The sequence below is a fragment of the Salmo salar genome, chromosome ssa10 (genome assembly GCF_905237065.1).
Source record: "Salmo salar chromosome ssa10, Ssal_v3.1, whole genome shotgun sequence".
NCBI lineage: Eukaryota > Metazoa > Chordata > Actinopteri > Salmoniformes > Salmonidae > Salmo > Salmo salar.
In genome coordinates, this window is record NC_059451.1 from 70,765,630 (window position 1) to 70,837,718 (window position 72,089).

General features: G+C 44.4%; 1 protein-coding gene across 5 annotated transcripts; it reads left to right on the plus strand.

Moving 5' to 3' along the window:
• The first annotated feature begins 14,380 nt into the window (after positions 1 to 14,380).
• Positions 14,381 to 31,103, plus strand: rbpms2a (RNA binding protein, mRNA processing factor 2a). Of its 5 annotated transcripts, XR_001318671.2 has the most exons (9): positions 14,381 to 14,576; positions 24,442 to 24,519; positions 24,689 to 24,727; positions 24,993 to 25,055; positions 25,563 to 25,713; positions 26,463 to 26,611; positions 29,755 to 29,827; positions 30,036 to 30,086; positions 30,167 to 31,103. XR_001318671.2 is itself a non-coding variant. In XM_014124033.2 (8 exons), the coding sequence occupies exons 1-7, from the start codon at positions 14,457 to 14,459 to the stop codon at positions 29,818 to 29,820; spliced, it is 666 nt and encodes a 221-aa protein (XP_013979508.1). In that variant the 5' UTR covers positions 14,382 to 14,456; the 3' UTR covers positions 29,821 to 29,827; positions 30,036 to 31,103. The 5 variants fall into 5 exon arrangements, 4 of the variants coding, with proteins under 4 accessions (XP_013979508.1, XP_013979509.1, XP_045544006.1 ...); XM_014124033.2 differs by having other exon boundaries at positions 14,382 to 14,576; positions 30,036 to 31,103; XM_014124034.2 differs by having other exon boundaries at positions 14,400 to 14,908; positions 30,036 to 31,103.
• The last annotated feature ends 40,986 nt before the right edge of the window (positions 31,104 to 72,089 follow it).

Here is a 72,089-nt window from a genome sequence, read left to right on the forward strand (position 1 = left end):
GCAAATTCGCCACTGGCGCCCTGTGCTCTTCACAGATGAAAGCAGGTTCACACTGAGCACGTGACAGATGTGACAGAGTCTGGAGATGCCGTGGAGAACGTTCTGCTGCCTGCAACATCCTTCAGCATGACTGGTTTGGCGGTGTGTCAGTCATGGTGTAGGGTGGCATTTCTTTGGGGGGCCGCACAGCCCTCCATGTGCTCGCCAGAGGTAGCCTGACTGCCATTAGGTACCGAGATGAGATCCTCAGACCCCTTGTGAGACCATATGCTGGTGCAGTTGGCCCTGGGTTCCTCCTAATGCAAGACAATGCTAGACCTCATGTGGCTGGAGTGTGTCAGCAGTTCCTGCAAGAGGAAGGCATTGATGCTATGGACTGGCCCGCCCGTTCCCCAGACCTGAATCCAATTGAGCACATCTGGGACATCATGTCTCGCTCCATCCACCAACGCCACGTTGCACCACAGACTGTCCAGGAGTTGGCGGATGCTTTAGTCAAGGTCTGGGAGGAGATCCCTCAGGAGACCATCCACCACCTCATCAGGAGCATGCCCAGGCGTTGTAGGGAGGTCATACAGGCACGTGGAGGCCACACACACTACTGAGCCTCATTTTGACTTGTTTTAAGGACATTTCATCAAAGTTGAATCAGCCTGTAGTGTGGTTTTCCACTTTACTTTTGAGTGTGACTCCAAATCCAGACCTCCATGGGTTGATAAATTGGATTTCCATAGATTATTTTTGTGTGATTTTGTTGTCAGCCCCTTCAACTATGTAAAGAAAAAAGTATTTAATAAGATTATTTCTTTCATTCAGATCTAGGATGTGTTGTTTAAGCGTTCCCTTTATTTTTTGGAGCAGTATATATATTTTATAGATTTGCAAACATTTCTATAAAACTGTTTTCACTTTGTCATTTTAGGGTGTTGTGTGTAGATTGTTGAGGTGGAAAAATGATTGTATCAATTTTAGAATAAGGCTGTAATGTAACAAAATGTGGAAAAAGGGAAGAGGTCTGAATAATTTCCGAATGCACTGTAGAGTTGAAATGTATTCAATTTTGAGTTTGCATCCCAATATTACTCTTATACGTCACAGAAGCCTGAACTATAACAAAACCGTTTGACATAGAAATACCGGATTTTCTGCGTCTCTTTTAAAATAATGTTTATTATTAACTGCCTGAAACGGCTACCAAAGAGGCCAAGCCTCTGCAATAACAACTGTGTAGAGGTTGAACATTGACATCTATGAAACAATACCCAGCTTTGGGTTGTACAAGTATTTTCAGCCTGGTATCAGCATATAAGTGTCAATCTGATATGATTTTCAAAAAATATATAATTCAAGGAACATGACGTTTATGTTAATACATTGCATTCAGTGTTTAGGGAGATTAGCCTCACACTGTGGATGCCTAGCCTCACACTGATCCAAAAGATATTGTCATGGTTCTACCTGTCACCAGAGGGCGGCAGAGACCGTCCTAGAGACATTAACGACACTCAGGTGTGTCCTATTTTCTCGTTATGATTTCCCTTTAAAAGAGGTGTGTTTTCTGTTGTGCTTTGCAGAAGCTTGAATTGTTTGCTGCCTGCCTGCCTGCCTGCCTGCCTGCCTGCCTGCCTGCCTGCCTGCCTGCCTGCCTGCCTGCCTGCCTGCCTGCCTGCCTGCCTGCCTGCCTGCCTGCCTGCCTTGTCGAGACTTAGTGTTTTCCCAGTGTTACTATGATCCTTTGTTTACTGTTTCTCAGTAAAGTATTATGTTTATCCTTAACCACTGATTTCTCATCTGGTACCTTCTCTGCACCTGGGTCCAACCTCATCACGTCACAGCAAGCTTCTGCCTCAACATAGACCCAGCAGAGATCTCCCATATATCAAGAATGTTGTAACCCAACACGGAGTACTGCTGGGTGCTGCAGCAAGAACAACTCTCCAGAGACCTTCCGGGCACTTACCGACTTCCTCCAACCACAGTCCAACCCTAACCCAGGAGGAGCCAATGCCCAAGTCTCATTGCCCAGTGCTACAGGCATCGCCGTAGATCCTCCAGGGAACCTGCACCGGGAACCCAAGATCCCAGCCCCTGATAGGCATGACGGCCACCCGGGAGGATGCAAGGAGTTCCTCACTCAGTGCTCTCTGGTGTTCGAGCTACAGTCCTCCTCATTCCACACTGATCGGGCCATGATCGCCTACATCATCTCTCTACTCTCGGGCAAGGCCTTGGCATGGGCAACAGCAGTGTGGGAACAGCAGCCACCATCCTGCAGCTCCATATTAGCCTTCACTGCTGACCATCGACTGCTGAGCTTCAACCACCCAGTTGGCAGAGGAGAAGCGGGAAGCCGACTGTTTAACCTCCGCCAAGGGGCCAGACCAGTGGCTGACTTCGCCATTGAGTTCCACACCCTCACCGCCGAGAGTGGGTGGGATACTGAGGCACTGGTCACCGCTTTCTACAAGGCTCTGTCTAACTCCATCAAGGATGAACTGGCCGCTCGGGAACTGGGAGAGGACCTCGATGATAATGCTGGCCATCAGGCTTGACAACCGCATCCAAGAATGTGTAAGACAGCACCTTTTTGACACCATCCCGGTTTCTGAAGCACCCCGAGCCCAGCATTGAGGAGCCCAGGCAGCTGGGACACACATCTGATCTCACAAGAATGTGATAGGCGCATGCGCGACGGCTGCTGCCTCTACTGTGGAGGTCTCAGCATTCTACTGCAGGTTGGGGTGATCCCCTCAAGACTCTTCGTTTTCTTTTGATCACTGCTCCCGAGAACCCCCTTATGCTAGGGTACCCCTGGCTAGTGCTACATAACCCACTATTATCCTGGTCCACAGGTTACCTACTAGAACTGTCAGATTAAATGCCTAAGACCCCCACCACGAGACTTGCCGTGTTCCCCGGCATCCATTGAAGACCAAAACTTTTCCGCTCTCTCCACTGAGTACTTCGACCTCCGGGAGGCCTTCGGTAAGAGGTAATCCGCCACCCTCCCTCCTCATCGTCCATACGACTGTGCCATAGAACTCCTACCCGGCTCCACCTCTCCCTGGGGCCGTCTGTACTCCCTCTCGACCCCTGAAGCAGCAATCATGGACAATTACATCCGGGAGTCGCTGGAGGCATGTTACATTTCCTCCTCTACATTTCTTTCCTGGGCCACATCTCTACAGCCGGCATCCAAATGGACCCTGTAAAGGTGAGGGCGGTCACTGACTGGCCCCGTTCCGCTTCTCAAGTCCAGCGGTTCCTCGGGTTTGCCAATTTTTACAGGCATTTTATACCAAACTTTGGTGAGGTGGCAGCACCTCTCACGGCCCTAACCCACAAGTCCCAGAACCATCTTTTGCTGGACCCCGAGGCTGACAGGGCATTCGGGGAGCTCAAGGGACATTTCACCTCCAGACACATCCTGATCCTACCTGTCCCTTCGTGGTAGAGTTGGACGCCTCAGACACCGGAGCAGGGCCAGTCCTTTCACAGCAGAATGAGTGGGGCAAGAAACTGCACCAATGTGCCTTTCTCTCCAAGCAGTTCTCGCCAACAGAACGCAACTACGATGTAGGCAACTGGGAGCTCTTGGCAGTTAAGTGGGGCCTTGAGGGGTGAAGACACTGGCACCTCATCCTTTCGTGATCTGGACGGACCATAAGAACTTGGTCTCCATTCAAGAAGCCAAGAGGTTGAACGCTCGCCAGGCTAGGTGGGCTCTGTTCTTTAACAGGTTCAACTTCACACTAGCCTATTGCCCGGGATCCAAGAATCAGAAAGCAGACGCCCTGTCCCGCCAACATGATGTCTCTAACGAGGACAGGGACTCTGAGCCCATCATCCCCAGCTCCTGCATTGTGGACACTCCTCTAAATTAACTGGACATTGTTTTCCGTGTGCTTTTGTCTCCTGGGTGAGTTTTCGAGACTTAGTGTTTGTTGTTTTCCCAGTGATACTGTGATCCTTAGCTTACCGTTTCTCAGTAAAGTATTATGTTTATCCTTAACCACTGATTCCTCGTCTGGTTTCTTCTCTGTGCCTGTGTCCAACCTTACCACATCACAGATATGGATGAAGGAATATGATGCTTATGTGAATACATTGCATTCAATGGGGGGAGATTAGCGTCACACTGTGGAATTCTAGAGAAAGCCTTCACGGACATAACACCTAAGTGAATACCTTCCATTCAATGGGGTGAAGATAAGCCTCACACTATTGATGCCTAGAGAAAGGCCTCATGGACATGATACTTAAATTAATACATTGCATTCAATGGGAGGAGATAAGTGTCTAGGTCAGGGCTATTCAACTGGCGGCCCGTGGGCCTGATCTGGCTCGTTCATTAATTTATATAGGCCCTTTGAACAATTCTGACAAAAGATCTGAAAAAAAAATCCTGCCAAAGTCCAATGTTCAGTGCAAAAATGACAAGCACTTCTCTCCTCATTACTTTTGGCAACATTTCATTTTAAGAAAAGTGCTTTTTTTTGGAGGCTGTGTGGTTTTTGATATTTTTTTTAATATATATATATCGCATGTGGAAATAGTCTGTCCCCCTTTTTTTCTTTTTTTTTACATCTGGCCCCCGTAATAATATAGTTAATTAGCCCTGGTCTAGGTCAATACATTACACTGCTACTGACCCCAGGGTTGGGGTCAATTCTGAATTGAGTTGCGTATTTGTTTTTAATTCCAATTCTTGAATTTTTATTGAATTTGCCACACCCCACATGAAGCAGAATTTTTATTAAAGAAAGTATTCAATAAAATTCAATAAAATTCAAATTGTTCATTTATTTCATACCTCATTATTTACATGTTTATTTTGACAATGTATGGTTACCAATACTATGTTTAACATGTTCTGGAAACATTTCATTTTTAAAACACATCCTCCTAAAAAAATGTTTTATAATTACAGTGGTCTGGAAATATTCTAAGATAAATTTGTAGGTCTCTAATAATTTGTACTTCACTTACATGTTATTAAATATTAGGGGGAAAATACATTTCTCAGAATGCATTAGATGAAACACTCCAGAATGCAAGGGAGCAGCCTAACATATCATGGCAAAAATACAAATAATATACTGTTTGACATTTTTTTATTATAATCAAGCTAATTTTAAATGGTGTCTATTCGTTGCATTAATAAGTGGCAGATGCTTTTGGCAAAATGTTTGAGACTCATGTTTCATGTCTCAGTTTAATTTATTTGAATTAAATTCTGCTTCCTTCAAATTCTGCTTCCTGTGGAGTGTGGCCAATTAGAATTTCAATTCATGGGCTGAATTGAATTAAAATCCGAATTGACCTCAAACCTGACTGATGTCTAGAAATTGTGTCTACGTCGAGGTGGGGTTATAAGGGGTGATGCATATGATAATACATTGCATTCAAGCCAAAAAAGTTGTTGATAAAGCTGCAACGGGTAAACAGACAGGCTGACAGTTTCAAGTCAATAAAAAAAAATAGTCACCAACACCTTCAGAATTCATTTTAACAAGGCTCTTTAGTTTCTTGAACTGTATAATGGAGGTTAAAAATGTTTTTGGGCCGCTTGACGTCAAATGTGATACACCATGTCATGATGGTCCTCCAGGCACAACTCCAGTTGAAGTCAGAAGTTTACATGCACCTTAGCCAAATACACTTAAACTCCATTTTTCAAAATTCCTGACATTTAATTATAGTAAAAATTCCCTGTCTTAGGTCAGTTAGGATCACCACTTTATTTTAAGAATGTGAAATGTCAGAATAATAGTAGACAGTGATTTATTTCAGCTTTTATTTCTTTCATCACATTCCCAGTGGGTCTGAAGTTTACATACACTCAATTAGTACTTGGTAGCATTGCCTTTAAATTGTTTAACTTGGGTCAAATGTTTTCGGTAGCCTTCCACAAGCTTCCCACAATACATTGGGTGAATTTTGGCCCATTCCTCCTGACAGAGCTGGTGTAATGGAGTCAGGTTTGTAGGCCTCCTTGCTCACACACACTTTTTCAGTTCTGCCCACACATTTTCTATAGGATTGAGCTCAGGGCTTTGTGATGGCCACTCCAATACCTTGACATTGTTGTCCTTAAGCCATTTTGCCACAAATTTGGAAGTATACTTGGGGTCATTGTCCATTTGGAAGACCCATTTGCGACCAAGCTTTACCTTCCTGACTGATGTTGCTTCAATATATCCACATAATTCTCCCTCTTCATGATGTCATCTATTTTGTGAAGTGCACCAGTCCCTCTTGCAGCAAAGCACCCCCACAACATGATGCTGCCCCGCCATGCTTCATGATTGGGATGGTGTCCTTCGGCTTGCAAGCCTCACCCTTTTTCCTCCAAACCTAGCGATGGTCATCATGGCCAAACAATTCTATTTTTGTTTACTCAGACCAGAGGACATTTCTCCAAAAAGTATGATCTTTGTACCCATGTGCAGTTGCAAACTGTAGTCTGGAATTTTTATGGTGGTTTTGGAGCAGTGGCTTCTTCCTTGCTGAGCGGCCTTTCAGGTTATGTCAATATAGGACTCTTTTTACTGTGGATATAGATACTTTGTTACCTGTTTCCTCCACATCTTTCGCACCAAAGTACGTTAATCTCTAGGAGACAGAACGCGTCTACTTCCTGAGCGGTGTGACGATTGTCGTAAGGAGAAGACCAAGGTGCAGCGTGGTAAGTGTTCATATTTCTATTTTATTAAACTCAGAACACTAAATCAAAATAATAAACAACGAAAAACGAATGTCACGTTCTGCAGGCTTACTGAGCTGTACAAAAACAAGATCCCACACAGAAGGAGGGAAAAGGGGCTGCCTAAGTATGATTCACAATCAGAGACAACGATAGACAGCTGCCTCTGATTAGGAACCATACTAAGGCCAAAACAAAGAAATACAACACATAGAATGCCCACCCCACACCCTGACCTAACAAAATAGAGAAATAAAATGTCTCTCTCAGGTCAGGGCGTGACAGTACCCCCCCCAAAGGTGCGGACCTGAACCTATAGGGGAGGGTCCGGGTGGGCATCTACCCTTGGTGGCAACTCCGGTTCGGGGCGTAGCCCCCCGCTCCGCCCACTGATCCCTCCGCTTTTGTGCCACCGGACCGTGGATCGTTGTTGGAGGAACCAGACCGTAGATCATTGCCGGAGGCTCTGGGCTGCCGGCTGCCGCTGGAGGCTCTGGGCTGCGGGCCGCCGCTGCAGGATCTGGGCTGCGGGCCGCCGCTGGAGGCTCTGGGCTGCGGACCGCCGCTGGAGACTCTGGACTGCGGACCGCCGCTGGAGACTCTGGACTACGGACCGCCGCTGGAGACTGGACTGCGGACCGCCGCTGGGGACTCTGGACTGCGGACCGCCGCTGGGGACTCTGGACTGCGGACCGCCGCTGGGGACTCTGGACTGCGGACCGCCGCTGGAGACTCTGGACTGCGGACCGCCGCTGGAGACTCTGGACTGCGGACCGCCGCTGGAGACTCTGGACTGCGGACCGCCGCTGGAGACTCTGGACTGCGGACCGTCGCAGGAGGTTCCGGACTGCGGGCCGTCTCAGGAGGTTCCGGACTGCGGGCCGTGTCAGGAGGTTCCGGACTGCGGGCCGTCTCAGGAGGTTCCGGACTGTGGGCCGTCTCAGGAGACCGTTGCTGCAGGCTCTGCGCCATGGATCACCACTGGAGGCTCCGGGCCATGGATTATCACTGGAGGCTTCGTGCCATGGATCATCCCTACAGGCTCCGGGCCATGGCTCATCCCTACAGGCTTTTTGCCATGGATTATCACTGGAGGCTCCGGGGCCATGGATTATCACTGGAGGCTTCGTGCCATGGATCATCACTGGAGGCTTCGGACCATGGATCATCACTGGAGGCTTCTTACGTGGAGCCGGAACAGGTCTCACCGGACTGGGGAACGTCGCTGGAGGGTCCAGACTGGGGGACATCGCCGGAAGCTCTGGACTGGGAAGGCGCACTGGAGGCCTGATGCGTGGGGCTGGCACAGGTGGCGCCAGACTGGTAACACGCACCTCAGGGCGAGTGCGAGGAGCAGGAACAGGATATACTGGGCCGTGGAGGCGCACTGGAGGTCTCGAGCATAGAGCTGGCACAACCCGTCCTGGCTGGATGCTTACTTTCGCCCGGCAAATGCGGGGAGCTTTCACAGGACGCACTGGGTTGTGAATGCGCACTGGCGACACAGTGCGCGGAGCCGGCGCAGGATATCCTGGACCGAGGAGGCGAACTGGAGACCAGGAGCGCTGAGCTGACACCACCCTTCCTGGCTGAATGCTAACTCTAGCCCTGCAAATGCGGGACGCTGGCACAGAGCGCACCGGGCTGTGAATGCGCACTGGCAACACCGTGCGCATCACCGCATAACATGGTGCTTGCTCAGTCACTCGCTCCCCAGTTGGCTCAGGTCTCCACCCTGAAACCCTGCCAATCTCCCCGTGAGCCCCCCAAAGAATAATTGGGGGCTGCCTCTCGTGCTTCCGTCGTTGCCGTGCTAGTTCCTCGTCTCGTGCTCTCGCTGCCTCCACCTGTTCCCATGGGAGGCGATGCCATCCAACCTGGATCTCCTCCCACGTCCAGGATCCTTTTCCGTCCAGGATGTCTTCCCAGGTCCATTGCTCCGGACCACGCTGCTTGGTCTTTTTGTGGTGGGATCTTCTGTGACGATCGTCGTACAGAGAAAAACAAGGTGCAGCATGGTAAGTGTTCATATTTCTATTTTATTTAACTCAGAACACTAAATCAAAATAATAAATAACAAAAAACGAATGTCACGTTCTGCTGGCTTACTGAGCTGTACAAAAACAAGATCCCACACAGAAGGAGGGAAAAAAGGGCTGCCTAAGTATGATTCCCAATCAGAGACAACGATAGACAGCTGCCTCTGATTAGGAACCATACTCGGCCAAAACAAATAAATACAACACATAGAATGCCCACCCCACACCCTGACCTAACAAAATAGAGAAATAAAACATCTCTCTCAGGTCAGGGCGTGACAAGCGGTATGACGGCTGCGTGGTCCCATGGTGTTTATACTTGCGTACTATTGTTTGTACAGATGAACGTGGTACCTTCAGGCGTTTGGAAATTGCTCCCAAGGATGAACCAGACTTGTGGAGGTCTACAATTATTTTTCTGAGGTCTTGGCTGATTTCTTTTGATTTTCCCATTATGTCAAGCAAAGAGTCACTGCGTTTGAAGGTAGGCCTTGAAATACATCCACAGGTACTCCTCCAATTGACTCAAATGATGTCAATTAGCCTATCAGAAGCTTCTAAAACCATGACATAATTTTCTAGAATTTTCCAAGCTGTTTAAAGGGACAGTCAACTTAGTGTATGTAAACTTCTGACCCACTGGAATTGTGATATAGTGAATTCTAAGTGAAATAATCTGTCTGTAAACAATTGTTGGAAAAATTACTTGTGTCATGCACAAAGTAGATGTCCTAACCGACTTGCCAAAACCTTCGTTAACAAGATATTTGTGGAGTGGTTGAAAAAGGAGTTTTAATGACTCCAACCTAAGTGTATGTAAACTTCCGACTTCAACTCTATATATAATTTGGGAAGATTCAACCTTTTCAACCCATCCAAATCGCCCCCATGACCCTTAATTCAACGTACAGCCTCCCGGGGACACTTTTTAACGATGCTCTGTCTTTACATTAAGAATTGACTATTCTACAGAGGATGGAAGCCAGTGTTTTTGTGTAACTGCAGGGAGAGAATGAAGGACCATGTTGAGGACGAATTAAGCCACTTCCTTTTGCCACAGGAAGCTGAACCTCAACACATGGCAGCCTATAAGGTCACGATGGGTTTGTGGAAGGATGGTTAGCTAGCTCAATGGAGTTCACGGGCGTAAGGGTTATGTAAGGGTTGTAGGTAATGCTTTTCTATGGAAGAATGTTCGCTGTGGGACCAAGTTTTCACTGTGAAGAGTTAATTTCACATGGTGACGTGTAGGTTTGCGTTCATCCAGAGTGTCTGCTAAAATATTTAATACGTGAATTATTTCTAGCCTCAATCGTTCTGCCGATGTCTCTAGCTTCATGCCCGCATCCCGGGTCAACCCTAAACCTAGCCTTAACCCTGTTCCTAGCTTCAAATCCACATTCCGGCTCAACCCTCACCTAAGACTCAACACTAACCAGAGCAGGAAGTTGCAATAGGCCCGTGCAACCCAAGGCTTGATACCAGCACAAACAGAAACCCTCTTAAACCTAACCATAACCATAACCATAACCCTAGCTTCACATCCACTCCTGGTTCAACCCTAAACCTCAACCCTCGCTTCATCTTCACATCTTGGCTCAACCCTAGCTATAACACTAAACCTAAATTATTGTCCACATCCCAGCTCATCTCTAACTCCAAACTCAACACTTAACCTATGGCTAGGGTTAGGGTTGAGCCAGAATTTGGACATGAAGCTAGGGTTAGGGTAGGTTTAGGGTTGAGATTAGAGTCTGCCTGCCTGTCTGTCTGAGTCTTTCATCAATTTACCCATTGCGGGAGAATGAGAGAAGGGGGAGATTGAGGAAGGTGGGGAGAGGGTGAAGGAAGGAGGGGGATAGAGGACAGAGGAGAGAGAGAGATGGGGAGAGGTGGGAAGAGGGGTGAAATAAGAGGGAGGGAGAGAGAAGAGAAGGAGGAGAGGATAAAGAGGAGTTAGAGAGAGAGATAGGGAGAGGAAGGGATTAGAAAAGAGAGAGAGTTGTCTGTCTGTCTGTAAATGTACAGTATATGTCTGTCTGTGACTTTCTACAATTTATCCATTGCAGCTTTAACACCAACTTTTTTTGCATTGAATATAATGTATTGACTTAATTTAGGCATTTCATAACAGTAATCCTAGTGAAACTGATGTCATGAATTTGAAATGTTGTGTAACATTTGTGTAAAGGTTATTACAGAATGTGTACGAGTTTTTGTGCAACATTTGTGTAAAGTTTATGTGTAAAGTTTCAACTGCAGTAGAATGTGGTTTTATGTTTCTTGAGTAATATCTCACACCACTGGGAGAATATGACCATTCCTAATATGAACAGCAACATAAACCGTAACATAAACAGCACATCAAACCAAATAGAGAAAATAGGTAATGAATTAACAGCAAGAATAACTGAGGAGTTGTAACATTCCACAAGTATTATATCATATCACTATAACACCGACTCCTTTCCTCAACTAGCAAGGTTTTCACACCGAGATATAACATCACTGCAGCAGTTACTAAGGAGTGCTAATATTTTGCATCCCTGCCAAGTTTGATAGAAAGCTAGGGAGGGAAAAACGAAAGAGGCCCTGGTGTCTATTTATAGCCCTGGCTGTAAGAAACAACATTGGGTCAATGATTACAAAAGAACCAAATATTTCCAGAGCCCCCCCCCACCCCCCCAGAGAGCCCGGCCTTTCCCTAATTGTGTTCCCACACAAAGTCAGGAAACGGTATGCTCGTGGAGACACAAGCTAGCTCCACACTTCTGAGGAGAGGAACACTGTTTAATATATCAACGGACAGCCTCCAACGGGGTCTCACACACTAAAACAAGGCCCCCCACTTCTCTGATGCTGAAAACCTAGACTAATCTCCCCTTTTAATTAAATATCCACTCCTTCTCCGAAGCGTTTTATTCGACTGCATGTTTCTATAACATTCTGTGACATTCTTCTTTAATTGAGTAAATAGGGCAGTTTGCGATGAGCACCCACGCTTGCGTCAGAGATTGCAGAGATAGAGCGGGCCAGGCAGAGCTCTGTGCAAAACATTTTCCCCGACACCTGAGGGATTTGATGCAGGACCATAGACTTACATCATTGTATCTGTCCTATTATGGTGTTTGTGAGAGCCTGGCCTCCATTGAGGCCCTTTCCATTTTTAAGTAGTCCATTTTCTTCTTCTACTACTACTACTATGAGTTGTCAAACAAACTGAAAGGGTTCACACTGCCACCTATTGTGTGTTGGTTGAACAGGTATAAAGCCATGGTTGGCGACTTACTGCCACATGCGGTTATGGAATGTTTCCTCACAAGTATAATTAACTGTCTGATCCCCCTGGTGACCTGGATGGAATCATGTGATCCTTCCTTAACCCATAGGAAGTTGACTACTTCAAAATGGTGAAAGTCCTTAATGGCACTGGCCATGCTAAAACAGGCTTTTGGGCACTAGAGTCGTCAATCTATCTCTATGGGCAGGACCAGGGTCCATCATTGGGGAGAAATTCAGATTAGTACAGGGAGGGAGGGCAGGGCACAAGTTTCCGCCCTCTCCCCCCTTTTGGCTGAACTGGTGCTGGGGTGTTAGCTGTTGTTTTGCTCCGTATCAAGGCCTCTGGAGGTCTGGGATTCATCATCAGAGATGGAGCCTCCCCTTGATAGCTGCTAATGAAGCGAATTCTGCACCACACAGCATGCAGGGCACAGCCCAGGATAGGGTTAATCACAGGCAAAGAAAACATGAGGCACTAATTGTAACCTCTTAACTGATATGATGCATTGTCGAGATGGAAAACTTGGGAGGTCCTTATTTTGTTTTTTAGAACGTGTTTTTAATAAATGGGGGAAAAATCATACAATTATTCTTATAGAATGTATTATTCAACCAATTTGTTTTATTCCTTTTCATCCCCTGTTATATATTCTGCAAATAAAACATGTACATGAAATAAAATCTCAAAATGCATATAGAGCATTATATTATTCTATATTGTTTTCTTTCTGTATTGATATTCTTGGGCAAATTCGTCTTAACCTATAGAATTAGACAATAAAGCAATGCAACCATCTTTGAAGACTTTTTGTGAATAGAATTAAAAACAAATTGAAAAACATAAAACTTACATTTATACAGTATTCTCTAAACCTAAGCACTATTATTTTTAAGAGGTACACATAAAGATATTACATAGGCCTACTCTGCCATCAGAAAGGGGGAGCTCTTACAGTTTATTGTCTAAACTATTAATATCGACATTATAATAATCACTATTTACAGTAAATATTTTTGTTTGTTATAATATTTGTAATAGTATTCAATAATATATGAGAGTTTCTCATTATTTTCCCGTTAATCAATTATGTGCAAAGAAGCATTTTATTAACCCTCATACTGGGGTCATTTTGACGCCAAACAAAAACACCTAATTCCATCTATAGCAATTTGATAAATAGGACCTTTATTTTAATCTAGGGTTCCCTGGAGACATAATGACAAGTTATCCATACCACCAGAGGGTGGAGGGAGACCTGTATCAGTGATTTTGACCTGATCGTATGACTGTCTGCAAAACCAAAATTATCTTATTTTTGTGCATATAAAAATCTGCCAATGGTAGACAAAGTTGATACAACTGAATATACATAGAGAGCTGTATTAGTGTGTAATTCTCAGAAAAGTAGTTTTTCTAGGGTAAATATTTTAAAAAGCATATATTATAATCCAGGTTTCTCTGGAGACATACTATTAAATTATACATATCCTCAGAAGGTGGAGGGGGACATGTATCAGTGATTTTGACTAGATATACAGTCTGGCTCCCCAGTGGGTGGACCTATACCCTCCCAGGCCCACCATGGCTGCGCCCCTGTCCAGCCATGTGAAATCCATAGATTAGGGCCTAATGAATTTATTTCAATGGACTGATTTCCTTATATGAATTCTAACTCACTTGAAATTATTGCATGTTGCGTTTAGATTGTTGTTCAGTATATAAATACCAGAATTTCGATAATATCCTCCAATATTCTATATGTGCAACTTGTTGTGGTATTTGGGTTGCTATAACATTTGGTTTGAAGCGACTGGGGATTTGGGTATAATGTTTTAAGCATCCTGCCATAGACCCTACCGCTCCTGATGGTTCACTACTAGTGGCACTAAAGCTGGCTGTGGAGTAGGTAAAGAATGGAAACTGAGCCACATTTTTGGTAATGTCTCTTAGGATCAATGGATGAATCGCTTTTTTCTCTCAATAAAATTCAGTACATTTCAAATGTTGATGTACTGCCCCTTTTTACCACATAAATGTGACGAAATTAGTATGTACTTCAAAGTATGTTAAACGAAATAAGCTACTAAAATCAAATGATGCTAAATCGGATTTTTTGTAATAATGTGGATTGTACTTTGAAAAAAGAAAGTCTAGACACTCCTAGCAAAATTATTGCTTGAAAAATTGCTATTGCTAAAAATCTATTTTTGTTTATTTTTGACCAATTGAAAACAGTCGCAGTAAGGTACTTAATTGTTACACAGAAATGATTTGATGTCGAGATAAAAACGCCTGCATTGGACCTTTCATTTTCCTTTTTGAAGTAGCCCAATGATTGACCGTGGTGGAGTGGGTTGGGCTTTGTTGGACAAGCTGAGAGCCATCAGAGATGAGTGCAAGTCATTCGCTTTGGCTTTTAATGTAATTGATGAGCAAATTGCAAAGCAGAGGACAAGGGACAACGGCGTGGACACCTCACCTTAAAGATTTTCCTAGGTCGACTTTTTTTTTTTCTCCCTTATTTCATTTTGACGCAAACGAGCTTGATGTGAGCAAGGGGGAAACAAGGGCACTTGTTTTTTTTTTAACCTTTCTCTCACCTTCACAGTGCACCTATCCACTATTTCACCTCTAGTTTAACTTATTTTGTGGTTCCTCGGATACTTTTGGCTTTACAGCACGGCTTCACCTGGTCACCCTTTTACTGCAGTCTCACTAAACGGCACCAAGATTTCTTCCGCAACTTTAAAGCACTTCAGAGAAAAATCCACCAACAGGGAAAACCTACTTTTGTCTTACACAAAGAAGCGCAAAAGTCACACAATGAGTCTCAAATCCGATTCTGAGCCGAACAACAATGTTGTATCCTTGGAAGAGGAGGTAAGGGGAAGATTAGTCATTGTTTTGTTGCGCACATTTTTATTGAGCGTGTCAGTGGCGTTTATCGCTTTTTTTCCAGGTCTGAGGATTCCAAGAAGTCTTATTACATATTTAAGACTGATTTGCATAGTGTGTAAACTTGTAGCGCATGTATCTTCCTTTGTAGCCTAGGTTAGTTGTATCTTACACTTCTGTAGGCCTTGCAAATTGCGCCATATACATCCAAATGTTGGATTTGATAGTAGGAATGAGACTGCTTATTTATTTTTAATCCGAATTCACTGTTCTTTTCACACTTCAACATAGTACTTTGTTTTATTTTTGACCGTGTCAATATATTGGATAAGGATATTATGGAGCAAGTAGGCAAACATGGTTACTTTTAGCATCACATTTGGGTCTTTCGGTGGATTGACACTATGCGACACACCTGTAACAGCCTACCTTGTGGGAAAGCCAGCGTGCGGTCAAACTACAAATATTGTTTCGGTGTGAGTTAAATTTTTTTCGTCTTGTAAAGGCAAAGATATTTTACGGGAGTTCACTACTTGCAAACGAAAGGGAGGATCTCTTAAATCGAAATATTATTTACAAACAGTGGGGGGGCCTCTGGGAATCTCGTTTTATTTAGTCACCCTTGACCTTGATCATTTCAGGAAAAAGGGTATTTCGATTCTGTGTGGGATGCATGTTCAGCTTAGTCTTCCCTTCATAATTGAGACCTTAATTGCTGAACATTTGATTCCCCAAGATTTTTAAGGCATGAATTGGCTGCAACTGCGTTTTTATTAAATACAGCATGTTTGATGGGTTTTGGAGGCTACTTCACTACTATGGGGAGGGTAATGCATAATCAAAATGCACACTGCACATAATCTACAAGTAGGCCTACTGGAACAATCTGCAATTACTGCTATTCAATGGTCATTTAAGCAATAAGGCGCACGGGGTATGGCCTGTTTTTACACACGACGGCGGAATGCCTGGATACAGCCCTTAGCCGTGGTATATTGGCGATATAGACCACAAACCCGCAAGGTGACTTATTGCTATTATAAACTGGTTACCAACATAAATGTTTTGTCATACATGTGGTATACCACGGCTGTCAGCCAATCAGCATTCAGGGCTCGTACTACCCAGTTTATAATTAAATATACCCATAGATTCTTGAAGAATATTATTTGTAGGCTATGCCTAATGAGCTTTAATAGTACAACTATTACCCCATGAAAAACTGAAATGTTGTTTTACTCCACTGTAAACCATTTATATTACTGTTTAGCTTCAATGTGTTAAACATGAAGTCATGGATTTTCATTCTTTGCATCCATAGCTCAATATGAATTTGAGTAGTTTCTCCAGCCCAATCTCTTAGCTTTATAGTACATACGTGGTGATACTGCTGTTTGGCTAAATGAATTAGAGATTGGCTTCAATGTGATATAGTGCCTTTGGAAAGTACTCAGACCCCTTGACTTTTTCAGTTTTTTTACAACACTGCCTCATTGAAAAATTGATTAAAAAATATATATATATATATATTTCATCAATCTACACAACACCCCATAATGACAAAGCGAAACAGGTTTTTAGACATTTTTGCAAATGTATAAAGAACATACCTTATTTACATCTGTATGCAAATCCTTTGCTATGACACAATTGTGCTCAGGTGCATCCTGTTTCCATTGATCATCCTTGATGTTTGTACAACTTGATTGGAGTCCACCTGTGGTAAATTCAATTGATTGGACATGATTTGGAAAGGCACACGCCTGTCTATATAAGGTCCCACCATTGACGGCGTCAGAGCAAAAACCAAGCCATGAGGTTGAAGGAATTGTCCGTAGAGCTCAGACAGGATTTTATTTTATTTAACTAGGCAAGTCAATTAAGAACAAATTCTTATTTTCAATGAAGGTCTAGGAACAGTGGGTTACTGCCTCGTTCAGGGGCAGAATGACAGATTTTTACCTTGTTAGCTCAGGGATTAGATCTTGCAACCTTTCGGTTACTAGTCCAATGCTCTAACAACTAGGCTACCTGCCGCCCCAGGATTGTGTCGAGGTACCCTTCCCCAGAACTGTGCCAAAACATTTCTGCAGTATTGATGGTCCCCAAGAACCGTGTCCTCCATCATTCTTAAATGGAAGAAGTTAAGGACCACCAATACTCTCCCTAGAGCTGGCCGCCCAGCCAAACTGAGCAATCGGGGGAGAAGGGCCTTGGTCAGGGAGGTGATTGTCACTGACAGAGCTCCAGAGTTCCTACATGGAGATGGGAGAACTTTCCAGAAGGACAACCATCTATGCAGCACTCCACCAGTTAGGCCTTCATGGTACTGGCCAGATGGCACCTAAAGACTCTTAGACCTTGAGAAACAAGATTCTCTGGTCTGATGAAACCAATATTGAACTCCTTTGCCTGAATGTCTGGAGGAAACCTGGCACCATCCCTACGGTGAAGCATGGTGGTGGTGGACACATGCTGTGGGGATGTTATTCAGCGACAGGGACTGGGAGACTAGTCAGGATCGAGGGAAAGATAAATGGAGCAAAGTACAGATCCTTGAAGTGAACCTGCTCAGGACCTCAGACTGGGGCGAAGGTTCACCTTCCAACAGGACAATGTCCTTGCTGTGTGCTTAGGGTCAACGCAGGAGTGGTTTCGGGACAAGTCTCTGAATGTCATTGAGTGGCCCAGCCAGAGCCCGGACTTGAACCTGATCGAACATCTCTGGAGAGACCTGAAAATAGCTGTGCAGCAATGCTCCACATCCAACCTGACAGAGCTTGAGAGGATCTGCAGAGAAGAATTTGGAGGAACTCCCCAAATACAGGTGTGCCAAGCTTGTAGCCTCGTACCCAAGAAGATTTGAGGCTGTAATCGCTGCCGAAGGTGGTTCAACAAAGTACTGAGTAAAGGGTTTGAATACATAAGTAAATGTGTTATTTCCATTTTTTTATTTCTAAAAATCGGTATTAGCTTTTTCATTATGGGGTATTGTGTGTAGATTGAGAGGGGGGGGACAATTTAGTCAATTTTAGATTAAGGATGTAAAATAATGTGGAAAAAGTCAAAGGGTCTGAATACTTTCCGAATGCACTGTATGACATGTTCTGTGTGGCGTGGCTGGTAGAGCATGTCCAGGGTTGTGGGTTTGATTCACATGGGGGACCAGTATGAAAATGTATTCAGTCACTATGGTAAGTCCTGCTAAATGACAAATGTTAATGAGGGCTGTCTATTAGTGGGGAATCCTTTTAGATATACACTACTGTGCAAAAGTTTGGGGTCACTTTCAAATGTCCTTGTTTTTGAAAGAAAAGCACTTTTTTTTTTTTTGTCCATTAATATAACGTCAAATTGATCAGATATAGTGTAGACATTGTTAATGTTGTAAATGACTATTGTAGCTGGAAACAGCTGATTGTTTATGGAATATCTGCATAGGTGTACAATCAGCTGTTTCCAGCTGCAATAGTCATTTACAACATTAACAATGTCTACACTGTGTTTCTGATCAATTTGATGTTAATTAATGGACAAAATGTGCTTTCAGACATTTCTAAGTGAACGCAAACTTTTGAACGGTTGTGTACAGTACCAGTCAAAAGTTTGGACAGCTATTCATTCCAGGGTTTCTCTTTTTGTATTATTTTCTACATTGTAGAATAATATTGAGGACAAACTATGAAATAAACAAATCAAAATATATTTGAGGTTGTTCAAATAGCCACCCTTTGCCTTGATTAAAGCTTTGCACACTCTTGGCGTTCTGTCAGCCAGCTTTGAGGTAGTCACCTGCAATGCATTTCAATTAACTTTGCCTTGTTAATTTGTGGAATTTCTTTACTTAATGGATTTGAGCCAGTCAGTTGTGTTGTGACAAGGTAGATGTGGTATACAGAAGATAGCCCTATTTGATTAAAGACCAAGTCCATATTATGGCAAGAAGAGCACAAATAAGCAAAGAGAAACGACAGTCCATTACTTTAAGACATGAAGGTCAGTCAATCAGGAAAATGTAAAGAACTTTGAACATTTCTTCAAGTGCAATCACAAACCATCAAGCGCTATGATGAAACTGGCTCTCATGAGAAACTGGCTCTCATGAGGAAAGACCCAGAGTTGCCTCTGCTGCGGCGGATAAGTTAATTTGAGTTACGAGCCTCATTGCAGACCAAATAAATGCCTCAGAGTTCAAGTAACAGCCGCGTCTCAATATCAACTGTTTAGAGGAGACTGTGTGAATCAGGCCTTCATGGTTGAATTGCTGCAAAGAAACTACTACTAGGACACCAATAAGAGACTTGCTTGTGTCAAATGTGGGCAATGGACATTAGACTGGTGGAAATCTGTCATTTTTGGTTCCAACCGCTGTCTCTTTGTGAGACGCAGGGTAGATGAACGGAACTCCGCATGGAGCTGTCGGGGTGCTTTGCTGGTGACCCTGTCAGCGATTTATTTAGAATTCAAAGCACGCTTAACCAGCATGTCTGCCACCACATTCTGCAGCAATTCGCCATCCCATCTGGTTTGCGCTTAGTCCCACTATCATTTGTTTTTCAACAGGACAATGACCCAATGCACCTCCAGGCTGTGTAAGGGCTATTTGACCAAGAATTTGTGATGGAGTGCTGCATCAGATGACCTGGCCTCCACAATCCCTCAACCCAATTGAGATGGTTTGGATGAGTTGGAAAAGCAGCCAACGAGCTCAGCATATGTGTGAACTCCAAGACTGTTGGAAAAGCATTCCTCATGAAGCTGGTTGAGAGAACGCCAAGAGTGTGCAAAGCTGTCATTAATGCAAAGGGTGGCTACCTTTAACAAATCAAAATACATTTTAGATTCTTCAAACACTTTGTTTAGGTTACGACATGATTCCATGTGTTAATAGTTTTGATGCCTTCATTCTACCGTGTAGAAAATATACTGCTCAAAAAAATAAAGGGAACGCTTAAACAACACATCCTAGATCTGAATGAAAGAAATAATCTTATTAAATACTTTTTTCTTTACATAGTTGAATGTGCTGACAACAAAATCACACACAAATAATCAATGGAAATCCAATTTATCAACCCATGGAGGTCTGGATTTGGAGTCGCACTCAAAATTAAAGTGGAAAACCACACTACAGGCTGATCCAACTTTGATGTAATGTCCTTAAAACAAGTCAAAATGAGGCTCCGTAGTGTGTGGCATCCACGTGCCTGTATGACCTCCCTACAACGCCTGGGCATGCTCCTGATGAGGTGGCGGATGGTCTCCTGAGGGATCTCCTCCCAGACCTGGACTAAAGCATCCGCCAACTCTTGGACAGTCTGTGGTGCAACGTGGCGTTGGTGGATGGAGCGAGACATGATGTCCCAGATGTGCTCAATTGGATTCAGGTCTGGGGAACGGGCGGGCCAGTCCATAGGATCAATGCCTTCCTCTTGCAGGAACTGCTGACACACTCCAGCCACATGAGGTCTAGCATTGTCTTGCATTAGGAGGAACCCAGGGCCAACTGCACCAGCATATGGTCTCACAAGGGGTCTGAGGATCTCATCTCGGTACCTAATGGCAGTCAGGCTACCTCCGGCGAGCACATGAAGGGCTGTGCGGCCCCCCCAAAGAAATGCCACCCCACACCATGACTGACCCACCGCCAAACCGGTCATGCTGGAGGATGTTGCAGGCAGCAGAACGTTCTCCACGGCGTCTCCAGAGTCTGTCACGTGCTCAGTGTGAACCTGCTTTCATCTGTGAAGAGCACAGGGCGCCAGTGGCGAATTTGCCAATCTTGGTGTACTCTGGCAAATGCCAAACGTCCTGCACGGTGTTGGGCTGTAAGCACAACCCCCACCTGTGGATGTCGGGCCCTCATACCACCCTCATGGAGTCTGTTTCTGACCGTTTGAGCAGACACATGCACATTTGTGGCCTGCTGGAGGTCATTTTGCAGGGCTCTGGCAGTGCTTCTCCTGCTCCTCCTTGCACAAAGGCGGAGATAGCGGACCTGCTGCTGGGTTGTTGCCCTCCTACGGCCTCCTCCACGTCTCCTGATGTACTGGCCTGTCTCCTGGTAGCGCCTCCATGCTCTGGACACTACGCTGACAGACACAGCAAACCTTCTTGCCACAGCTCGCATTGATGTGCCATCCTGGATGAGCTGCACTACCTGAGCCACTTGTGTGGGTTGTAGACTCCGTCTCATGCTACCACTAGAGTGAAAGCACCGCCAGCATTCAAAATTGACCAAAACATCAGCCAGGAAGCATAGGAACTGAGAAGTGGTCTGTGGTCCCCACCTGCAGAATCACTCCTTTATTGGGGGTGTCTTGCTAATTGCCTATCATTTCCACCTGTTGTCTATTCCATTTGCACAACAGCATGTGAAATATATTGTCAATCAGTGTTGCTTCCTAAGTGGACAGTTTGATTTCACAGAAGTGTGATTGACTTGGAGTTACATTGTGTTGTTTAATTGTTCCCTTTATTTTTTGAGCAGTGTATTTAAAATAAAGAAACCCTTGAATGAGTGTTTCCAAACTTGACTGGTACTGTATATTGTTTAATCTGCATGTTTACTGTCCAGCCTTGGCCCTTGGGTGTATAGCTACAGTGATGAAACTGCACAGCTTTGGGCCATTGGAAGCTCTTGAATGCACTGCCAGCCCTGTCAAGCAATTATGCCTACAAAAACCAATGTAAAATCCTCCAGTAGGAGGCAGTATAATTTGTTTTCCACTTGAGTTCAAGCCAACCATTGTGCTGAGGCTGTTGCGACCTTGCTCATGGAAATGTTACAGGCCCTGTATGCATTTTGGATCTTTGTCTCAAGCCAATGAAGTGACTGTAGAATAATTGGATGAATACGACTATTTGGTGAGTCATGATACTTCAAAGTTAAGACCTAGATTTTAGTTCATTATGCCTTGTCTTACCGGATAAACGAAATTCAGTAGTCATCTGTCATTATATCCTCAGACCTGTCCTCGGTGATCTGAAGTCGGCTTTTGGACTAGTGTTACTGTTCTTGTTTCATAGGGCTTACTGTTGTAAATGTCCTCCAGTGTACAGGTAGTCTCTAAGGCTTCAGTACCTGTAGCCTACAGCCCAATCCCAAATAGACAACTAAACCCTACACACTTGTGGAGATCTGAAAGGATGCAAGAAATATGGTAATAGCTCCCCCTGGTAGTTTAGGTTGAAGTTTCACCGTATTGCTCATACCAATCAAATCCTTTCTCCAAGTGTGTAGGCCCTAGGGGAAAAGTCAATTTCCTATTTTAATTGAGTAGAAAATGTGTACAAAATGTCACTTGTGAATTTCTTCACAAACTGCAGTGAGATCTGTATTTTAATTTACCATTGCACGCTTTAAAGCTGGAATCCACATTACGGGTAACTGTGCACTGTTCATCCCAGCACCTTGTTTTTTTGTTTATGGAACTGAGGCGAGAACCATTTTTTAGAATTGTTTAAAAAAATAAATAGAACAGCAGATTACGTATTCTATCGCTCACACAATGATTTCTGAGGGGAAAGTCTAAGCTTTCTTTGTTGTAATATCAGAAATGGGCGTGTCAGTTTCACCATTAGTGATTCCAGCTTTAAGGTTAACTTTTTTTTCTCTCTGAATTGCTAGATGGGTGTTAGTTACCGTGCTGCTATCGTAATTACCCTTGTTAGAAAGTCAATTGATTGTGTTCTCCCAGGAACGTGTTGAGTAATTTCCAGTGTATAGTGTATTGGTGGAAATTACCCTCTGTCCTGAATAAGGAAAACGCATCTCTTGATATTGCCATTTGTTAGTCTTTCGCGCATCCTTATCCTCCTTTTTAATGTCCATGAACCTCGACCATATGCTTGGCTAGCTTCTTCTGAAATAGGTTTTCTTGATTCCTCACATCCTCTGTCTGAAAAAGCTGTGATGCCCATTTGGTCTAAAATTAGATGCCATTCACCCTTGTGTTTAATCGGCAGGTTCAATTGAACAAGTATCAGTTCCCTTTGGCTGAAGTGGCCATAATTTTCCCAAAAGGCCTGTTAATATGAGCCCTAGGTGGTGTTCACATTTATTCCTTCGAAAGCCTGGCATTCACTTGTTCTCATCCGATCTAGTGCAAAAACATTCTCAGATTAGCTGTACATTGGCAGAAGTCTCAATACCTGTATATTAAGTGTTCTGATATTTGCACATTTTGCCAAAAGCCAAAGTTAGGAATGACATGTACGTATACCAGTGAAATTTTTATGAAATTGTCTTTTTTTTTTTTTTCTTAGAAAGTAAGCCTTAGTGAAAATGCTACAGAAGGTAAGAATAGCAAACCTGAAATTAAACAGCTGGGGTGACTTCACACAAGGCAATATACACGCTTCTGTAGCCTTTTAAGGTGCCGAGTGAGTGTTAAAGGCTCAAAGCTGTACCCAAATTAACCCTGAAGTTACACTTTATATTCATTGTTGTGAATTGAAATGGTTGTATCAATGCTGATAGTTGAAATTGCCAGATTTTCGCTTTCAATATTAAATGTGCACATCTTCTGAGGCGTCTGTGCTTCAGCTAGTAAACTCTGCATTCTAATGTGCATTGGTTGGCTTCTTCACTCATTCTGACACAAGTTGTGTTATCTGGAATTTGAAGCTACATCAGAAATAGGCTACTCAACCTATTGAGCTAATAAAGAAAGGACATGGACAAATTATAACTATTGAATATATAAACTTAGCTCAAACAACCCAAAAGTAGGGTTGTTTCTGTAAGGGTGTCAAGTCTTGCTCTTTTCATTCTATTATCCCATTTTGCCTTACTTGGGGCGGCAGGGTAGCCTAGTGGTTAGAGCATTGAGGTTGAGGTTGCAAGATCAAATCCCCGCACTGACAAGGTAAAGATCTGTCGTTCTGCCCCTGAGCAAGGCAGTTAACCCACTGTTCCTAGGCTGTCATTGAAAATAAGAATTTGTTCTTAACTGACTTGCCTAGTTAAATAAAAGGTAAAAAAAATAAATGGGCAAGTCGGTTAAGAACAAATTCTTATTTTCAATAACAGCCTAGGAACAGTGGGTTAACTGTCCTTTTTTTTTAATTAGCTCAATAGGTCAAGTACATCAGAAATAGGCTAGGTTCAAATTCCAGATAACACAACTTATGTCAGAATGAGTGAAGAAGCCAACCAATTCACATTAGAATGCAGAACGACAGATTTGTACCTTGTCAGCTCGGGGATTTGATCTTGCAACCTTTCGGTTACTAGTCCAACACTAGGCTACGCTGCCACCCCAAGTTAAAGGTAAAATAAACTCAAACATTGGTTTTTGAACCCTAAAAACATTAGTCCTGTTGCCAGGACAAAATGTGTTCAAAATCAAAGCATAAAAAATAGCATAGCCAGGTTTTAAATTGGGGGTATGCATATTGCCTTAACACTCACTCTTGGATGATCTCTTGTGATTTTTTTTGTTTTATACCCTACTATGGCAGCCTAATCTGACCTTTTTAGTAGCGTGTCTGAAGTTAGCATTTTGTGTTTCTAGGTACGAACTCTCTTTGTTAGCGGCCTTCCAGTTGATATCAAGCCACGGGAACTCTACCTGCTCTTCAGACCATTCAAGGTAGGCCAGAATATTTTGTTAAATGTCTGAACTATTCGTTTTTTTCCTGATTCACTTTATTGACATGCTTAATAAGTATGTCCAGCTTGTCAAGTTCGGTGTTCTTGTGTGACCTTGCCATTTCTATGGTGACTTACAAGGTGTTTGGGGGTTTTACTTGCATTTGCAGGGTTATGAAGGATCCCTTATTAAGTTGACTTCAAAGCAGGTGAGACTATGTCCATATCTGAGGTACAAAGGGAGCGAGGATGCTTGTAGTTGATTGTACTGTAGACTTGCAATTTTATACCTTCAAATGATGCGCTAGTAGCCTAAATATTCAATGTTTCCTTTGGTTCATTGCTTCATTATTACCGCTAACAGACACCATTGTTTGCATGTGGAAATGTAACAGTGTACCTTTTAGCCAATCTAAGGGCCATCAGTCTTTCCCTGTATTGTCTCTGATGCTCTGTTCTCTCACTCTCTTCCAGCCTGTCGGGTTTGTTACCTTTGACAACCGGACTGGTGCTGAAGCTGCGAAGAACGCATTAAACGTAAGCAGTCATTCAGCCATTAATAAGTAGACGTGAGGCTAGCCCTGAATTGAGTAATCCTCTTCAACCTTTGGGGATTTGTTTTTCATGCTGAACTGCAGGTTAACAACTTGACAGGAACTGAATGTTGACCTTGACTTCAATTCCAATATGCAAGATTGTTGGGTGACGACTGCCCACTACGGAAGAAAGACTCAATTGTCTAATTACCATAATGCAGTTGGAATGTGACAGGATGGCTGTTTTTACTGTGACATATTTGACCTCTATGGTTCAACTAATGTAGTTATGTATAACCAGTCAACTGAAAGGCCTCCTTTTCCATATTGGCCAGAAGCTCTACACCACCCTCCCTATGTAAGTGTTTTCCTCAATGGGCTCTTCTCTAGAGTTACCGTGGTACAGTAATTTGACCTGCATGCATGTGAGCAGACTAAAGAGCACTTTGCACCTCTTCGCAGAGTATAGTCCCTCCACCCCCTTACAGTGTTCACCATCTCTCCCTAGGGGATCCGTTTTGACCCCGAGAGTCCCCAGACCCTGCGCTTAGAGTTCGCTAAAGCCAACACGAAGATGGCAAAGAGTAAGCTGATGGCCACACCGAACCCCACAAATATCCACCCAGCTCTAGGAGCACACTTCATTGCACGGGACCCATGTAAGTGTGCGGCTCTACCCTAGAAACACTCACCACGCGGACATAGGCTTCCCCCAATCCTCCTTTCCCCCTCTCCTTTTCGAATATGCACTACAGACAATGCTGGATCAACTAACTCACCTCTACACCTCAAGTAGATTGTAGTTTTATCTCGGCTGGTCAGGCACAACTAGGTAGTGCACAAAGTTCCACTTCAATTAAATTCACCACGATTGTTGGAACCAGGACTTGGAGGGGTCCTCAGTGTTATTGATTAATCCGCAGCACCAGGGTTTTTAATCACACACACGCACCTGCGCTTTGCTCCCCCAACACTGTTAAATCCACACTTTAAATAGTCTCGGCTCTCATTCTTCATGACGGGTCCCCCAGAAGTAAGGCACGGGGAAAGATTGTTGTAGTCAGACTAGCAGGACATGGATCCAGTTTGACTACTTGACCAATACATCCTCCTGCCCTTATTCATGGATCACTGATCTAACATATTTACACAGGTGTAAACAATTTGGTTGGGAACTTGATTTCACACATATTTCGTTAAATCAAAAATCATCTGGAGGGCCAGTTACATTTTCCAACTTTTTAAACATGGCCATAGTCCTGAGTCATTTTTAGTAGGCACCAAAAGGGAGTAAATGGGGAGATGCTAACTGATATCTCCCTAAAGTTATCTTTCTGCCTCCCCCACAAGAAATTCCCAAATTGAGATCAGAACTACTACTATGCATTTGAGCATCTTTTTTTCATAGATGACCTAACGGGGGCAGCACTGATCCCGGCCTCTCCCGAGTCGTGGGCCCCTTACCCACTGTACACCACGGAGCTTCCCCCTGGGCTCCCCCATGCTGCCTTCACCTACCCGGCTGCTGCCGCTGCTGCCGCAGCCCTCCACGCACAGGTGAGGGACCAACCGGTGGGTCTACTGCCCCTTCAACATCTCTCATTTACCATCCCTTGCTCTGTGTAGCATATGATCGTGGAACATGCATGGATGCACATCAGGATTGGAATCAATCCCAAATAAAATTGGATAATCATTCTCGATAGTTCTATTTCAATCATCTGACATCAGGAACCAGTAGTGAGCTTATCCACCCTTAAACATGCACAACCTGACACTGTATTGTTCATGACAGGGGATCCATTCTGTGTTCATTTGGGGGGCTTGTTGCCAAGCCCGCTGACTGCCTGTCTTGCATACTGTAAGAAGCCACACCAGTGGAGTAAAATAAGGTCCAACCTCTGTCTGCTTCACTCCTTTTGTAAAATTCCTCACAACATTCCTGTACACGGGAATCGTTGCTAAGAGATCACAACAGAGAAAATCTGTTTTTAATTGGCTCTCAGGTTGGATTATGCATTGGTCGTTGAGTGAATCTGTTGCCCATGAAGTCCTGTTAAATGTTAGCCTACAGTGGAGAGGCTTGGCTGTTTTTATTACCTTTTTAAAACGACTGAGTGGGGACAGTCTTGACAGCACTGCTCAGATAGAGCATTGTTTTATTCACAATGAACTCTGACCCTCAAGTATGATACATGGAATTATGAGGTGTCATTAAATACGGGATGTCTCGCGTTGTTTCTCGTGTATGACATCTGTTGAATGAAATTAAGTTGCTTGCTTCGCCCCTGGATATGCATCTTGATGGCTTTGTCACAATGTAAAATATCATACATTCGATTTTCTTACAGTATAAGAACGTGTCTCATCACTCTGGTGACCTAGAGTGGTATGACTCTTAATGATGTTCATTGTAAACCTTTAATCGGTTGTCCTGAGAACCAGCTCTCGGTGAGCAGACCAATCTTTTGGTTGGCTCTGGCATTCCTGCGAATTGCCGCGGCAATAACTCAATGCGAGTTAAAGGTCAAAGCGGTATAGGGGTCGACCGTTTTCTACCTGCCAGCACATATCAACCTGAATCTATGTACTTCAGGGCTACAGTGTACCTGAAGTTTTGGGCATGTTGTGTTCCCTTTGCTTTTCCCAATATTCTGGTTTAAGGGAATGCAGTTGTCTTTTCTCACTCACACCTTCAATCGCAGTTTTCCATGGGTGGCATTGTACTAACCGTTCCCTTAATAGTTGTGGTATACACACCAATTAGAAACCTTCCTGGAAACCACAGTATATCATGTTGATGGCTGGCTGCAAAAGAGACCATTAAAGGTGAAAGTGCAGTCAAATCTCAGTAACGGCTAACCGTAAAGTTCAGTGAGGTGAATGAGGGCATCCATGCATCATTCATTCCCCTCAATGTGCATAGGTAATCAAAGTCTTAGGTCAGAGGGCCTTTTGTTATGTAATGTGTAGCGCCTGCAGAGCTAAGCCCCCGAATTCCACAAGTTCACTTATGAGATGCTGTGTATTCGTAGTAGTCACCAACCTTGGTCCTGGAGAACTATATGGCGTTTGTATCTAAGGTTTTATTTGTGACATGCGCCGACTACAACAGGTGTAGACCTTACCGTGAAATGCTTACTTACAAGGCCTTAACGAACAATGCTGTTTTCAGAAAAATAAAGTTAAGAAAATATTTACTAAATGAAATGTTTTAAGTAACAAGGCTACCGGTACTGAGTCAATGTGCGGGGGTAGAGGTAATTGAAGTAATATGTACATTATGGGTAAAGTGACTATGCATAGATGATAAACAGCGAGTAACAGCCCAGCACCAAAACAACATTTTGTGAACACAGACATCTGGGGATATAGCTCACCCTCTTTTTCATTATGATTGAAAAGACAACTGATGCTAGATCTGCATTGTTTAGTGCTGGCTGGAACAAAAGCCTGCACACCCTGTAGCTCTGTTTACTGTAGTAAAACCACCTCCCACACAGTAGGTAGGTATAGAGTGAAGCTACCCCGAGATGCTGATCTTGAGCCAGTTTTGCATTTGCCCCACCAATGGTTAGGATTAGGGGAGAAGATGCTGATCCCCTTGATTTGTATCACAGGTGGCTGGTAGCACCTTAATTGGGGAGCATGGGCTCCTAGTAATGTCTGTAATGGAATAGATGCAATGGTATCAAACATATGGTTTTCATGTGATTCCATTTACTCCAAGCATTTATGAGCTGTCCTCCCCTCAGCAGCCTCCTGTGATCTGTTCCTTGGGCAGACTTCACCCTGGAGCCTGTGGCTAATAGCTCTGCTACTTGAACTTTGACCCAACAATGGTGGCTGCTCATTGACGGGCTCCCTCTCATACATTAACAGGCTCCCTCTCATTCTATTTGCATAGGAAGTTAATTGTTAAGTCTATTTTCCAAGCCCAGCGGGGCCCGAGGAATGTGGGGCATTCTGAGGGGCGCGTTCCGGGGGGAAAAAGAGAATGCAACATGACCACAGGGTATGAAGTGCCAAACACATTGTCTGGTGTTCTCCTACCGGTGCCCTTGGCCGGAACACAAAGGTCTGATGCGTGGCACTGTCCAATGGGGGACAGGAAAACGACTAATGGCGAAGTGGTGAAAGCTACAGAAATTGGGTCTGAAAACAGTAGCGTTCCTGTACAGCTCAGTGGATGGTTTGTAGAGTAGACTGACACTAATGTTGTCTGGCGTGTGGAGTTGTACTGTATGTTAAATGTCTTGTCAGTGAAAGTCCATTATTTGAACTTGGAGCACCCCCAGAATGGATCCCCCCTGTTTTGATTATTTCTGCTGGGCTCCACATTTTTAGTACCTCTGTGGCTAAAACAGCATTACTTACTCCAGGATACTTCAACTGGTGACTATCCGGGAGAATAAAGAAAAAGGAGCACTCTGTTACTGTGTAATTCGGATAGATTTATTGACCGGACAATGGCTACTCTGTAACAATTGAATGTCTGTAAAGCGTCTGAAGCAATATTCACATAACCAAGTATTTGGTAACCCTGAAAGTAATTTTGTCTCTAAGGTGATCAGAAGAATACTAGGTCAGTATTTCACCTGGGTTGTGTTCATTAGGCAGCACATGGAAGAATGTGGAACATGACCCAAGCATGGGCTTTTCTGCTGGAGTGCCCTCTAAGTCTGCTTTGTATTCCCCAGATGCGTTGGTACCCGTCCCCATCTGAAACCTCACAACCAGGATGGAAATCCCGTCAGTTCTGTTAAGTGTTTAGTAAGTATGACCCATCCCAAGAACCCTAGCTAACTGTCTGCATCTGAAATGGCACCCTATTACTTACTACACAACTTTTGACAAGGGCCTACATAGGAAGTAGTGCAATGTCATTATTTCTTGAGCTTTCACATGTGAGGCTTTCAGTTGGCTAATTTCTATGGACTTGCAAAATAATGTTTTTAAATCATTTTCTCGATCTCCCCAGATCCCAGTCAGTACATGAAGGTTTTTGTTTTTCCCTCAAAGCAGAGTAAAGGTATTCTGAACTCAATTTAATTTAAATCAGGTTTATTTAACGGACATTAAGGTGCATTACCGATGTTGCTTTCCTCGCAGAAAAATGGAGAGGAGGATTTTGAGACCGTGGAAACATGTTGCGGACGACAATCTGAAGCGGACGACAATCTGACTTTTTGGCCTTTGACGGTACAGCCCCCCCAAGCCCCCCACCCCCAATAAAAGTGTGTGCAGTCTTTTCTCGAAGTGGACCTAACTCTGTGCTGAAAACTATCAAGCTGCTCTCTATTGGATGTGGGTGGGACTCAACAATCAATCCATGTTGAGGTATTCGGCATGAATTAGAAATCCAAACATTTGTCCTTGTTTCATATTGCTTATGTTGCCGTAATAGTGAGAGGTCTCGGCGGACCCCTACAGTATGTTTTCATTATTCTTAGTCTCGCTTCTTTGAAGATTAACTTGGATTGAGTTGCTTACGATGTTACCTGCGAAGTAGATGCAGACATCTTGTTACTTGTCATTTTTGTTTTTTCTTTGTTCAGAATGGATAATGTATGCACTGGGTTTTCTTTTTCTTCCTCTGATCTTTAACTGTAAACCTGTCCAAGAGTGCTGACGCTGTCTGTAACCTTGGACCTTTTGAATGCATCCTCTAACGACCCAGTTTTGCCAAAATATCTGTTTAGATTATATTTGAACAAAAAAGTGAGTACAAGTATTTTTGTACGTTTGTGTAGTGAGTATTTATGCATTTTTGTGCAATTTAAAGAAGTAATCTGTATAAGTTGATGTTTAGTCTGCCCTTGTGGGTTTCTTAGGTGTTATTTTTGATGGATGTTGAATCCTGTCTATAATATCCTGTTTTGAAGTAGTAAAAAGTGAAATTTTCTTTGGCTTGGTGTTAAATACTGAAATATTCTGACCGTGGCAGTCAGAACTGCTACTGTACATGGACTGCTAACATGAGATTGCTGTAAAACAAAATGCTGATCATTCAGAATGTGAAACTGGATAATAAATGGATTGATCTGAAGTGTTTTTCTTTTTAAACACAAGGTACTGTGATGATCAAATGTTACCTCTAAACTGAAGGATGGAACATGATGGATCTGAACATAAATGTACACTTTGAATTGGGCACTTTTGGGTTCTGGTGGTCCCCCATGATGTCCTTGGATTGTATTTCTTTCCATCCAGCCTTTGGGTCTTTGTTATGAATGCCTAGGAGCAGTTGTAGTGCTCTGGGGACTTATGTTAATGTAACAAATCTACTCCAAAACATGTACCAGTTCACGCAAAAGTTGTCATTAATAAAAACTGAACTAGATGTGAGAATGTGCTTAATGCACTGCAAACTTTAGACCGTGCATATGCGCTATGTAGTGGTTGAATTGCAAGCAGAGAATATTTTGTGAAAATGGGGGATATGCCACACTTAGGGATATAGTAAAAAGATGCTGTCATTTGCCGTTAGTGAGAAGAGTTTTTGCAATCTAAAATAATTAGCATAAATATAATTTGACTGCTTTCATACTCCCGACACAGCCAAAAATAAGAACCTTTCGTCCCATTTAATTGGAACTACTTCACAACTGTAAATGGCTACTTCAAGTATTTTGCTATCTGACCTGGACCACGGTTTAAACAATAGGCTACAGTTGAACTTCAGGACAGTTCACCTTTTCCATTGATGTATGAAGGCTACTACTGTGTGAATACTAATTTCATATTTCTGTCTTTAGACAATATTTCAGTCCAGCGTAGGTTGAGAGATTCAAACATGCTACTGACAGGTCCACAAATTATTTACATTTTCAAAACCTAACAGTCCTTTTCTAAATACCGCATAAGTTACTGCAAAGGCGAAACATTCTGCCAAAACGAGGATGCAGTGTTTCAGCTTCGGGGTTTAATAAATTATCCACACACACACATCCAACACCACTCTGACAGTAATTGTGACTGTGGTTCTGAAATGAATGAGGTAAAACTTAGACTATAGCACTGCTCTACGTGACTAACAAGGTAGCACAGGCTTGTAAATTACAGCACAGGCTATACACTGTAGCAGGAAATGTGTGTTCACATGGCAATAACCTACACAGGCTATGGAACTTGTAGACATGGTAAACTTATGTTCTAATGTAAACAGTGCAGTATTGTATGTCTACACAACATTAACACATTAAGCATGATCGTTATACACAGAAAATAGCCTACTGCATCATGAGAAATGCTAACGAACAGCTAATTGCTAACAGGCATGCTAAATACTGATTCATTCTGATAGACATCGCCCCTAGTGGTAGCATTTCCAAACAAGCTCAACCTAAATGGTGATTAGAACAATAGGCGATATTGTGCTCTGAAAGTGAGACACATCTTAAGTCACTTTTTGATGTATGCACAAAATATCAGACAGCAAAGGTATTGTGACCACAGGAGGGAAACATGTAGCGACAGATAGGCCTAGCTTCATCTGGGTGGGGAGCCAGGCCCAGCCAATCAGAATGAGTTTTTCCCCACAAAAGGGCTTTATTACAGACAAATGTGGAGCCGGATGTGGAGGTCCTGGGCTGGTGTGGTTACACGTGGTCTGCGGTTGAGGCCGGTTGGACGTACTGCCAAATTCTTTAAAATGACATTGGAGGTAGCTTATGGTAGAGAAATTAACATTCAATTCACTGGCAAAAGCTTTGACGGACAAGCTCCCTCAACTTGAAACATCTGTGGCATTGTGTTGACAAAACTGCACATTTTAAAGTGGCCTTTTATTGTCCCCAGTACAAGGTGCACCTGTGTAATGATCATGCTGTTTAATTAGCTTCTTGATATGCCACCTGTCAGGTGGATGGATTATCTTGACAAATGAGAAACGTTCACTAACAGGGATATAAACAAATGTGTGCTCAAAATGAGAGGAAAATAAGGTTTTTGTGTGTATGGAACATTTCAGGTATTTTTTATTTCAGCTCATGAAATATGGGACCAACACAACATCAATCAAATCAAATGTATTTATAAAGCCCTTCTTACATCAGCTGATATCTCAAAGTGCTGTACAGAAACCCAGCCTAAAACCCCAAACAGCAAGCAATGCAGGTGTAGAAGCACGGGGGCTAGGAAAAACTCCCTAGAACATGTGTTTCGATTTTTGTTCAGCGTAATTATATACCTCAGTGGTGGTACTGGCTATATGTCCTTCAGTAGGGACTACTTATGGGATGAAGATGCAACATTTTGGCAATTTATGTATGATATTTGTGAGACAGATCATGCTTTCCATCCGATCCTGCAACCTCCACTGGATACAGGTATGATCCTGCTTGCTCTGGACTCCAGTGAAGTGACAATGTGATGATATCGCTAGTTGATATTGACTGCTAACATGAAAGGTTTAAAATGCAGTTTATTTCTGTATCTTGCAGTTTGAAAATGCATCACCGTTTAGGGCTGTAATGACAGGATACATTTGCGCTGTGATTGTGCATCCATGTGCGCGTGCGGGGTTCTCAAGCTTTGAACCACATCTTTTTGGGGGTGGCGAGTCAAAGTTTGAAAACCGCTGAGCTAGTGAACAGATTGCTGATTTGTTGTAACAGCTATAGGACCGGTTGCAGTGCAAACATGAAATTGTAGAGAGAGAGAGACTGCCATAAATGAATATGCAGCTAAAAAATGGTTTGCTGATCAAGAATATGAACAGTTTACTTTGCAATATCACTGGCAATGGGGCAACAATTACTAGCAAAGGCCTACAGGTCTTTTGGTATGTCCAAATTACTTGAAATTGATTTTTACTCATGAAGCTTGCATTTGGAATTTGTTCAAATTAATTATTACGACTTCAGAATGCATGACTTGGACTTGATAATATCAATTTGGGACTCGATTTGGACCTTCGAATAATAGTGATTTGGTCCCACCTCTGACTTTTGGTTATACAACGTTATACGGTAATGCTAGTGAGCCAGGCTAGCTATGATACCACAGATTCAAGGGGAAGGACACTGTAGCTAGTTAAATACAGCAAGGTAATGTGCTGTAGCTTGTCAGAGGAAGAAGTGTATAGCGCACGTTAGCTAGCTACCTTGCTAACTGAGGCCATTAGCATTTAGGGTCAATTCAGGGCAGGCACTTGGATATTAACTTGCTAGCTAAACGTAGGATGTAGCCAGCTTGCTTTCAATGTTTCAACTCGAACAAAGACATGCTAACCAACCCGGATTTGCAAATTAGTTACACTATATGACCAAAAGTATGAGGACAGACAATTTTTTACACGCTACGTTCTTCAGCACTCTCCAGTCCTGTTCTGTGTGGCCTACCACTTCCCGGCTGAGCCGCTGTTGACCCTAGATGTTTCCAAATCACAATAACAGCACTTACAGTTCACCGGGGAAGCTCTAGCAGGACAGACATTTGACTGGTTGGAAAGGTAGCATCCTATGACGGTGCCATTTTGAACGTCCCTGAGCTCTTCAGTAAGGCCATTCTACTGCCAATGTTTGTCTATTTATTTGACCTTTTATTTAACTAGGCAAGTCAGTTAAGAACAAATTCTTATTTACAGTGGGTTAACGGTCTTGTTCAGGGGCAGAACGACAGCTCGGGGATTCAATCTAGCAACCTTCCGGTTACTGGCCCAAAGCTCTAACCACTAGGCTACCTGCCATGTAGCCATGCTGTTTGCTCGATTTTATACACCTGTCAGCAACGTGTGTGGCTGAAATAGCCGAATCCACAAATTTGAAGGGGTGTCCACATACTTTTGTATGGGGGCATCGTCTGCTAATCCAAACAAACATGCCCAGGGGGGCCATGTCTAGCCCAATGACTTTGGCTTTGGGGGTGACCAATGAGATATACCTGCTGGAGTGTGTGCTACGAGTGGGTGCTGCTATGGTGACCAGTGAGCTGAGATAAGGCGGGGCTTTACCTAGCAGAGACTTGTAGATAACCTGTAGCCAGTGGGTTTGGCGACGAGTATGAAGCGAGGGCCAACCAACGAGAGCATACAGGTCGCAATGGTGGGTAGTGTATATGGGGCTTTGGTGACAAAACGGATGGCACTGTGATAGACTGCATCCAGTTTGTTGAGTAGAGTGTTGGAGGCTATTTTATAGACGACATCACCGAACTTGAGGATCGGTAGGATGGTCAGTTTTACGAGGGTATGTTTGGCAGCATGAGTGAAGGATTCTTTGTTGCGATATAGGAAGCCGATTCTAGATTTAATTTTGGATTGGAGATGCTTAATGTGAGTCTGGAAGGAGAGTTTACAGTCTAACCAGACACCCAGGTATTTGTAGTTGTCCACGTATTCTAAGTCAGAGCCGTCCAGAGTAGTGATGCTGGACGGGCGAGCAGTGATCAATTGAATAGCATGCATTTAGTTTTACTTGCGTTTAAGAGCAGTTGGAGGCCACGGAAGGAGAGTTGTATGGCATTGAAGCTCGTCTGGAGGTTAGTTAATACAGTGTCCAAAGAGGGGCCAGAAGTATACAGAATGGTGTCGTCTGCGTAGAGGTGGATCAGAGAATCACCAGCAGCAAGAGCAACATCATTGATGTATACAGAGAAGAGAGTCGGCCCGTGAATTGAACCCTGTGGCACACCCATAGAGACTGCCAGAGGTCCGGACAACAGGCCCTCCAATTTGACACACTGAACTCTATCAGAGAAGTAGTTGGTAAACCAGGCGAGGCAATCATTTGAGAAACCAAGGCTGTCGAGTCTGCCAATAAGAATGTGGTGATTGACAGAGTCGAAAGCCTTGGCCAGGTCAATGAATACGGCTGCACAGTAATGTCTCTTATCGATGGCGGTTATGATGTCGTTTAGGACCTTGAGCGTGGCTGAGGTGCACCCATGACCAGCTCTGAAATCAGATTGCATAGCGGAGAAGGTACAGTGGGATTCGAAATGGTCGGTAATCTGTTTGTTAACTTGGCTTTCGAAGACCTTAGAAAGACAGGGTAGGATAGATATAGGTCTGTAGCAGTTTGGGTCTAGTGTCCCCCCCTTTGAAGAGGGGGATGACCGCGGCAGATTTTAAATCTTTGGGAATCTCAGACGATACGAAAGAGAGGTTGAACAGGCTAGTAATAGGGGTTGCAACAATTTCGGCAGATAATTTTAGAAAGAGAGGGTCCAGATTGTCTAGCCCGGCTGATTTGTATGGGTCCAGATTTTGCAGCTCTTTCAGAACATCAGCTATCTGGATTTGGGTGAAGGAGAAATGGTGGGGGCATTGGCGGGTTACTGTGGAGGGTGCCGGGCAGTTGACCGGGGTAGGGGTAGCCAGGTGGAAAGCATGGCCAGCCGTAGAGAAATGCTTATTGAAATGCTCAATTATAGTGGATTTATCGGTGGTAACAGTGTTTCCTAGCCTCAGAGCAGTGGGCAGCTGGGAGGAGGTGCTCTTATTCTCCATGGACTTTACAGTATCCCAGAACTTTTTTGAGTTAGTACTACAGGATGCACATTCCTGTTTGAAAAAGCTAGCCTTAGCTTTTCTAACTGCCTGTGTATATTTGTTCCTAACTTCCCTGAAAAGTTGCATATCACGGGGGCTATTCGATGCTAATGCAGAACGCCACAGGATGTTTTTGTGCTGGTCAAGGGCAGACAGGTCTGGAGTGAACCAAGGACTATATCTATTCCTAGTTCTACATTTTTTGAGTGGGGCATGCTTATTTAAGATGGTGAGGAAGGCACTTTTTAAAGAATAGCCAGGAATCATCTTCTGACGGGATGAGGTCAATGTCATTCCAGGATGTAATTAGAACAGTAAAACGTAGTTTTTTTTCTTCGTCGGTACACAGTCTGATATACAAAGGCTTTAAACCAATCAGTATTCAGGGCTCAAACCACCCAGTTTATAATTGTAAATAAGTGCCATTTGCTCATGTGCAGGAGAGTGCTGAAAGTTGGGCAGAGGATCTCGAAATCTCTGCAAGAAACACTTGAACGAACTTCAAAAAACAAATGTTAAGCTATTTTCTGGCAATTGTGCCATTATATGCCAGATGTTAAGGCTACAAACTATTATAAATGGCCTAATTGCAAGATTGATCTGTTATTTCAATAGGCATATAGGCTGACTAAAATCAGGGTTTATAATTGCAATTTAACTTTGCCACGCTTTGCTGTGCAAGATGCAGGTATAAGCCCTGATAGGCCAAAATCTCATTTCATGGAAAAGTCCACAATGATGACATTAAATGGGATAGAGCTGTGACCATGTTCACAATTGATAACTTCCAATTAATTTAACTAAACAAGGCCATCAATAATTGCAAAATAACACAATGCTACATCAACAAACTGAAGTTATAGTATAGGCTTTTTATTAAATCTGTTTGCCAGCTTCAGGTAGGCTACACAAGTGGCACAAATTGATTTGCAATGACTCCAGCTATATTGTCATTTTAAACATTTATTGTATCAAAATGTAGGCTAGAGTAGCCACGAATGGAATATAAATAAATAGCCTACTTGACGGCCAACATATGCAAATGTATCATTCGCCACATTGTCCGTTTCATTGTGGACTTTTTCCCCATAACAAGCACGCGAGGGAGTTCGATAACTTCCATTTAAAATTTCCTCTCGCGCACCGTTCGAGATCCAAGAACTGAGCATACGTAAAATCCTTCGATTGATATGGTTTTCCGTAAAGTCGACATCAGATTGCAGTTTTCTTTACACCACCTCTGAGCGAATTTCTGTGCTCTAGTGCACCTAAAGTCATTTTCCAGTGCTTTGTCGCGGTTATCAGTTCCATATGTTTGATGGAAAAACGGTTGAAAATAGCTGTTATCATATTGACAATCTAAATAGCCTACCTATAACTGGTAAAAATGTGTCCAGATGTGCGCTTGTCCTGCTCTGTCTCCGTGACTCAGCTGCCTGCTAAAGTGCTCTCCCTTCCGGTCCTCCACTCATTCACTTACTCAATAACAGCCTGCTCACTGCCTGATAGTCAGCAGCAGGTCACAGTGAAAAATGCACTGAACAAAAATATAAGCGCAACATGTAAAGTGTTGGTCCCATGTTTCATGAGCTGAAATCAAATATCCCAGAAATGTTCCATATGTAGAAAAAATGAATTTCTCTCAAATATTGTGCAAAAATGTGTTTACTTCACTGTTAGTGAGCATTTTAGCCTTTGTTTGTCATTTATAATCCATCCACTTGACAGGTGTGGCATATCAAGAAGCTGATTAAACAGCATGATCATTACACAGGTGCACCTTGTGCTGGGGACAATAAAAGGCCGCGCTCAAATGTACAGTTTTGTCACACAACCCAATGCCACAGATGCCTCAAGTTGAGGGAGTGTGCAATTGTCATGATGACTACAAGAATGTCCACCAGAGCTGTTGCCAGAGAATTCAATATTAATTTCTGTACCATAAACCACCACCAACGTCATTTTAGAGAATTTGGCAGTACGTCCACCCGGCCTCACAACTGCAGACCACATGTAACCATGCCAGCCCATGACCTACACATCCGGCTTCTTCACCTGTGGGATTGTCTGAGGAGAGGGGGTGCTGCTGAGGAGTATTTCTGTCTGTAATAAAGCCCTTTTGTGGGGGAAAACTCATTCTGATTGGCTGGGCTTGGCTCCCCAGTGGGTCGGCCTGGATCCCAAGTGGGTGGGCCTATGACCTCCCGGGCCCACCCATGGCTGCGTCCCTGCCCAGTCATGTGAAATCCATAGATTAGGGCCTAATGCATTTTTTTTCAATAGACTGATTTCATAGTATAAACTGTAACTCAGCAAAATCTTTGAAATTGTTTCATGTTGTGTTTTTTATATTTTTGTTCGGTGTATATCATTTCTTTAAAGAGAACTGCACCGCGGCCGTTTTCACCCGCCCTGAGAACTGCTGATATGGCAACCCTGAACATGCATGTTCTCATAAGGGTCGTTCCATGTCATTTCAGCAAGCCATGATACCCACCTTCTCAGATTGTTCTGAAATCATTTATGTAGTTAAAATTGATAAGATTAGCATTCCTTCAACATTATTCTGTTGAAATATAATTATATCTCTGAGAAATTAAGCTAATTTATTGCACCCAAATTGGACATTTTAATTTATAGGACTCATGTAATATTCAATAAATATAGTACCTAACATCCGATTTGGACCAAAGGTTTTAGTAACAAAAAGTAAGAAATTATCAAAAGCCTCCCACGGACCCACAACACCTCACGCCAATCCCACCCTAACAACGAGTATAGAGTATCAGTTCTCTATGTATGACAAGTAGTATGGAGCTGTGGCTTGGAGTATTGTTTCTTCATCCTATGTAATGTATTCTCAGTGAATTTGTTAACGTTTTTTCCCCCTGTTCAGAGAAATGTATCATTGAAGTTGTTAGGTATGTGTTCCATCCTACATCCTGATATTACCAGGTACTGACCACTAGATGATACTGTTCCTACTTTTGGGTGATGGTATTTTATTTATTTTTTCAAAGAAAATCTATGTTAAAGGGATAGTTCACCCAAATTACAAAGTGACATATTGGTTTGCCAGTTTAGGGACAAAGTATAACAGTAACCCATGCTTTGGTTTTGTTTACCTGGCCAATGTTTCAAACGGGTACATTTTTGGGCATTTGTGGCACAAATCCAATGTAGATCAATGGTACCTATATTAGCATTTCCGCACTTCATATCCAAATTATCTTTAACCTGTTGGGTCTAGGGGGCAGCATTTGCACGTCTGGATAAAAAAAAATTACCCGATTTAATCTGGTTACTAATCCTACCCAGTAACTAGAATATGCATATACTTATTATATATGGATAGAAAACACTCTAAAGTTTCCAAAACTGTTTGAATGGTGTCTGTGAGTATAACAGAACTCATTTGGCAGGCAAAACCCTGAGACATTTTCTGACAGGAAGTGGATACCTGATGTGTTGTATTGACTTTAAACCTATCCCATTGAAAAACACAGGGGTTTAGGAATATTTTGGCACTTCCTATTGCTTCCACTAGATGTCACCAGCCTTTACAAAGTGTTTTGAGTCTTCTGGAGGGAGATCTGACCGAACAAGAGCCATGGAACGATGATGTCCCATTAGACACCTTGCGCGCTAGTTCATGTTGGGTACCCTCGTTCCAATACGTTATAAAAGAGTATGCATTCGTCCACCTTGAATATTATTCATGTTCTGGTTAAAAAGGCCCTAATGATTTATGCTATACAACGTTTGACATGTTTGAACGAACGGAAATATATTTTTTCCCCTCGTTCATGACGAGAAGTCCGGCTGGCTTACATCATGTGCTAACGAGACGGAGATTTTTGGACATAAATGATGAGCTTTTTTGAACAAAACTACATTCGTTATGGACCTGTGATACCTGGAAGTGACATCTGATGAAGAGAATCAAAGGTAATGGATTATTTACATAGTATTTTCGATTTTAGATCTCCCCAACATGACGTCTAGTCTGTATCGCAACGCGTATTTTTCTGGGCGCAGTGCTCAGATTATTGCAAAGTGTGATTTCCCAGTAAGGTTATTTTTAAATCTGGCAAGTTGATTGCGTTCAAGAGATGTAAATCTATAATTCTTTAAATGACAATATAATATTTTACCAATGTTTTCTAATTTTAATTATTTAATTTGTTACGCTGACTTGACTGCCGGTTATTGGAGGGAAACGATTTCCTCAACATCAATGCCATAGTAAAACGCTGTTTTTGGATATAAATATGAACTTGATAGAACTAAAAATGCATGCATTGTCTAACATAATGTCCTAGGAGTGTCATCTGATGGAGATTGTAAAAGGTTAGTGCATCATTTTAGCTGGTTTTATGGTTTTGGTGACCCTGTCTTTGACTTGACAAACCATTACACACAACTCTTGTAAATGTACTGTCCTAACATACTCTAAATTTATGCTTTCGCCGTAAAACCTTTTTGAAATCGTAAAACGTGGTTAGATTAAGGAGATGTTTATCTTTCAAATGGTGTAACATAGTTGTATTTTTGAAAAATTTGAATTTTGACATTTATTTGGATTCAAATTTGCCGCTCTTGAAATGCACCTGCTGTTGATGGAGTGCACCACGGGTGGCACGCTAGCGTCCCACCTAGCCCCAAGAGGTAAAATTCAGTTACACAATCTTTAGATACTTTGGACATGAAGTGTGGAAATGCCAATATATGTACCATTGACTTGCATTGGATTTGTGCCACAAATGCTAAAAAGTTAGCATTTGAAATAGTGGATCACAAAACAAACACACAGATTGCTGTCATACCTTGTCAATAGACTGCTTACAGGTTAAGGAAACTAATATATGATTTTGTAATTTGGGTGAACCATCCCTTTAACATTGAGGGGGAAGGAGTGGGTTTCTTTAAAAAAGAAATCACCTCCAACAGCACCGTCTAGTGGTCAGAACCTGGTAATATCAGGATGTAGGATGGGACATAAGCAACTTCAATGACTAATTTCTCTGAACGGGGAAAAAACATCACCAAATTCACTGAGAATACATTACATAGGATGAAGAACCAATAATCCAAGCCGCAGCTCCATACTACTTGTCAGACATACACATAGAGAACTGATACTATACAGTGCATTCGGAAAGTATTCAGACCCCTTAACTTTTTGTTACGTTACAGCCTTACTCTAAAATGAATTTAAAAAAAAATTGGATTCTCATCAATCTCCACACAATTCCCCGTAATGATCAAGTTAATTCATTTTTTTATTTTTTAAATTTGTGCAAATTTATCAAATTTAAACAGAAATACCTTATTTAGATAAGTATTCAGACCCTTTGCTATGAAACTCGAAATTGAGCTTAGATGCATCCTGTTTCCATTGATCATCCTTGAGAGGTTTCTACAACTTGATTGGAGTCCACCTGTGGTAAATTAAATTGATTGGACATGATTTGGAAGGGCACACATCTGTCTATATAAAGTCCCACTGCTGACAGTGCATGTCAGGGAAGTGACCAAGAACACGATGGTCACTCTGATAGAGCTCCAGAGTTCCTCTAAGGAGATGGGAGAACCTTCCAAAAGGCCAACCATCTCTGCAGCACTCCACCAAATCAGGCCTTTATGGTAGAGTGGCCAGACAGAAGCCACTCCTCAGTGAAAGGGCCAGACAGAAGCCACTCCTCAGTAAAAGGCACATGACAGCCCACTTGGAATTTGCCAAAAGCCACCTTAACTCTTGCATCTAGACGGGAAGGCCTCACCAAACCTTAAAAATGCTATAACTTCAATTTCTCAAACATATTACTATTTTACAGCATTTTAAAGACAAGACTCTCGTTAATCCAACCACATTGTCCGATTTCAAAAAGGCTTTACAGCGAAAGCAAAACATTAGATTATGTCAGGAGAGTACCCAGCCAAAAATAATCACACAGCCATTTTCAAAGCAAGCATATATGTCACAAAAACCCAAACCACAGCTAAATGCAGCACTAACCTTTGATGATCTTCATCAGATGACACTCCTAGGACATTATGTTATACAATACATGCATGTTTTGTTCAATCAAGTTCATATTTATATCAAAAAACAGCTTTTTACATTAGCATGTGATGTTCAGAACTAGAACCGAAAACCTCCGGTGAATTTACTAAAATACTCATCATAAACGTTGACAAAATACATAACAATTATTTTAAGAATTATAGATACAGAACTCCTTTATGCAATCGCTATGTCAGATTTTAAAATAGCTTTTCGGCGAAAGCACATTTTGCAATATTCTGAGCACATAGCTCAGCCATCACAGGCTAGCTATTCAGACACCTGCCAACTTCGGGGCTCACTAAACTCAGAATTACTATTAGAAAAATTGTATTACCTTTGCTGTTCTTCGTCAGAATGCACTCCCAGGACTTCTACTTCAACAACAAATGTTGTTTTGGTTCCAAATAATCCATAGTTATATCCAAATACCTCCGTTTTGTTCGTGCGTTCAGGTCACTATCCAAAGGGTAACGCGCAAGCGCATTTCGTGACAAAAAAATTCAAAATATTCCATTACCGTACTTAGAAGCATGTCAAACGCTGTTTAAAAACCATTTTTATGCTATTTTTCTCGTAAAATAGCAATAATATTCCAACCGGACAATGTTGTATTCATTCAAAGAGGGAAAGAAAAAAATGGCGAGGTCTTGTGAACGTGCATCTCCAGTCTCTCTGTCACCAGGCAGACCACTGACAAACTGTGCTGCTGTTATCTGCCCAGAGACAGGAGACGCCTCAATCCGGTTTCTGATGGCTTTAGAGAGCCAATGGAAGCCTTAGAAACTGTCACGTAACAGCACAGATACTGTAATTTTGATAGAGATGCAACAGAAGGACTACAAATTGTCAGACAGGCCACTTCCTGCTTGGAATATTCTCAGGTTTTTGCCTGCCATATGAGTTCTCTTATACTCAGACACCATTCAAACAGTTTTAGAAACTTCAGAGTGTTTTCTATCCAAATCTACTAATAATATGCATATTCTCGTTTCTGGGCAAGAGTAGTAACCAGTTTAAATCGGGTACGTTTTTTATCCGGACGTGAAAATACTGCCCCCTATCCCAGACAGGTTAATTAACCTGTTAGGGCTAGGGGGCAGTATTGACACGGCTGGATAAAAAAACATACCCGATTTAATCTGGTTACCACTCCTACCCAGTAACTAGAATATGCATATACTTATTACATATGGATAGAAAACACCCTAAATTTTCTAAAACTGTTTGAATGGTGTCTGTGAGTATAACAGAACTCATTTGGCAGGCAAAACCCTGAGACATTTTCTGACAGGAAGTGGATACCTGATGTGTTGTATTGCCTTTAAACCTATCCCATTGAAAAACACAGGGGCTGAGGAATATTTTGGCACTTCCTATTGCTTCCACTAGATGTCACCAGCCTTTACAAAGTGTTTTGAGTCTTCTGGAGGGAGATCTGACCGAACAAGAGCAATGAAAAGATGATGTCCCATTAGACACCTGGCGCGCGAGTTCATGTTGGGTACCCTCGTTCCAATACGTTATAAAAGAGTATGCATTCGTCCACCTTGAATATTATTCATGTCCTGGTTAAAAAAGGCCCTAATGATTTATGCTATACAACGTTTGACATGTTTGAACGAACGTAAATATATTTTTTCCCCTCGTTCATGACGAGAAGTCCGGCTGGCTTAGATCATGTGCTAACAAGACGGAGATTTTTGGACATAAATGATGAGCTTTTTTGAACAAAACTACATTCGTTATGGACCTGTGATACCTGGAAGTGACATCTGATGAAGAGAATCAAAGGTAATGGATTATTTACATAGTATTTTCGATTTTAGATCTCCCCAACATGACGTCTAGTCTGTATCGCAACGCGTATTTTTCTGGGCGCAGTGCTCAGATTATTGCAAAGTGTGATTTCCCAGTAAGGTTATTTTTAAATCTGGCAAGTTGATTGCGTTCAAGAGATATAAATCTATAATTCTTTAAATGACAATATAATATTTTACCAATGTTTTCTAATTTTAATTATTTAATTTGTGACGCTGACTTGACTGCCGGTTATTGGAGGGAAACGATTTCCTCAACATCAATGCCATAGTAAAACGCTGTTTTTGGATATAAATATGAACTTGATAGAACTAAAAATGCATGCATTGTCTAACATAATGTCCTAGGAGTGTCATCTGATGGAGATTGTAAAAGGTTAGTGCATCATTTTAGCTGGTTTTATGGTTTTGGTGACCCTGTCTTTGAATTGACAAAACATTACACACAACCTCCAGGAGGTTTTCAGTAAGGCCCGCGCCACTTCACTTCCTCCGTACCGACCCTATGACTGCGGGATTGACCTTCTCCCAGGCACCGCCCCGGGGACGACTGTACTCTCTGTCGGGTCCGGAGACCCAGGATTCTTCTTGGTGGAGATGAAGGACAAAACCCTGCGCCGTGCATCGACTACTAGGGCCTCATTGACATCACGGTGAAGCACCGCTACCCGCTACTACTCATCGCTTCAGGGGGCCACTGTTTTCTTCAAGAGGGATCTGCGGAACACCTACCACCTGGTGCGGATACGGGATGGAGATGAGTGGAAGACTGCCTTTAACACGGCCAGCTGTCACTACAAAAATCTGGTAATGCCATTTGGTCTTACCAACACCCCAGCTGTGTTCCAGGCCCTGACGTTCTCCGCGACATGTTGAACCGGTTCGTCTTCGTCTACCTCAACGACATCCTCATTTTCTCCTACTCAGCCCAAGAACACATAATCCACATCCGACAGGTCTTCCAGCACCTCCTGGAGAACCAGCTTTTTGTGAAAGCAGAGAAACCATCCCCTTCCTTGGTTACATCATCGCTGCAGGGAACGTACAGATGGATCCCGGGAAGGTGAGAGCGGTGGTGGATTGGCCCCAGCCTACGTCTAGAGTGCAGCTGCAAAGTTTCCTGGGATTCAGCAACTTTTTTTGTTGCTTTATCCGGGGTTATAGCACCGTGGCTTCCCCCCGTCTGCACTCACCTCTCCCAAGTTCCGTTCACGTGGTCCCCAGCTGCTGACGGGGTGTTCCGGGACCTCAAGCACTGCTTCACCACAGCTCCCATATTTGTTCAACTTGACCCATCCCTTCAGTTCATGGTGGAGGCTGATGCTTCAGTCGTCGGTGTGGGGGTTGTCCTTTCCCAGCGTTCAGCCTTGGACCTCAAGTTAACCTGTTTGGGCTAGGGGGCAGTATTGAGAATTTTGGAAAAAATATGTGCCCATTTTTAACTGCCTCCTACACCAACTCAGAAGCTAGAATATGCATATTATTGTTCAGGTTTGGATAGAAAACACCCTAAAGTTTCTAAAACTGTTTGAATGGTGTCTGTGAGTATAACAGAACTCCTATGGCAGGCAAAAACCTGACAAGGTTTCATGCAGGAAGTGGCCTGTTTGACAAGGAGTCGTGCGTCTTGCATCTGTTTATTGAAGAGTAAGGATCTTAGCTGTAACGTGACAATTCCCAGGGCTCCAATAGGCTCTCAGAAGCCGGGAAAATCATGAAGGTTGACGAGGCAGCCTCAGGCTGAAACAGATTATCGCCTTATTCAAGTGTCCCATTAGGTGACAATGGAATGAGGCGCGTCTGCGATTAGCCCCCGTGGAGTATTTTCATTAGGCTGTTTAGTTTATTGCAGATTCCCGGTCGGAATATTATCGCTTTTCTACGAGATAAATGGCATAAAAATTGGTTTTAAACAGCGGTTGACATGCTTCGAAGTACGGTAATGGAATATTTAGACATTTTTTGTCACGCCATGCGCCATGCGCACGACCGTGGATTACCATTCTGATAGTGTCTAGAACGCACGAACAAAACGCCGCTATTCAGATATAACGATGGATTATTTTGGACCAAACCTACATTTGTTATTGAAGTAGAAGTCCTGGGAGTGCATTCTGATGAAGAACAGGAAAGGTAAGAACATTTTTCTTATAGGAAATGTGATTATGGTGAAGGCTAAACTTGCTGGGTGTCTAAATAGCTAGCCGTGATGGCTGGGCTATGTACTTAGAATATTGCAAAATGTGCTTCATCCGAAAAGCATCCGGACATATCGAGTGCATAGAGGAGTAATGTATCTATAATTCTTAAAATAATTGTTATGCTTTTTGTGAACGTTTATCGTGAGTAATTTAGCAAACTGTTAGTAAATTCCCCGGAAGTTTGCGGGGGTATGCTTTTTCTGAACGTCACATGCTAATGTAAAAAGCAGTTTTTTGATATAAATATGAACTTGATTGAACAGACATGCATGTATTGTATAACATAATGTCCTAGGTGTGTCATCTGATGAAGATCATAAAAGGTTAGTGCTGCATTTAGCTGTGGTTTGGGTTTTTGGTGACATTATATGCTAGCTTGAAAAATGGGTGTCTGATTATTTCTGGCTGGGCACTCTCCTGACATAATCTAATGTTTTGCTTTCGTTGTAAAGCCTTTTTGAAATCGGACAGTGTGGTTAGATTAACGAGAGTCTTGTCTTTAAATAGCTGTAAAATAGTCATATGTTTGAGAAATTGAAGTAATAGTATTTCAAACGATTCAAAAATCACGCCACTGGATACAGGTGGCTGTTACGTAGGTGGGACGAATTCGTCCCGCCTAGCCCATAGAGGTTAAATCCCAGCACCTTTTTCTCCCATCGCCACAGCGCCACAGAGAGGAATTACGATGTGGGGAATCGTGAGCTTCTCTCGGTGAAGATGGCGTTGGAGGAGTGGAGACACTGGTTGAAGGGGGCGGAACATCCGTTCATTGTGTGGACGGATCACAAAAACCTGGAATATTTCTTCACCGCCAAGCATCTTAATTCCAGGCAAGCTCTGTCTCGGGCAGAGGGTATGGCTGTCCACTCGAGGTCTGCCCCGCCAGGTGGAGTCCCGCAAACTTTCCCTCCATTTTATCGGCCCTTTACCCATCTCCAAGATCATTAGCCCCTCTGCTGTTCGTCTTTTGTTGTCCCGTACCCTCCGTATATACAGTTGAAGTCGGAAGTTTACATATACTTAGGTTGGAGTCATTAAAACTCATTTTTCAACCACTCCACACATTTCTTAATAACAAACTATAGTTTTGGCAAGTCAGTTAGTACATCTACTTTGTGCATGACACAAGTCATTTTTCCAACAATTGTTTCCCTCGGGAAGGGAGAGGGTATCCGCCCTCATTTCGTGCCTCTTGGGGAGCTCTGGAGTGGGCTAACGCCGTATTCACCCGCCGCTTCAGGGCAGTCTTCGACCACCCGCCCGAGGGTAGAGCGGCGGGTGAACGTCTCTTCCACCTGCGGCAGGGGACGAGGAGCGCACAGGAGTTCGCTTTGGACTTTCAGACCCTTGCTGCCGGAGCGGGATGGAATGACAGGGCCCTGATCAACCACTGCAGTTTGCGCGAGGACGTCCGTCGAGAGTTGGTCTGCAGGGACACCACCCTTACTTTCGACCAGCTGGTGGACCTGTCCATTCGGCTGGATAACCTGCTGGCCACCCGCGGACGTCCAGATCGGAGTCTGTCGGTTGGCATTCATAGTGGAGGTGGACGTGTCCGAGGCTAAGATAGGAGCCGTGCTCTCTCAGAGCTCGGGTACGCCACCGAAGCTCCGCCCCTGTGCCTTCTTCTCGAGGAAGCTCAGCCCGGCGGAGCGAAACTATGACGTGGGGGATCGGGAGCTGTTGGCTGTCGTCAAGGCTCTGAAGGCGTGGAGACATTAGCTTGAGGGGGCTAAACACCCTTTTCTCATCTGGACTAACCACCGCAATCTGGAGTACATCCGGGCGGCGAGAAGACTGAACCCTCGCCAGGCAAGGTGGGCCATGTTTTTCACCCGTTTTGTGTTCACCCTTTCTTACAGACCAGGTTCCCAGAACGTGAAGGCAGACGCACTGTCCTGGCTGTATGACACAGAGGAGCGGCCCATGGATCCCACCCCCATACTCCCGGCCTCCTGCATGGTGGCGCCGGTAGTGTGGGAGCTGGATGCGAACATTGAACAGGCGTTGCGTGCAGAGCCCGCTCCTCTCCAGTGTCCCGCAGGGCGTCTGTATGTTCCGTCTGCTGTCCGTGACCGGTTGATCTATTGGGCCCACACGTCACCCTCCTCTGGTCATCCAGGCATTGGTCAGAGGGTGCGCTGTCTGACTGGGAAGTACTGGTGGCCCACTTTGGCTAAGGACGTGAGGGTTTATGTTTCCTTCTGCTCGGTGTGCACCCAGTGTACGGCTCCTAGGCACCTGCCCAGAGGTAAGCTACACCCCTTACCCATTCCACAACGGCCATGGTCGCACCTGTCAATCGATTTCCTGACTGATCTTCCCCCATCACACGGGGTGATCCTGGTTGTTGTGGATCGTTTCTCTAAGTCATGCCGTCTCCTTCCTCTGCCCGGTCTCCCTACGGCCCTACAGACTGCGGAGGCCTTGTTTACGCATGTCTTCCTGCACTACGGGGTGCCTGAGGATATAGTGTCTGATCGGGGTCCCCAGTTCACTTCGAGGGTCTGGAGGGCGTTCATGGAACATTTGGGGGTCTCGATCAGCCTTACCTCAGGTTTTCACCCCGAGAGTAACAGGCAGGTGGAGAGAGTAAACCAGGATGTGGGTAGGTTTCTGAGGTCCTATTGCCAGGACTGGCCGAGGGAGTGGGCAGCGTTCGTGCCCTGGGCAGAGATGGCCCAGAACTCGCTCCGCCACTCCTCCACTAACCTCTCCCCCTTCCAGTGTGTATTGGGGTATCAGCCGGTTCTGGTTCCTTGGCATCAGAGTCAGACCGAGGCTCCTGCGATTGACGCCGCCCATGTTCACCTTCAGCACACCGGGCTGCGCCAGAAAGTTGGTGTTCGTACCGGGGGACCGGGTCTGCCTCTCGACCCGAAACCTGCCCCTCCGCCTACCCTGCCGGAAGCTGGGTCCGCGGTTTGTGGGGGCATTTAAAGTCCTGAGGAGAGTGAACGAGGTTTGTTATAGAATACAGCTTCCCCCCGATTTCCGCATTAACCCCTCGTTCCATGTGTTTCTCCTCAGGCCGGTGGTGACTAGCCCGCTCCATGAGTCTGAGGTGCGGGAGGTTCCTCCGCCCCCTCTGGACATCGAGGGGGCCCCGGCGTACTCCGTTCGTTCCATCCTGGTTTCGAGACGTTGGGCGAGGGGAGGAGAGATGCTGGGTTCCAGTTGAGGACGCGTTGGACCCTTCAATGCTGCGGGAGTTCCACCGTCTCCGTCCGGATCGCCCTGCACCTCGCCCACCAGGTCGTCCCCGAGGCCGGTGTCAGCGTGCTGCTGGAGCCGCGAGTCAAGGGGGGGGGGGGTTCTGTCACAACTTCTGCCGAAGTTGATGCCTCTCCTTGTTCGGGCAGTGTTCGGCGGTCGACGTCGCCGGTCTTCTAGCCATCACTGATCCATTTTTCATTTTCCATTTGTTTTGTCTTCCCTCTATGTGTTGCGTATTTAACCCTCTGTTCCCCCATGTCTTTGTGTGGTATTGTTTATTGTAAGTGGTCCCGTGTGGCTCAGTTGGTCGAGCATGGTGTTTGCAACACCAGGGTTGTGGGTTCGATTCCCACGGGGGACCAGTACGGGAAAAAAAAATAATTATGAAATGTATTCACTACTGTAAGTCGCTCTGGATAAGAGCGTCTGCTAAATGACTAAAATGTAAGTGCATGTGCACATATGTTTGACTGGTGCGCGTCGGGTTATTGTACCCCTATTTCGTATTTTCTTATGCCGTTGGTTTTTACTATTAAACTGCTCCGGCTATTTACCAAGTCCTGCTCTCCTGCGTCTGACTTTCCTGCCACCAGTTACGCACCCCTTACAATCTGGGTCTTCTCTTGAGTCTTGACACCCCCATTGTTTGCATGAGTGGTTTGTCCCATACTGTTTGAAGGTCTGATTGGTTCTCTGTGAGGATCTGTGGAGTGTCCCATTTACTGGACCCCTCTAATGAGCCAGCAATTAATGGGACCTGCTAAGAAAGGAAGGGGTGAGGAAGGGGTGCGAGGGGGGCTATGGAACCTGCCAGACCCTATTAATATCACTGGTCACTAATTGATGTCACTGGTCTGAAGGCTTGGAACACTTCTCTAGTTGAATACAACCCTTTATTAATAAACACTTCTCTGTTCCCTTCTGTTTTTTGTTGTTGTTTTAAAATAGAACTTTCCTCTCCATGAACAGCAGGAAGCAGATTGTACAGTCAACTTTCCTGCCAGTTCTTGACTAAGGTGACATCATTTATCAGAATGCAGCAGCCACTACTCTTAACTTTGGAAACATACCATAGCGCCCTTCACTTTATTACAGGTGAAAGTTTTAATACTCATCACTGCATCCTGTATCAGAAGGTCGGGTGGACTTCACTAAAATCCCATAGATCACTTCATTACTCCTTTCTTGTTTTCAAAGCTCTGATTCACAAACTTCCAACATACCTCACTTTCCTGTTGAAATATATAAATATGAGATACCTAACCCGTTCGCAGGGTTGGTTAACTGCTTGTCTCCAGGAAGTTTGGTAAATCTGCCTTTTAGTTTTAACGCACCACAGTTATAGAATACCTTACAAAACAAATTACACCTGGATTCCCTGGTGCCAATAGGGCCGTTTAAAACTCTGTAGTTAAATGAATTCACTGAAGTGTGCAGTTGTTTCAATTGATTATTAGAACTTGTGGTAATAACCTGATGTAATGTATTTATAGCTGTCTTGGAGTTTTTATCTTTTTGTTGTTGTATTGATGGAAAACATTTTGTCCTGAGGGGACCATTGTAAATGAGACACTAGTCTCAATTGTGTTCCCCTGAATAAATAAAATATTATAAATCCCTGCCTGGGCCGTGTGGGTATGGGGGGGAAAATTCCTTTTCTGTCATCTGAATTAGTCGTCTTAAGGGATTTTTAAGATCATTTAGATCTCAGACCATTTAAAAAAACATTTGTCTGGACTTTAACCCGACTCAACTGATTGCAAAACCCACAGGGATGAATGTAAAAAATGAATCCATCAAACTCCTCACGATTGACCTAATTCTGACAAATAGCCCCCACAAGTACTTGTTCAGTGGTGTCTTCGCTAATTATCTCAGTGATCGCTGTACTATTGCATGTATTAAAGATACCAAACAGATGAACACTGAGCCTTGTATAGTAATGAAGAGACACATGACTTTTCCTCAGTAAACTACATGCCTGACCCTGAATTGGCTCTAGAATTGTTCTCATCTATTTTTATCTCTCTGGCAGACAAACATGCTCTCTTTAAATGCATTAGAATAAAATATATTTTCAAAATCCTTGGTTCTCGATAGAACTTTCAGATCTTGTTATGATGAGAAATCAAGCCTGGATTAAGGCCAAAAAAAACGGACTTTGTAGCTGATTGGCAGATTTTCAGGCTATTGAGAATAAGATGCACTTCCTCAATCAAGAAAGCTAAATCTAGCTACTTTCTAATTTCTATCTCAGACTCTGCTGGTGATCCATCAACATTGTTTTGGAGAACAGTTATTGCATCCTCTCCTTCCCTGCCTAAGCAAGTTGTGCAGGGGTTAAAGCAAAAGCAAATCCCATGACTGAAATTTAAGTCGATCTCTGATCGATTGTCTGGGGCCAAGTTAACCTCCCCTTTCATGTAAGAAAGTCATGACCATCATGCTTTTTGGGAAAGAGCATTGTTTTGTACATGTATTAAACTGCAAGTTTGACCAATTCCAGTCCCCTTGCTTAGGGGGTTCCGGGGTCCTCCCCGTGATCATTTTTATGTGGAAGGACTGAGAAGCTCAGTTCTGGTGACTTTACAAAAGGACATTCTACACCAAAATGTATGAAAATAAAATTATACTGACACCATCTAAATATATAATGTCCACCTCCAGAAAACATATTGTAAACATTCATGTTAAAATATTTGGAACATATTGGAACATGCATATAGCCTATGCATGGTCTATATTATCAGATGTGCTATAAGCAATAAGCATTATCACCTGTAGCTCAACTGATGAAGCATAGTGGCTATAAAATATACAGAGGCTGAATCATGGTTTGTCCATCTGCATTTACCCCACACAACACAACATCCTGATTTATTATTTTATTGTAAATATGAAATATACACTGCTCAAAAGAATAAAGGGAACACTTAAACAACACATCCTAGATCAGAATGAAAGAAATAATCTTAATAAATACTTTTTTCTTTACATAGTTGAATGTGCTGACAACAAAATCACACAAAAATTATCAATGGAAATCCAATTTATCAACCCATGGAGGTCTGGATTTGGAGTCGCACTCAAAATTAAAGTGGAAAACCACACTACAGGCTGATCCAACTTTGATGTAATGTCCTTAAAACAAGTCAAAATGAGGCTCAGTAGTGTGTGTGGCCTCCACATGCCTGTATGACCTCCCTACAACGCCTGGGCATGCTCCTGATGAGGTGGCGGATGGTCTCCTGAGGGATCTCCTCCCAGACCTGGACTAAAGCATCCGCCAACTCCTGGACAGTCTGTGGTGCAACGTGGCGTTGGTGGATGGAGCGAGACATGATGTCCCAGATGTGCTCAATTGGATTCAGGTCTGGGGAACGGGCGGGCCAGTCCATAGCATCAATGCCTTCCTCTTGCAGGAACTGCTGACACACTCCAGCCACATGAGGTCTAGCATTGTCTTGCATTAGGAGGAACCCAGGGCCAACCGCACCAGCTTATGGTCTCACAAGGGGTCTGAGGATCTCATCTCGGTACCTAATGGCAGTCAGGCTACCTCTGGCGAGCACATGGAGGGCTGTGCGGCCCCCCAAAGAAATGCCACCCCACACCATGACTGACCCACCGCCAAACCGGTAATGCTGGAGGATGTTGCAGGCAGCAGAACGTTCTCCACGGCGTTTCCAGACTCTGTCACGTCTGTCACATGTGCTCAGTGTGAACCTGCTTTCATCTGTGAAGAGCACAGGGCGGCAGTGGCGAATTTGCCAATCTTGGTGTTCTCTGGCAAATGCCAAACGTCCTGCACGGTGTTGGGCTGTAAGCACAACCCCCACCTGTGGACGTCGGGCCCTCATACCACCCTCATGGAGTCTGTTTCTGACCGTTTGAGCAGACACATGCACATTTGTGGCCTGCTGGAGGTCATTTTGCAGGGCTCTGGCAGTGCTCCTTCTGCTCCTCCTTGCACAAAGGCGGAGGTAGCGGTCCTGCTGCTGGGTTGTTGCCCTCCTACGGCCTCCTCCACGTCTCCTGATGTACTGGCCTGTCTCCTGGTAGCGCCTCCATGCTCTGGACACTACACTGACAGACACAGCAAACCTTCTTGCCACAGCTCGCATTGATGTGCCATGGATGGATGAGCTGCACTACCTGAGCCACTTGTGTGGGTTGTAGACTACGTCTCATGCTACCACTAGAGTGAAAGCACCGCCAGCATTCAAAAGTGACCAAAACATCAGCCAGGAAGCATAGGAACTGAGAAGTGGTCTGTGGTCTCCACCTGCAGAACCACTCCTTTATTGGGGGTGTCTTGCTTATTGCCTATAATTTCCACCTGTTGTCTATTCCATTTGCACAACAGCATGTGAAATTTATTGTCAATCAGTGTTGCTTCCTAAGTTGACAGTTTGATTTCACAGAAGTGTGATTGACTTGGAGTTACATTGTGTTGTTTAAGTGTTCCCTTTATTTTTTGAGCAGTATATAAATATTTTTGTTTGTTTCTATTACAAAGTATGTTATTTCCCTTTTTAAGACGATATTGCCCCTTTAAAAGGGCTCTGTTGCGCAGCTGCACCTAAACCATGCCTGAAACTCCAGTTGTAAAACTGCATTGGTAAAACTATGCCACGCAATTATTTTTTTAACAAAGGCAAAACTGCTTTCAGAAGTGTTTACCCACAATTGCATTAACAATTGTTGTGCATTGACTGCTTGTCAGAATACATCTTTCCCTCCTATGGCATCTCCAAACCACACCCCCATCCCCCCAGATATTTTTTTTATCGAAGATCTACACTGATCTAAAAAAATGACCTCTCAAGAATCCATATGACGGAAATTGGTCGCTGTGACGGAGAACTTTAACCCCTGAGTTGTGTCAGACTCGGTGCACAATCGAGAGCAACCTGTCGGGCTGTATCACCACCTGGTACGGTAACTGCACCGCCCACAACCGCAGGGCTCTCCAGAGGGTGGTGCAGTCTGCACAACGCATCACCAGGGGCAAACTACCTGCGCTCCAGGACACCACCGATGTCACAGGAAGGCAAAAAAGATCATCAAGGACAATAACCACCCAAGCCACTGCCTGTTCACCCCGCTTCCATCCAAAAGGTGAGGTCAGTACAGGTACATCAAAACTGGGACAGAGAGATAGAAGCTGTTTTTCAATCTCAAGGCCATTAGATTGTTAAACAGCCATCACTAGCACAGAGAGGTGGCTGCCTACCTACAGACTTGATATCATTGGCCACTTTAATAAATGGGACACTAGTCACTTTGATAATGTCACTTTAAGAATGTTTACATATCTCACATTACTTATCTCATAGTGTAGTATACAGTACATATCTATTGCATCTTAGCCGCTTCTGTCACTGCTCATCCATATATTTATATATTCTTATCCCATTCCTTTACTAGATTGTGTGTATTAGGTTTTGTTGTCGAATTGTTGATATTACCTGTTAGATACTGCTGCACTGTCAGATCTAGAAGCATAAGCTTTTTCGCTACACTCGCAATAACTAACCATGTGTATGTGACCAATAAAATTTGATTTGATTTGAGACTCTGGCATCATTATGGAGAGAAATGCGATGTGATGATTTTAGTCAGCAATTTATCTCAGCGGGCTTTTATGTGAAAGAACTGTTGGTTTAATTGACCTTGGTCAGCCAGTCAACTGCCGACCCTATCCCAACCTCTAGTTGGCTCAATTTCTAGTGAGTCTTTGTTTTCATTTCAACAACTTTCTACTTGTGATGTGCTGTACACATTGCACAAGATTTCTTGTAAAAAAAATGTTTTTTAAATCCACTGAGGTTGATTTTCTTAATCCTTTCTTGCCGCAGCTTTCTGCTCCTCTGATTGCAGAATCTTTAACACACGTTTAACCTTAAAATGATTTCCGTTACCATCCCCAGGGTCTGGAAGACAGCCGCTCCACAAAGGTTAACGTTTTTAATCATGAATCTTATTCTGGAGGCAGCACTGCAGAGTGGTCACTAGCTGGGATAGCCACAAAGTCATAGGGTGGGTTGCAGCAACATGGATTAACTCAAACGGGGTTAAATCAAGGTTTATCTATTAATCTTGTTGCACCAAATGTTAAACCTAGTTTTAAATGAATTGCAATTAAATCCATCCTAAATTTAGTTCACATTAAACCTAGATTAATTTTAAACCTGTTGCTCAATTTAAGATGAACTTAGATTGGAGATTCATTCTAAACTTGAGGTGGTTTAACTGATAAAATGGCAGCATATCTACTGTGGAGAGACCAAAATGACAGAGTTCCTCAGATAATATTTTTAGACACTGAATCCTGTTGAGTTTTATGATAATGAGTTTTCAAGCAGATACCGCTTCTCCAAGGACTCTGTAACGCAACTGGAAAGAAAGGTTGGACCAACCAGTAAGCATGGGAGTGATAGGAACTTGGCTGTACCCCCACCACTTCAGCTCCTGGTGACCCTACGGTTCTACTCAACTGGATGATTCCAGATGGTGGATGGGGACTTTTCTGGACTCCACAGGTCAACTGTCTACAGGATTGTAGTCAGAGTGACCAGTGCTATTGCCGGTCTGAAGAATCAGTACATTAAGGTTCAATCCTACAGAGGAAACAGCAGCTAGATTTTACAGGAGAGCTAAATTCCCAGGTGTACTAGGGGCAATAGACTGTACACACATTCCTATTCCCAACCCTGGTGGTGAGAATTGAGAACTATTCCGTAATCAGAAAGGTTACTTCTCCATCAATGTGCAGGCTGTCTGTGATGACAAAGGTCAGCTCACCAACATCGTAGCTAGATGGCCAGGATCCATCCTTGACAGCAGAATCTTTGACAATAGTCAACTGTGTGCAATGCTGGAAATGGGGGCAAATGAAGGCCACCTATTCAAATCAAATTTTATTGGTCACATGCACATGTTTAGCAGATGTTATTGTGAGTTTAGCGAAATGCTTGTGCTTCTAGTTCCGACAGTGCAGCAATATTTAACATGTAATCTAACAATTACACAACTACCTAATTACACAAAAATTGAAGAAAAGAAATGGAATAAGAATATAAACATAAAAATATATATATGGAAGAGCAATGATAAAGTGGCATAGGCAAGATGCAATAGATGGTATAAAATACAGTGTACACATACTGTATGAGATGAGTGATGCAAAATATGTAAACATTAAAGTGACATTATTAAAGTGACTGGTGATCAATTTATTAAAGTAGCCAATGATTTCAAGTCTGTGTGTAGGCAACAGCTTCTCCGTGTTAGTGATGGCTGTTTACCAGCGTCAACCCTTACAGTTAGAGACAAGAAGCAGGTACAGGGAGTGAACATTTAATGGCGATGGACATGGAACAGGACAGGACTGCGTCTGGACGTGAACACATGACATTAATGCAGACAGGCATGCTGAAGCGTGACGTGGGGTGGGCGCCTGCCGAGCCCACAGAGGCAATACAACCTCTCAAGCCAGCTAAGGTGTGGAAGACCAGACCCGACGTCACCAACCAACACTCCCTGATGCTTGTTTTCGTGGTATCTGCATTCTGTAAGAGTCGACTCTGATTGAGACAAGAAGCAAGTACAGGGAGTGAACATTTAATGGCAACGGACATGGAACAGGGCAGGACAGCATCTGAACGTGAACACATAACAACATTAATGCTGACACAGGGAACAAACGGGGGAGCAGACAGTTATAGATGGGGCAATCAACAAAGGGAAGGAGTCCAGGGGAGTCCAATGAGCGCTGCCTAGTGTAATGACAGGTGTGCGTAATGAAGGGCAGCCTGGCGCCCTCGAGAATCCAGAGAGGGAGAGTGGGAGCAGGAGTGACATTAACAGTCTGATGGCCTTGAGATAGAAGCTGTTTTTCAGTCTCTCGGTCCCAGCTTTGAGTGACAATGGATATGCATGTCGTGGGTACCTTTATGACTCCCCTTTTAAACCCCCAGACACCTGAAGAGAGAGTACAGCCTTGTTCTAAAATGGATTAAATAACAAAATGTGGAAAAAGTCAAAGGGTCTGAATACTTTCCAAATGCACTGTAGCTATCAGATTTCCCTGACTCTCCCTCAGCCCGTTGAATTTCCCGCCTCCCTTTGCTTTGGTAGCTAACTCAGCCTGCACTCTTTTAAAGTTTTACCATCGCATGGGCCCCAACCATCTATCTGTAAGTCTCTGCTCTCTGTTTGCTTTTAAAATGCGTTATGTTTTAGTTGTGTTGTGTTAGTTGTGTTCTAGCTGGTCTTCAGTAGTTGGGTCTACCTTGACAACCATAACCATGGTGGCTGGCTAAGCTAATAGTTAGTTGGCTAAATAGCTAACATTAGCTGGCTGGCTATCTTGCCGGCTAAGATAACTGCAAATAGCTAACGTTCCTTGATAACTGATTAGATGGTGTTGTGTATTTCCAAAATGTTGGTTTACTTTAATGTAGCTGTAAGCTAGATGTTAATAGCAGCTGGCTAATTAATGCAGTGCCAACGTAACATTAGCAGGCTATTAGGGATAACGTTAGCAGGCTAGTTGGCTAACAACCTTGCAAGTGCATTTGTAACAATAAATTCATAAAGTATTTGCCTGTAAGTTGGCTGAAAATATCATTGAAACCTGTAGTAATTAGTGAACATTATTTTATTTAATTTGAAGTTATAGATTTGAAGTTATTTCTATTGGAGTTTACATTATAGGCAATAGGCTAGCTTGTCGGGTCCTCCATATTACATCACACCCTGAAAAAACATGATCGGTTTTATGTATTAACTTGGAAAATAGAAAAGTGAGGTGTAACTTTGCAGTGTAACTTTTGATGTGTCTACTAATGCAAATCCATATGTTACATGTTTGTTACATTTATGTTACCTAAATTTAAGTTTTAAAAAATTATCTAATTTCACCAGATGTTGTCGAGGTGGGTCGCTAGCGGAACGCCTGTGCCAGAAAGGTTAAGTAAAAACAAAATAATCTGATCTGATCACAGATTACTAAGTGGACAGCAAGGTGTGCATTTGTAAATCAGTTGGAATATACTGTTGCCAGAAATTCTGCCCATGAATTCCATTTGCACATCACCCAATTCCTCATACTTTCTGGACAGCAACCTTACAAGAGCCTGCAGAGAGGCAACAGTGCCTGCAGAGGCAACACTGCCGATTCCTAGACTGTGCCTATTTATACAACTCCTCCATCTCCTGGATTGAATAATGTACTGCATACTTAGTATGCAGTACATTATACTTTCCAGCTGATGATGCTATGAGTGTTACAGGCTTTGGTTTTCGATTTCAAGGTTGGTTCAATTTGGGTGTGATTGGAGTCTTCCTCGTTGGTCAGGATGTGTTGCACCTGTCGCCTCGTTTAGTCAGTTAGTTAAGAGCTGCAGAGCCAATGCTCCAGTTGGCATGAGAGATGTTGGAAGTGCTAGACTGCTGTTTACTGTAGCTTGCCCTTTTTAAGTTGTGAAACAAAGACTTTAATCTTGTCTCACCTGTTTGGTTTACACCACATTTACACCACATTTATTTGTGCTCCTTTACCTAAGCGTCAGGCAGTCTAGCGGTTAAGAGCATTGGGCCAGCATTCCCAGAAAGCATGGATTATTGAGTCATTGTTAGTTTTGCACTTAAGACATGACTCTGCCATTGTGCTGTAGAATTTGTGAATTGTGTCAGTTGTGTAATAAATTCTATACATTAGTTTATACTGGATTAAGCGTACATTTTCGATAACTGACGAAATTACAGTTATGTTCCACAGGTGAGAAGAAGGCAGGCCCCTAAATGGCAGGTAACCCAAAGAAAGAAGACAGGTAGGTGGCTGGTATGTTGCAATTAACCTTAGTGAACTAAGAACATAATATATTTACAAAATAATATATATGGGAGCAGTCAGCCTAGTACATCCGGACGGACAACTGCAACGCGCTTCGACTACTAGTCTTCATCAGGCAGCGTTCATTAGAGTTACCAGCCTCAGAAATTGCAGCCCAAATAAATGCTTCACAGAGTTCAAGTAACAGACACATCTCAACAATCAACTGTTCAGTGGAGACTGCATGAATCAGGCCTTCATGGTCGAATTTCTGCAAAGAAACCAGTACTAAAGGACACCAATAAGAAGAAGAGACTTGCTTGGGCCAAGAAACACGAGCAATGGACATTAGACCGGTGGAAATCTGTCCTTTGGTCTGATGAGTCCAAGTTTGAGATTTTTGGTTCCAACCGCCGTGTCTTTGTGAGACGCAGTGAACGGATTATCTCCGCATGTGTAGTTCCTACCGTGAAGCACGAGGAGGTGGGGTGGGGGGTGCTTTGCTGGCGACACTGTCTGTGATTTATTTAGAATTCAAGGCACACTAAACCAGCATGGCTACCACAGCATTCTGCTGCGATATGCCGTCCCATCTGATTTGCGCGTAGTAGGACTATAATTTGTTTTACAACAGGGCAATGACCCAACACACCTCCAGGCTGTATAAGGTCTATTTGACCAAGAAAGACAGTGATGGAGTGCTGCATCAGATGGAGTGCTGCACCTGGCCTCCACAATCCCCCGACCTCAACCCAATTGAGATGAGATGGACCGCAGAGTGAAGAAAAAGCAACCAACAAGTGCTCAGCATATGTGGGAACTCTTTCAAGACTGTTGGAAAAGCATTCCAGGTGAACCTGGTTAAAAGAATGCCAAGAGTGTGCAAAGCTGTCATCAAGGCATTTTTTTATTTATTATTTAACAAGGCAAGTCAGTTAAGAACAAATTCTTATTTACAATGGCGGCCTACTGGGGAACAGTGGGTTAACTGCCTTGTTCAGGGTCAGAACGACAGATTTTTACCTTGTCCGCTCAGGGATTTGATCCAGAAACCTTTCGGTTACAGGCCCAACACTCTAAGCACTAGGCTACCTGCCACCTCCCCCAGACAATGGGTGGCTACTTTGAAGAATCTAAAATATATTTAGATTTGTTTAACAGTTTTTTGGTTACTACATGATTCCATATGTGTTATTTCATAGTTGATGTCTTCACTGTTATTCTACAATGTAGAAAATAGTAAAAATAAACCAAAACGCTTTAATGAGTAGGTGTTTCAAAACTTTTGACTGGTACTGTATATATATTATAGCGTATATTCTCCGAATTAAGATGCAATGATGTCTGCAGAAAGAATGGGGCGTCAGCTGTGACATAACACATTGACTTTGAAAAAATATATTTTGGTTATTGAACTACAGTAAGTGAAGTGGATTTACACCCGGTAACAAAACTGTGGTAATGGAATTTCATCATGGGTCCCTGATCTCTTGTCAGGGATTTCGTCGTCGGCAGACGATATGGCGAAATCATCGTCGGAAAAGGAGGACCAATATGCAGCAGAACTGGTTTTGTTCATTTTGAACATTTATTAACTCAAAATGATTACCAAAAACAACAAAACAAACTCACGATATACTGACAGTCTTCTCAGGCTCATACATGCTAGACAAAGAACAATCTCCCACAAATGACAAACACACCCTAATATATGGGACTCTCAATCAAAGGTAAAGAGAAAACACCTGCCTTCAATTGAGAGTCCCAACCCCATTTAATCAATCATAGAAACACACTCACTAGACTCCACATAGAAATACATAAACATAGACCATAAACCAAAAACCCGGAAATACTAAATCAAACGCCCCTTTTACCAAAACACCACCCCGAACCACATAAAACAAATACCCTCTGCCACGTCCTGACCAAACTACAATGACAATTAACCCTTATACTGGCCAGGACGTGACAGTACCCCCCCCCCCCCTAAAGGTGCTAACCCCGGAAGCACCTCAAGAAAAACTAAAACCCCAAACAACAACAAAAATCCCCCTAAAGTAAAGGGAGGGAAGGGAGGGTGGCTGCCGTCACCGACGGCACTTGTGCTACACCCCCCCTCCCCAACCCACCTATGCAGGTGGTGGTTCAGGCTCCGGCCTATTGTCTTCCAGAGTGCCGACCCCGAGCAGCCTCGGACTGTAGGCAGACTCCCCTTGCTCTGGATCCTGGGCAGACCTCCTCCTCTCCACACTGTATACAAGCTCATTAATTGAAAGGTTAATCATTTTAAGTTCTGGATTGTCAGGCTTACTCAGTTCAGGGTTGCTGCTCAACTCCCTTGGTTCTTCGTAGTCTGGCAGCTCCGGGCAGTCTGGTCACTCTGGCAGCTCCGGGCAGTCTGGCCACTCTGGCAGCTCCGGCCAGTCTGGCCACTCTGGCAGCTCCGGGCAGTCTGGCCACTCTGGCAGCTCTGGGCAGTCTGGCCACTCTGGCAGCTCCGGGCAGTCTGGCCACTCTGGCAGTGTCATGACGTTGGCCTGTGGGTAAGGTTTATGACCCCCCCCATAAATACCTTTCTCCCTTCCCCTCTCTGACCCTACTGAAGGACTTGAATAGCCTGTGTTAAATATAGAGAGTCTGGGAACATCAAACAAATGGGGAAAAGGAACCATATTTTGGTAATAAAACCTGTTGGAAATATGCTTGGGAACGTAATGAGTATGTATGTCAGTTCGGTTGTCATCTGAGACATTATGACTGATGACAGAACGACATAAACTGTACCTGAGAAAGTATACACCCTCTAGTTATCAGAGTAACATGGAATTGTTATGCAATTGAAATGTTTGATATTGAAATTGTTTGTTAGGAGATTAAATGTAATTTTAGCTTCCAAATGAGAGATTTGGGTTTTCATAAGGAAAGTGCCCTGCTTGATCAGTGGCCCACCCCTGTGAAGAGGAGGGGTTATAAACGATGAAACACATCCTTCCCTCTCTCCACTATATAAGCCCTTGACGAAAAGATAACCACGTTGTTCCAGTACGTGAGGTCTGCAGCCTCATACGTTAGAAGGACACACGTCAAGTACAGAACTAAGCCAACCTCGGCGTGAGCTTTGGTGGCGAATGGTATGAACTTTGAGCTTATTCACTACAGAAGTGATACTTCCTAGCCGTTGAGTTAGCAGCGGCCGCTGTAGACGGGGGCTAGGAAAGGACGGACGACGGATCCAGTCTAACAGACGGACGAAGATACCACCACGTATCCAATTTACCACCAGAGACATTCTTCCGAGGACAGGAAGATCTGTTGGCCAACCCGGCCAGCATCTACGACCAATATACCGAAGCGCAGCTCAGAGTAAATATTTATTGCATTTTCCTTTTCCAAATGGGCAGTAATTTAGTAATGCATAAGATAATGTATTTACGATAGCATAGCTGCTGTTTCTTTGTTCCTAAATCTTCCCGCTCTTTCATTCAAGCCCAACCCCCTTTCCTTTATGTAACCAGCTTTCATACAGGTTCCGTCCACCAGGACGTTTTCTGTATGACATCATTTGTATTCTGTGTATATGTAATTCTGTGTGATTAGTTTAGGTATTTAGTAAATAAATAATTAAACCCAATTTGGTATTGCTGATTCAACTTGTTAGCCAGGGTTCGTGAAGATAGCCAAGAATTTACAACTTTCATTATGAGACTGAAAATAAGATAAGGGTTAATATTGACTGCTACCGATGTAAAGTATTACTAAGTATTTTAAGAGTTTATTCGGAAGATAACGGCTCTATAAACGTTCTTCCGTGGTGCCCCGACTTTCTAGTTAATTACATTTACTTGATTAGCTTAATCAGGTAATATTAATTAGAGAAATAATTTTATAGGTTAGCATGTCATATCACTTAATCCGGCATAGCCAAAGACACGACAGCAGCTCCGGGCAGTCTGGCCACTCTGGCAGCTCCGGGCAGTCTGGCCGCTCTGGCAGCTCCGGGCAGTCTGGCCACTCTGGCAGCTCCGGGCAGTCTGGCCACTCTGGCAGCTCCGGGCAGTCTAGCCACTCTGGCATCTCCGGGCAGTCTGGCCACTCTGGCATCTCCGGGCAGTCTGGCCACTCTGGCATCTCCGGGCAGTCTGGCCACTCTGGCGGCTCCTGACTGACGGCGGCTCTGGCGACTCCTGACTGACGGGCGGCTCTGGCGACTCCTGACTTACGGGCAGCTCTGGCGACTCGTGACTGACGGGCGGCTCTGGCGACTCCTGACTGACGGGCGGCTCTGGCGACTCCTGACTGACGGGCGGCTCTGGCGACTCCTGACTGACGGGCGGCTCTGGCGACTCCTAACTGACGGGCGGCTCTGGCGACTCCTGACTGACGGGCGGCTCTGGCGACTCTTGACTGACGGGCGGCTCTGGCGACTCTTGACTGACGGGCGGCTCTGGCGACTCTTGACTGACGGACGGCTCTGGCGACTCTTGACTGACGGGCGGCTCTGGCGACTCTTGACTGACGGGCGGCTCTAGCGACGTCGGACTGAGATGACGCACTTGAAGCCTGGTGCGTGGTGCTGGTACTGGACGTACCAGACTGGGAACACGCACCTCCAGGCTAGTGTGGGGAGCGGGAACAGGACGAGTCGGACTGGGCTGACTCACTTCCGGGTCCGCACGAGAGACAGGAACTGGAAACATCGGGCTATGGAGGCGCACAGGCGGTCTTGATCTTACCTCCTGCACAACCCGTCCTGGCTGGATGGAACGAGTAGCCCTGTACGAGCGGGGTGCTCGTACAGGGCGGACTGGGCTGTGCAGGGGCCTGATGGTTGCCGTGCGTAGAGCGGGAGTTGGGTAGCCTGGTCCTAGGAGGCTTACCGGCGACCAGATGCGCTGCGCAGGCATCCTCCCACCAGGCTGGATGCCCACTCTAGCACGGCACCTGTGAGGGGCTGGAATAACTCGCACCGGACTGTGCGTGCGTATGGGTGAGATAGTGCGCTCTTCAGCGAAACATGGCACCCTCCACCTCATACGCTTCACCATATAACCACGGGTAGCTGGCTTCTGGCTCTTCCTTGGCCTAGCCAAACTACCCGTGTGCCCCCCCCAAAAAAATTATTGGGGGTGCCTCTCGTGCTTCAACGCCAGTCGCGTTCCTCGGTAACGTTCCCGGTCCTTACCCGCCTTTCTCCATGGGCCCTCTCCGGCCATAACTTGCTCCCATGTCCATTTCTCCCTTTTGCTCAACTAAAATTCCCTCTGCTCCTTCCTCTGCTGCTTGGTCCTGGTTTGGTGGGAGATTCTGTCAGGGATTTCGTCATCGGCAGACGATATGGCGAAATGATCGTCGGAAAATGAGGACCAATATGCAGCAGAACTGGTTTTGTTCATTTTGAACATTTATTAACTCAAAATGATTACCAAAAACAACAAAACAAACTCACGATATACTGACAGTCTTCTCAGGCTCATACATGCTAGACAAAGAACAATCTCCCACAAATGACAAACACACCCTAATATATGGGACTCTCAATCAAAGGCAAAGAGAAAACACCTGCCTTCAATTGAGAGTCCCAACCCCAATTAATCAATCATAGGAACACACTCACTAGACTCCACATAGAAATACATAAACATAGACCATAAACCAAAAACCCGGAAATACTAAATCAAACGCCCCTTTTACCAAAACACCACCCCGAACCACATAAAACAAATACCTTCTGCCACGTCCTGACCAAACTACAATGACAATTAACCCTTATACTGGCCAGGACGTGACATCTCTACTGCACAGAAATGCCTAATTATGGATATGAATGTCATACTTTTCATGGTGATGTATCCTAATAGGTACACAAAGGTATAAATATGCAATATCCTTCTTTTGCATATTTGAATATTATTCTACCACAGGGATGGGTAACTTTGATGGGGGTGGGGGCCACAAAAAATCTGAACGCCTCATGAGGGGCCGCAGTTGCTCGCAGTTCTGCGTACCCAAATCCATACACCACCACGCACCCCTACCTTGGGAGCAAAACACACCACCGCTAACTAACTAGCCATTTCACATCGGTTACACTCACCCCCCTTTTGACCTCCTCCTTTTCCGCAGCAACCAATGATCCGGGTCACGGCACCAATGTAACAGTGTAGATTCCGTCCCTCTCTTCGCCCCAACCCGGGCTCGAACCAGGGACCCTTGCACACATCAACAACTGACACCCCACGAAGCATCGTTACCCATCGCGCCACAAAAGCCACGACCCTTGCAACGCAAGGGGAAACCCTACTTCAAGTCTCAGAGCGAGTGACGTCACTGATTGAAACGCTATTAGCGCGCACCACCGCTAACTAACTAGCCATTTCACATCAGTTACATTTAGCTATTTACAAAGCAAAAGGTACATAAAATATTGTAGCCTGCACCTCATGGACTGCTATGTGTTCCACAATAATTCACCACATCGTTTCTTTCAAGGTAGGATTACAGCAATATTTTGTTATATTTAGGCCTATTTACATGTATATTTCTAGTATTGTACCTAATGTTGGCTGTTAGGCTAAATGTCTTTTTTTCTTCTCCAAATGCAAAAATAAATAATTAAATGACCTACAACACTACTCAACACTAGTGAGACTCATGTCGCTTACGGTAGACCTACAGTATATCGGTCTACAGTATATCTAAAAATATTTTTTTCATCTCTACATGTAGGTCTCCTGATTTAAACCTGATCAAACTTGTTTGGCATCAACTGAAAACATTAATCCGTAACTCTGCCAAGCCTACAAGGGAAGATTAACTGGTTAAGGCTATCAAGACGTTTTGGCTTGAGAAATTGACAATACAACAACGCAACAAATGCATTGATCATCTCAGCAAGGTTTTACCCGTAGTCGTGGAGCTGGGAAGGAAGTGCAAATAAAATGTAGTTGAAATAAACATCTGTATTTTAAAAGTATCTTTTTCTCGTTATTTTATTAACGAAAGCATAAAGATGTTTCATGAACAGATACAGTACAGTATACTGTATCCGACAGTTTGGGGTTGCATGAGGTTTTGAGTTAGAAATGTAAAACTTAGAGTACTTAAGCATCGAATACATTGCAAGTTCGGGGGATTTTCACACCTACAATAGCCAGGCTATGAAGAGTCTATTGTCCTGCTAATAGCCCATCATGGAAACATTGTTTGCATGATGGGCTACACCTGCTACAGTACTACAGTAAAGTTGTGAAAAACAAGTGTTTGAAAACATGTTTTCAAAATGCCTCCAGCTGTCCCTCACTACTGTAAATAAAAACACAGCATCTAAAGTGGTACAGATATATCCAACCATTATTATTATTATTAACCCTGTATTATAATTATATAAAAGCCCCTTAGATATTCTCACAGACCAGATTTGCCCTGACGAAAAATGTCCCTTAGATATTCATTTAGAATTCTCCAATTGTAACGGCCGTCGTTAGAGAAAGTCCAAGGTGCAGCGGAGGACGTGTTCATCTTGAATGAATTTTAATACAAAAAAGAGAACACTTGACAAAATAAACAAAATGACAGTTGACAGTTCTGTCAGGTACTAACAACGAAACAGAAAGCACTAAACAGAAACAATCACCCACAAAAACCCAAAGGAAAAACAGGCTACTTATGTGTGACTCCCAATCAGCAACAACAAACTACAGCTGTGCCTGATTGGAAGCCACACGGCCAAAATCAACGAAACAAACCAACCTAGAAAAAAGAACATAGAACGCCCACCCAATGTAACACCCTGGCCTAACCAAAATAAAGAACAAAAACCCCTCTCTATGGCCTGGGCGTTACAGTACCCCCCCCCAAAGGTGTGGACTCCGGCCGCAAAACCTGACTCTGAAGGGAAGGGTCCGGGTGGGCCTTCTTACGGCGGCGGCTCAGGTGTGGGACGTGGCCTCCGCTCCACCCTCGGCGTCACCCACTTAGGTGGCGCCCTTGGCCGCGCCGGAGGACTGGTGGGCGACCCTGACTGCGCCCAGTTGGCGGGCGACCCTGGCTGCGCCCGGCTGGCGGGCGATTCTGGTTGCGCCCGGTTGGCGGGCGACCCTGGCTGCGCCCGGCTGGCGGGCGTCCCTGGCTGCGCCCGGCTGGCGTGCGACCCTGGAGGCTCCGGGCTGGCAGGCTGGCACTGACCCAGGATTCACCAGGCTGGGGAGACATGAAGGAGGCCTGGCCCTGGGCGCAGGCACAGGACTCACCAGGCTGGGGAGACATGAAGGAGGCCTGGCCCTGGGCGCAGGCACAGACTCACCGGGCTGGCGGGCGACCCTGGCTGCGCCCGGCTGGCGGGCGTCCCTGGCTGCGCCCAGCTGGTGTGCGACCCTGGCGGCTCCGGGCTGGCAGGCGGCTCCGGCGGCACTGACCCAGGATTCACCAGGCTGGGGAGACATGAAGGAGGCCTGGCCCTGGGCGCAGGCACAGGACTCACCAGGCTGGCGGGCGGCTCTGGCGGCTCCGGACAGGCGGGCGGCTCTGGCGGCTCCGGACAGGCGGGCGGCTCTGGCGGCTCCGGACAGGCGGGCGGCTCTGGCGGCTCCGGACAGGCGGGCGGCTCTGGCGGCTCCGGACAGGCGGGCGGCTCTGGCGGCTCCGGACAGGCGGGCGGCTCTGGCGGCTCCGGATTGGCGGGCGGCTCTGGCGGCTCCGGACTGGCGGGCGGCTCTTGCGGCTCCGGACTGGCGGGCGGCTCTGACGGCTCCGGACTGGCGGGTGGCTCTGGCGGCTCCGGACTGGCGGGCGGCTCTGGCGGCTCCGGACTGGCGGGCGGCTCTGGCGGCTCTGGCCCAGGACTCACCAGGCTGGGGAGACATGAAGGAGGCCTGGCTCTGGGCGCAGGCACTGGACTCACCAGGCTGGGGAGACCCACTGGAGGCCTGGTCCGTGGAGGAGGCACAGGACTGACCAGGATGGGGAGACCCACTGGAGGCCTGGTCCGTGGAGGAGGTACAAGCTTGACCAGGATGGGGAGACCCCCTGGAGGCCTGGTCTGTGGAGGAGGCACAGGACTGACCAGGATGGGGAGACCCACTGGAGGCCTGGTCCGAGGAGGAGGCACAGGATGAACCGGGCTGTGGGGGAGCACTGGAGTTCTGGTATGTAGGCTCTTTACCCACACTCCAGGCTGAATGCCTACTTTGGCCCGGCACGGGCGGAGCACAGGCATTGGGCGAACTGGGCCCTCCCAGCGCCCTGGAGACAGAATGCGCAGAGCCGGTGCAGGATAACCGGGACTGAAAAGGTGCACTGGAGACCAGACGCACTGAGCTGGCACAATCCGTCCTGGCTCGATGCCTGCACTCGCATGGCACTTGCGGGGGGCTGGCCTATAGCGCACCGGGCTATGAACGCGCACTGGAGACACCGTGCGCTTAACCGCATAACACGGTGTCTGACCAGTACTGCGCTGCCTCCAGTAAGCACAGGGAGTTGGCTCAGGTCTACCGCCTGACTCCGCCAATCTCCCCGTGTGCCCCCCCCCAAAAAAATTGGGGGGCTGCCTCCCGTGTCCATCGCTCTCCCTCGGCAGGTTGTTGCAGTGGTCAAATAATTGATCCCATGTCCAGTCAATCCTTGACTCCAACACCTCCAGCCACCAGGATGCCATGACCTCCCGAGCACGCTGCTTCATCCCCTCCTTGTGCTGCTCCTTCCTCCGCTGCTTGGTCCGTTTTTTGGTGGGTGATTCTGTAACGGCCATCGTTAGAGAAAGACCAAGGTGCGGCGGAGGATGTGTTCATCTTGAATGAATTTTAATACAAAAAAGAGAACACTTGACAAAATAAACAAAATGACAGCCGACAGTTCTGTCAGGTACTAACAACGAAACAGAAAGCACTAAACAGAAACAATCACCCACAAAAACCCAAAGGAAAAACAGGCTACTTATGTGTGACTCCCAATCAGCAACAACAAACTACAGCTGTGCCTGATTGGAAGCCACACGGCCAAAATCAACGAAACAAACCAACCTAGAAAAAAGAACATAGAACGCCCACCCAATGTAACACCCTGGCCTAACCAAAATAAAGAACAAAAACCCCTCTCTATGGCCAGGGCGTTACACAAATCCTGGAAACGCTGTTTGCAGAATTCACAGCCCGCTACGCTACTGAAAAACAAAATGCCTCCAGCTGTCCATCACTACTGTAAATAAAAACACAGAATATCTAAGGGGCTTTTATATAAGTATAATGCAGGGTTAATAATAATAATACCATTTAATAATAGTTGGATAACAGATTGGCTCTCGGAACTCTTCAATATAATCATTAATTCAGAAGGTTAAACCCATAGGTTTTAGGCCTGCAGTAGGTTATAATAAATTGAAAATTGCATGTCAATTCATAAATCGGTACATCGAATAACTCTTCCCAACTATTTTGCAATCTATATGGCACAGCTGTCAATTTTTGAGTCCTTAAATGAAACTTGTATATATTTTTATTTATCACAATTTTCTTTAACCAATTTTGGTCATTAATGCAGGGCTGACAGACAAGTTCCTTCCTTCTTTTCTTTTTTACTGAAATTGCAACCAACTTTCTATGGCTTGTTTAAAATATTACGATATTTTGGAGATGATTTCATCTCAAATAACCGAAAGTGAGCAATTGTAATCTGAATAAAGGGAAGCAGAGGTCAGGAAGGTCCAGGTGAACAAGGAGACGGTTGTAGCTGTCTTTTTTTTATGTGGAGAAAGGTGTATGTTATGATGTGGAGGGGGGGTTGTTAATCAAGCTTGATATTATGGGGGTAGGAGGAAGAATGTGCAACTAGATAAAGGACTTCCTGTTTGAAAGGTCTATCCAGGTGAGGGTGGGGAAGTCTCTATCAGGCAGCTACCTGGTGGATAACGGTACACTGCAGGGAAGCCTGATTAGTCCTCTGTTGTTCTCAATCATGATCATTTATGTTTACTCTCAGGTACAGATGGATATTGGGATATTGCAGATGATGGGGCCTTATGGAAGAGGGGAAGAAATGTGCCATACATAGTCAGGAACGTACAGGAAGCAATTGATGAGTTCGAGAAGTGGTCATTAGTGTGGGGATTCAGGTCCTCTTGTAGAGAACTCAGACAGTGTTCTTTACTAGGAGGAAGGTGGGAGATGAGGTACACTTGAGGTTATATGGGAGAAACCAGGGTTGTGTTCAAGTTCCTTGGAGTATACTTTGACACTAGGCTGACCTGGGCAGAACACAATGAGAGAGTGGTGGGAAAGTGTAAGAAGGTGCTAAATGTGATGTGCTGTCTGACGGGGAAGGAGTTGGGGGCTGGGCGTTCCTCATTTAGGACCATGTATGTTGCATTGATCCAATCTATAATAGACTATGGCAGTATAGCGTATGGTTCGGCAGTCCGGACCTCATTGGAAAGGCTAGATGTCATACATTTGCAAGGACTCAGAATACGCAGTGGGGCATTTCGGACCTGTACTGTGGCTGCACTACAGGTGGAGATGGGGGATATGCCATTGCAGATTAGGAGACGGCAGCTGTGAATTAATTATTGGGTCAACCTACAGAGATTTGGGGTGTCTCATCCTGCGAAATGGGTTTTACAGGCATGCTGGGAACATGAGCAAGGACAGAACACGAGCTTTGGGTGGGTGGGTAATACCCAGGCGAGGGAGATGGGACTGTATGGAAGGGAGTTTAGTCCAACGGTAACTATTCCTGTAAACCCACCATAGCTACTCCTACCTCCAGTTGTTGATCTAGAAGTGTTGGAGAGACTACAGAAAGATAGGGAGGCTGTTGATCCATCTAATTTGTTTAGTAGACGTTTGGATACTGTATATCAGGATTTTGTGCTCATTTACATAGATGGTTCAAAAGATCCAAGGACTGGACATACTGGGTCAGCATTTTTAGTGCAGGAATGTGGGGTGGCTGTCAGGAAATGTATTACAGATCATCTGTCTGTATATACGGAGGAGCTGATGGCCATACTGTTGGCCTTGCAGTGGGTGGAGGAAGCCAAGCCAGACAGAGTAGTTATGTATGTTATTTATGCTGCAGTAGTTTATGTGTCGGGGGGCTAGGGTCAGTCTGTTACATCTGGAGTATTTCTCTTGTCTTATCCGGTGTCCTGTGTGTATTTAAATATGCTCTCTCTAATTCTCTCTTTCTCTCTTTCTGTCTTTCTCTCGGAGGACCTGAGCCCTAGGACCATGCCTCAGGACTACCTGGTATGATGACTCCTTGCTGTCCCCAGTCCACCTGGCCGTGCTGCTGCTCCAGTTTCAACTGTTCTGCCTGCGGCTATGGAACCCTGACCTGTTCACCGGACGTGCTTGTTGCACCCTCGACAACTACTATGATTATTATTATTTGACC

Coding starts and splice junctions, on each gene's coding strand:
- rbpms2a (XM_014124033.2), top strand. CDS start 14,457: ATGAGCAAATTGCAAAGCAGAGGACAAGGGACAACGGCGTGGACACCT. Junction 14,577..24,441: donor TTGACGCAAACGAGCTTGAT/GTGAGCAAGGGG, acceptor TTGTGTTTCTAG/GTACGAACTCTCTTTGTTAG. Junction 26,612..29,754: donor CCGCAGCCCTCCACGCACAG/GTGAGGGACCAA, acceptor TGTATTCCCCAG/ATGCGTTGGTACCCGTCCCC.